Source organism: Magnolia sinica, chromosome 3 (assembly GCF_029962835.1).
Source record: "Magnolia sinica isolate HGM2019 chromosome 3, MsV1, whole genome shotgun sequence".
Taxonomy (NCBI): Eukaryota; Viridiplantae; Streptophyta; class Magnoliopsida; order Magnoliales; family Magnoliaceae; genus Magnolia; species Magnolia sinica.
In genome coordinates this window covers 88,967,830-89,039,918 of record NC_080575.1, presented here as the reverse complement: position 1 = coordinate 89,039,918, position 72,089 = coordinate 88,967,830, and the positions used below count along the sequence as shown (strand labels likewise).

The 72,089-nt window shown below is 38.8% G+C and overlaps 2 protein-coding genes and 1 long non-coding RNA gene across 5 annotated transcripts; 1 reads left to right on the top strand and 2 right to left on the bottom strand.

Moving 5' to 3' along the window:
- Nucleotides 1-36,800: 36,800 nt before the first annotated feature.
- On the bottom strand, nt 36,801-38,650 carry LOC131238620 (uncharacterized). The gene is made up of 3 exons (XR_009167980.1): nt 38,017-38,650; nt 37,491-37,903; nt 36,801-36,873 (listed from the first exon to the last, which is right to left on the bottom strand). It is a non-coding gene; the product is annotated as an uncharacterized LOC131238620 (long non-coding RNA).
- A 3,391-nt stretch (nt 38,651-42,041) lies between these two features.
- Nucleotides 42,042-53,533, top strand: LOC131240179 (large ribosomal subunit protein eL38z/eL38y). The gene is made up of 3 exons (XM_058238272.1): nt 42,042-42,160; nt 49,826-50,009; nt 53,356-53,533. Exons 1-3 carry the CDS (start codon nt 42,158-42,160, stop codon nt 53,376-53,378), a joined length of 210 nt encoding a protein of 69 aa, XP_058094255.1. The 5' UTR covers nt 42,042-42,157; the 3' UTR covers nt 53,379-53,533.
- A 5,892-nt stretch (nt 53,534-59,425) lies between these two features.
- On the bottom strand, nt 59,426-68,509 carry LOC131240177 (uncharacterized). 3 transcript variants are annotated; one of them, XM_058238271.1, is made up of 2 exons: nt 68,363-68,509; nt 59,426-60,160 (listed from the first exon to the last, which is right to left on the bottom strand). In XM_058238271.1, the coding sequence occupies exon 2, from the start codon at nt 60,112-60,114 to the stop codon at nt 59,698-59,700; it is 417 nt and encodes a 138-aa protein (XP_058094254.1). In that variant the 5' UTR covers nt 60,115-60,160; nt 68,363-68,509; the 3' UTR covers nt 59,426-59,697. The 3 variants fall into 3 exon arrangements, with proteins under 3 accessions (XP_058094254.1, XP_058094252.1, XP_058094253.1); XM_058238269.1 differs by having other exon boundaries at nt 68,295-68,471; XM_058238270.1 differs by having other exon boundaries at nt 59,426-60,157; nt 68,295-68,471.
- Nucleotides 68,510-72,089: the final 3,580 nt, after the last annotated feature.

Below are 72,089 nucleotides of genomic sequence, written 5' to 3'. Positions count from 1 at the left end.
GATGTGGTAAGGATTGAGGTTATGTTGCCGTAAAGGTTGAAGTTGGCAGGGTCAAGGTTGTGATGCCGTAAGGGTCGAAGTTGGCAGGGTAGAGGTTGTTACGCGGCAAGGGTCGAGGTTGTGTTGCCGTAAGGGTTGAGGTTATCACCAAAGATGGCAAAAGAATGTTTTAGTTTGTATCTTAGGGCCCATCCATTCTGTCCACCTTGTTAGCTAGCTCGTCGTGGACCCAAGAAGTCATGACTTGGGCAGGATCTACTTCCAACAAACATCGCAGTGAGCGTGGAAAGTTTCAATAGTGGGTGCCATTATCACATTGTTTTCTATTATGTGGCCCACAAGAGCTCTAGATCATACTGATATTTGAGCCCTAGCCCTAAGATGACAAGGCAAAAAGGATGGTCGGCATGGATTATACACATACATTAATGTGGGCCCCACAAGTTAGGTCTTGCCCACACCCAAAAAGGGCTTCTGCCCTGTTACGATTACTAGCATGCATGTAAACCTTTTCTTCTTCTTTTTTTGTACAAATATTATTTTTGTAATTATTCATATATGTGGGGTCCATTAATTTGCAAGATCCAAATCGTCCATCGGGTTGGCTATCTCACTGTGGGCCCGAAGAGGCCCTGCCTTTGACAGGTTCCAATACACATATGCACCACAGTGGGCCTTAGAAAGTTTCAACAATGGGTGCCATCACCCTCACTGTTGTCTATGGTGTGGCCTACCCAAGAGATGGTTTTGGCTCAAATTTTGGCCATAGCCCTAAAATGTTCTGACGTAATAGGTGGAAGGTATGGATTATACACATACAACAAGGTAGGTCCCACAAGAGGAGGCCCCGCCCTTCATGTGTTCTCTCGGGCATCACTAACGCTGGAATGTGGGGACCAAGTTCTAAAGCAGGGGTATTTTCATCCACTAATTCTTCAAAAGGTGATTAGAATGCCAACTAAAGAATATATTTGAGAGAACAAATATTCGAGGCATTTCACAATACCACGAGACTAGTATGGTCAAAATCCCCTATACTAACATGGTGTGGCCCACATGAGTTTTTCAATGGCTTGAGATTTCTGGTGTCCCTTCATCATGGTGATACATGCTAGATGAGTGAATTAGATTTTATATGAACACCACTATAGTTACTGTTGATGCTATGATCTGGACGTCCTCGTTAAACCACTGCATACTTGCAAAAGCTAACAACAATGGGACCTTGGTTACAACAGGGGACCCTCTGATGCCAAAGTTAAAGCGGGCAAACTAGGTCTAGTAGAACTTAGGGTTTATCTGCGCATTCCTTTCACCATAGATGAAGCTCTTATTTATAGCTTTATGATGCCAGTAATGTTTATGGCAATGAATTTGTCGTTCAATTGCATGTCATAGAAGGGTTCATCCCCAAAATCCTAGGCGTTATCATCTGTTTGATTCTCGGCGAAGATCTCAGAAGACTGATCTTTCCTCGTATAAGAAAGAGATCTCTCGGCAATCAGCTTCCGAGGTCAACGTGGTATACAATTGAGGCCGACCTCAAAGTCGGATTAGTTGAGGTCCCACAGACTGAGCTGAACTATTGGTCGTGGTTGGTACTCGAGGTCAAGGTCGGTATTCAAGGTCGAGATCGTTACCTGAGGTCGAGGTCGGTATCTACCCGAGGTCAAGGTAGCAAGACATCGACAAGAGCCGAGCTCACTGTTGGTGTTTGATCCTTGAGTTGTATGTAGAGATTCTGATCGGTTGTTGAGGCCGAGCTCTTATCCAACCTCCCTTACTTATACTTTATATTCTCTCTCATCATGATTGTCTTTATCAGCACATTTTTACCCACAACAGTCACTACTATACAACTATGGGTATGGTGGTTGTCCCCATAGCAACTGTTCCCTATGATGTGGCCTACGTGAGTTTATCATCCCCGTTTTTTATACTAGCGAGAACATGAGATGGTGAACCTGATGGACGGTGCGGATCTTCACTAATGTTCTCTCTCTGCACGTGTTGTATGGATCATGTGATCTTTCACTATCCCAGCATACAACATTTTCCTACTCCCGTTCATATATGCGGCAGATTTGAGCCGACGTGGCGCAAATAGAGCCGAGGTTGCCCCTGGCCCACCCTGCAAAGCTGGGCCATTCCAGGATTTAAACGATCAAAGGTTTGAAATATTCTAATCTAATACGTATGATGGGGATTCCAAACCGTTAATAGATGTCTTTAAAACATCCAATTCTTTTAAAATTTCAAGGGCCACTTGATTTTTGGACCAGGCTCGGCCATTTATTATTGGACCTAGCCCAGCCCTGCATATTGCAGCTTATGTAGCCCACTGGACCTAGATTTCAAGCCTGGGTCTTGCCCTCGGGCCACGTTAGCGGGCCAAGCCGTGGCTCAACAGAGCGGGCTGCCTGGGCCCCTAAGTTCAAATCTCCTCATTAGGTGGCCACACCTTTACATTGATCAGATTACAATTATCTGATCCAATGTAAAGGTGTGGCCCACTTGATGAGGGTACCAACATGATTTTTGTGGCAGGTGATTATATGATGGGGCCCACCTTCAGCTCAGTCCAGTCGTTGTAAATGCGCGGCATGTTGGCGGGAGCATGGTAAGCTTAGCATTTATAGAAGGAAAGAAATTTTCAAGTTGCCATTGCATTTCTTTCAAATCTAACTTGAAAGTAACATGACATGGGCTGGCAGTGGGCCAGGCCACATCGAAGCGAAATCAATGTTTAGAGTAGGCCCAATTTGATAAGCTCAGCCCAACCAATTCAAAATCCTGACCGATCTGCCCTACGCATGAATTGGATGGTGCATCCAAATGCACCTCCACATTCGCTAGGTTGGTCGAACTCTGCACTACATGTGCTGGTGGGTCCGACTTTCAGGTAACATGAGTCATTCACATGGTGGGCCTTATCATTTGATGGGCCATGATCAGTATCTCACGTAGACAATAACAACCGATCTTTGATGTTTAATGGGTGCCTATTAGGATGGTAGAGATCATTTGATGTTGGAGATTTATGTGTCATCCTCCATCTACTCATTGGGCCCACCAAATGAAGGTGGGCCCATCAAGATCGAGCAAATGCTCTCTTACCAAAAGAGATGTCGTTTGATGCCTGCGCGCGGCCCAACTATCGTCCAGGTGGGCCCACCTTTTGGTCACCACACGGTCGTTATGGAAGTCCCGCCATGTTCCAAAATCTCACCCATCAGACTATCCTAACAATCTGACTGGTGGGTCACTTAAGGACGGCAAATGCTACGATGGGTCAATCATTCAATGATTCGAAGACTAGTCCGAGTCGACTCAAACTTGGTGGAGCCCCAGTATTGAGAAAAAAGGGGTGACTCAACCCAATTCAACCGAGTTGCGACTCGACTCGGCCAACTTCAAAAGCTGGGTTGATACAACTAGCCAAGGCAAAGGACAAGCCCAGCCTATTCCACTAGTCCAAAGGGTTAATTAAGTCAAGCGGGTCTTAAAAACCTGTGCTGTGCTTGTTTACTTCTTGGGCCTGAAAATTATGAACCACATGTACTCAAGCACAACCCAAGCCCAGCCGAAAGTGGGTTAGATGCAAAGGTATGTCGATCTGACCTGCGTGATTGCCTTACGTGATGTTCATGATGGGCCCACCAAATGAATGGTTTGGATCACCATGGTTGACCACATCTATTCATTTGATGGGATGAGCTAGAACAAATTGTTTTGTTGGGCCAATATAGTTTATTCTTTCCCACAAATGAATAGTTCTGAGAAGGATTTCTTGCCTGTCTATTAACAATAGACATGAGCAATCCATACTCGTTGAGCATTTTTAACAATCAGAGCCGTTCTTCAGTTGCCCCAATTTGGATGTAGTATGTCTAGTATGTATCCAATAACTAGTTTGCAAATTGACTGTGTACTGCGAGGTAGTCACCACTGCAACAGAAAAAATCAATTGAGCCAAATGGCTGAGTTGCTGATGGAGTAGAGTTTATATTTATGATTACACATTGTTAAAAAAACAAACAAGTATAGACAACATGCATCCTATATAAATGGAGATATTATTCAAACCTTAATTCTGACAAGTCCACCATTAGTCTTGCAGTCTTGCCTTTTATGTTGGATGTGAAGCTTATTTATTTCATTAAAGATTTATTTATAAAAGAATCAAAAGTGATATTGTGACAGATGGGGAATAAGTAGAAAGTATAATACAATGTTCAGCACTTACTACAAATTATGTAACATGGGACATTACATGGTAAATATTTTTTATTTTAATAAATTTTCAGAAAATAAAAGATGAGAATAATTTTTTTATCTTGTTACAAAACATTTATACAATTCTTTTCATGATCATTGTTTGTTTAGTAATGTTGAATTATTAGCAAATGATATTAATTAAATTAAAATCTATAGTTTTATACTCTTGTACTTTTTGTCAGAAACAACATCATTCAAATTTTTGCATGAACTTTCTTATTTGTGATTGGACCATGTAATAACTCAAATGAGCCTTCTTTTGACTTCTCAAAAGAACTTTATTTAATAACCACCCTAAACAACCATTTGATAATAGAGCACTGAACCAATAAAATACATATAACCCAACAATATATACACTAAATATCTAAGCATTTATTTAAATTTTAATATATTTTATTTGATTTGTAAGTTTAATAAAATTTCAACATCTCTGATATCTCAGTGTAAAAAATATCTCAGTGTAAAAAACACAATAAAAAAGTTGATGCAATATTATAATCATTGTCTCATTGAATCAAGACAATTAATGATTTTTGGTTTAATTTTATTTTTTTGTTATCGACCATGCCAAAGAATATATTTTTTATGTTGCTTCAATTCTATTTCATTAGCGATCAAGTACATTAAGATAAATGGTGAATATTGCTTTAATACACTAAAAACATGAAAAGAGAATGTTTTTTTAGCTATCATAGTGTTTTTATGAAACATTCACATAAATAGTTTAAAATGCATATAGCATGATTAAAAAATTGTGTTGGAAACAGAACAAACAAGATTCAAAATATTAGCAGTGGTCATGTGCTCATCATATACAACTCATGCATATGCTTACACATCAATGAATCACAATGCAGAACATCCAAGCTCTCCATCAAGTGGGCTCCCAAAAACTAGTCCAATCTGATCATCTGGTGGGCCAAAATATACAGACGTCGATTAGGCACTACCCTGTTTGTCTCAAGATCGGAACATGCTGGGGCTCTGAGGGGCCCACTGTGATATATGGGTTTATTACCGTCCACCCATTTTCTCATATTATTTTAGGATATAAGCCCAAAAATGAGGTAGATACAAGGCTAAAGTGGACCACAACGGAGATAAAATGCCCACCATTAAAAATTTCTTGGGAGCCACGGAAGTTTTAGATCAAGCTGATATTTGTGTTTTAACTTCATCTGGGTCTATGTTACCTCATGAATAGGCCAAATGGGCTAGATGGCAAATAAACATCACAATAAGTCCTGGGAAGGTTTCAACGGTCCACTTAAACCTTAAATCTGCCTCATTGATTTGACAAGATGGATGGACGGTGTTGATAAACCCATAAAACACGGTGTGCCACTCAGAGCCCTAGCCTGTTTTGAACTCGGGGTGGGTGTAGAGTAATCCACACAGTGAGGCCTACCACACTACTTGGATGTTCCCATGTTATGCCACGTTGGCACCACTAGATTACCCACGACCATCATACTTACATTGACACATAAACATGTTTATACTTGTTGGATCATTGGGTATCTGATGTGTAAGTTTATATATGCGGTTGAGATTGTATTCGTGGTACCACGATGCATGCACCTGAGCTTTGCAATCCCATATGTGTGTATTGGACCTATCTATGCCATGCTTTTAAGACTCAACGACTCACACAAACTCATTAAATCCCAAGGCGGGTTCAACCGAGGAGCTCGGTCCACCTTTTGGAAGGATCAAATTGATGGGGTTTTTTCTCTTTAGTTCAGAGGAGAGCTAATGCAGCGACCGCGCTGCTCGACCAGTCGAGTGGGCTGCTCGACTGGTCAAAGGGAGCTGCTCGATCGGTCGAGGCCTGCTCGACTCGAAGTCCAACGGCTAAGTTTTTTGGCGCTTGACCAGTTGAGGGTCCGCTCAACCAGTCAAGGACCCGGCTCGACTAGTCGAGTGCTACGCATATTCTGCGCGAATCTTGTGCGGACTGCGTAAATTTGAGGCGGTTTCGTAAAGGTGCGGAAGAGAAGTTGTCAAAACTATAAATAGGGGTCCCTAGGGCCATTCTAAAGTATGCTAAGGCATTTTCACGACCAATGTGAGAGAGAAAAGAGAGAGAGGAAGCTTGTAGAAGGGAGGATTCTGCTCGTAGAGGTGATCTACTGCGTAGTCGACGTTTCGGTGCTTCTACGTCCTCGTGATCGGTGAGATTTCTCTATATTCATTATTCTCTTAGTGTCCATCCACTCCTATATGAGTGAAGAAAGTTTGATCCAAGCAATGTGTGTTTGTGATCGGTTGTAATGTTCTACTTCATAGTGAATTGTTGCTCTGGACTAGGTCTCATGGTTTTTACCTCTTTGAGGGTTTTTCACGTAAAATCTCTTGTGTCGTGTGATTTGTGCTTTGATTTATTTCATTGCTTTTTTATATCCCATAATTCTAGTATTTTTGGGAGGCGAGATCCTAAGGTTTTTGTGCAATGCTCCCAGCAAAGTGGTATCAGAGCACCCAGGTTGGTTGAACGGAGTGGGATAAGTTCTGAATTATATAAGGTGGCTCATCAAGGATGATCAACTTCAATGGTTCTATAGACCATATGGAAGGCTAAGATGGAGGACTTGCTTTATTGCAAATTCTAGGCATATCAGCAAAGACAGAGAATATGTCAGATGATGATTTGAAGATGTTGGATCGGAAGGCAGTGAGGTTTATTAGACAATGGCTGGACGATTCCGTATTCCACCATGTGTCTAAGGAGACCTCAACCGCTAGCCTGTGGCTGAAATTATAAAGGTTGTAAGAGAGGAAGACAGCCGGCAATAAGATTTTTCTGATAAGACGACTTGTGAATCTCAAGTTCAAAGATGGTGGTTCTGTGGCTGAGCACATGAATGAGGTCAGCAACATATTGAACCAGCTCTCCACTATGAAGATAGTCCTAGACGATGAACTACAGGCTTTGCTATTGCTTAGCTCATTGCCTGACAGTTGGGAGACATTGGTGGTGTCTCTGAGTAACTCTGCGTTAAACGAAAAGGTGTCCATGGAACAGGTAACTAGTTGTCTCTTCAATGAGGAGACAAGGAGGAAGTCTCAGGGGTCTACTCAACAAGAGGCCCTTGTGACACAAGATCGGGGGAGAGGAAAGAACAGAAAGGGTGGGAACGCCCGAGATAAATCAAGAGGCAAGTTGAGTGTCAGGAAGGATGTTGAATGCTGAAATTGTGGCAAGAAGGGCCACTATAAGTATGAATGTCATAAGAAGAAGAATGACAATAAAGGAAAATGAAAGGAGAATGATGATGAATCAGACTCCATTGCGGTCGCTTCAGATGGCGACGTCATATTTATTCTTTCGACAGATTATGATGTTTGTCTCACGGCTACGAGTCAGGACACCGACTGAGTGATAAACTAGGAAGCCTCATTTCATGCGACTCCATGTAGAGATTTCTTTACAAGCTACAAGTCAGGTGACTTTGGGACCGTAAAGATGGAAAATTCTAGCGTATCGAGGATCGTAGGGATCGGTGATATTTGTGTGAAGACTGATGTGGGCTACACATTGGTTCTCAGGAATGTGAGACACATTCCAGACCTTCGCCTCAACTTGATGTCGACGGGAAGGTTAAATGATGATGGCTATGAAAGCCGATTTGTTGGTGGACGCTAGAAGCTCATCAAGGGTTCGTTGATCGCAGTCAGAGAGAAGAAGTATTGCACCATTTACAAGGCAAGTATCAGTGTGTGCAAGGGTGGGTTGAACGCATCAGAAGATTTAACTACTAACATGTGGCACAGGCGTCTAGGTGACATGAGTGACAAGGGGCTTCAACTACTAGCAAAGAAGTGGCGTCTTCCAGACATGACAAGTATACCTCTTAAAAACCTATATTGACTGTTTATCAGGGAAACAACATAAAGTTTCATTTGTTAAATCTATTTCCCATGTTAATAAAATGCATGCATTAGATTTGGTTTATTCTGATATTTGTCGTCCTATGAGGACAAAAACCTTAGGTGAGGCATTGTATTTTGTCACTTTTATAGATGATGCATCTAGGAGGTTTTAAGTTTATGCTTTGAAATCTAAAGACGAGGTCTTTAGTGTGTTTAAAATGTTTCATGCTATGGTCGAAAGAGAGACAGGTAGATCATTAAAGTGCATCCGCACTGACAATGGTGGTGAATACATTCGCGACTTCCATGAGTATTGTAAGTCCCTGGGTATACTGTATGAACAGACGGTTCCCAAGACCCCCAGCATAATGGTGTGGCTAAGCGAATGAATCGCACCATTGTAGAGAGAATCAGATGCATGTTATCCCAAAGTTGCCCAAGACGTTCTGGGAAGAAGCAATGTACACGGCAATGTATTTGATAAACAGTTCTCCATCAGCCCCGTTGAATGGAGAAGTACCTGAGAAGTTGTGGACTAGACAAGATCCATCGTACAGTCATCTCAAAGTGGTTGGATGCAGGGCATCCGTTCACGTATAAAAGGATGAAAGGTCCAAGCTCGATACGAAGATCAGGTAATGTGTGTTCTTGGGGTACGGTGATGAAAAGTTTGGCTACAGATTGTGGGATCCGACCGAGAAGAAGCTCGTCAGGAGCAGAGATGTGGTTTTCTTTGAAAATCAATGTATAGAAGACATTTGTAAGCCAGAGAAGACCCATCCTAGTTCAGGTGAGCTAGATGACATAAATTCGGTTATTCCCCCTGTGGTGCCTGATGATGGAGTACAACAAGTTGCAGAGGATGAGGGAGTTCATACGAAGATGGACCAGGGGAGCAGCCCCCACTTTATCTACCGGTTGAGCCACAGGTGAGGAGGACATTTACGGACAAACACCCGTCTAAGAAGTACTCGCCGCATGAGTACATTATGCTCACTAATGGGGGAGAGCCAAAAAGTTATTCTAAGGCCTTAACCGACAAGCATAAGGGGGAGTAGTTGAAAGCTACGCAAGAGGAGATGGAATCCTTACATAAGAACCACACCTATGATATGTTGAAATTACCTAAAGGCAAGAAAGCTCTGAGCAACAAGTGGGTGTTCAGAAAGAAGGTTAGGTAGAAGAATTCACAAACGAGGTTCAAACTCAGACTTGTGGTGAAAGAGTTTAGTCAGAGGAAAGGTATAGACATTGAGGAAATATTCTCACTAGTGATGAAGATGACATCTATACGGGTATTGCTTGGGTTAGCGACTAGCATGGATCTGGAGATAAAATAGTTAGATATTAAAACTGTCTTTCTCCATGGTGACCTGGAAGAAGAGATGTACATGCACCAACCAGAGGGGTTCGAAGTCAAGGGCAAATAGCATGTGGTGTGTAGGCTTAGGAAGAGCTTGTATAGGCTGACACAAACTCTAAGGCAATAGTAGAAGAAGTTCGACTCGTTCATGTTAAAGCATGAATAAGACGGAACGGAGTCGGACCACTATGTGTTCACGAGTAAGTTCTCAGATAGTGATTTCTTAGTTCTGTTGTTATACGTTGATGACATGTTCATCATGGGTAAAGATATCAAGAAGATTAACAAGCTAAAACAGGAGTTGGGCAAGTCATTTGCGATGAAAGACTCGGGCCCGGCTACACAGATCATAGGAATGGAACCAGTGACAGAAGCAGCAGAAAGCTTTGATTGTCACAAGAGCGGTATATTAAGAAAGTCCTAGAGCGGTTCAATATGAATGCAGCAAAATCGGTCAGTACTCCACTGGATGGCCACTTCAAATTGAGCGACAAGTAGTGTCCAAAGACAAAGGCAGAGGTAAATGAGATGAGGAAGATACCCTACGCGTCAGCGGTAGGAAGTTTAATATAGGCTATGGTATGTACATGCCCATACGTAGCATATGCGGTTGGTGTTGTCAGCCGGTATCTTGAAAATCCTGCAAAGAACATTGGGCAACGGTAAAGTAGATACTGTGGTATCTAAGATACTCATCCAGGTTAAGCCTATGCTATGGTGACGAAAAACCTGTGTTAGAAGGCTACACAGATGCAGATATGGCAGGTGACATAGACTTCAGGAAGTCTATATCGGATTTTCATGTTCACATTTACAGGGGGAGTGATATCTTGGCAGAGCAAGTTACAGAAGGTCATAGCATTGTCGACAACAGAGGCCGAGTACATTGCGGTCATAGAGGCATGTAAAGAAATGCTTCAGATGAAAAGGTTCCTACAGGAACTTAGCCTGAAGTAGGAGCAGCATATGGTCTATTGTGATAGTTAAAGTGCTATATACTTGAGTAAGAATCCAAGTCAGCACTCCAAGTCGAAGCACATAGAGATTCGGTATCACTGGATCAAAGATACTTTGGAACAGAAGGTTTTATAGCTTGAGAAGGTCCACACGGACGATAATGGGTCAGACATGATGACTAAGGCATTGCTCAAGAGCAAGTTTGAGGTTTGTAGAGACCTAACTAACTTGAAGAAGGCGAATTCCTCCTTAGTCGGAAAGGGGGAGATTCGATGGGGTTTTTCTTTCTCAGTTCAGAGAAGAGGTAGTGTAACGACCCCGCTGCTCTACCGATCAAGTGGGCTGCTCGACCGGTCGAAGGGAGCTGCTCGACCGATCGAGGCTTGCTCGACTCGAAGTCCAACGGCTGAGTTTTTTGGTGCTCGACCAGTTGAGGGCCTGGCTCGACCAGTCGAGGGCCCGGCTCGACCAATTGAGAGTTACGTAGATTTTGTGCGGATCTTGTACGGACTGCATAAATTTGAGGCAGTTTCGCAAAGGTGTGGAAGAGAAGTTGCATAAACTATAAATAGGGGTCCCTAAGGCTATTCTAAGGTATGCTAAGGCGTTTTCACGACCAAGGTGAGAGAGAGAAAAGAGAGAGAGGAAGCTTGTAGAATGGAGGATTCTGCTTGTAGAGATGATCTACTGCGCAGTCGACATCTCAACGCTTCTACGTCTTTGTGATCGGTGAGATCTCTCCATTTTCATTATTCTCTTATTGCTTATCCACTCCTACGTGAGTAAAGAAGGTTTGATCCAAGGGGTGTGTGCTTGTGATTGGTTGTAACGTTTTACTTCATAGTGAATTGTTGCTTTAGACTAGGTCCCGTGGTTTTTACCTCTTCGAGGGTTTTCCACACAAAATCTCTTGTGTCGTGTGGTTTGTGCTTTGATTTATTTCATTGTTTTTTAATATCTCATGATTCTAGTATTTTTGGGAGCCGAGATCCTAAGGTTTTTGTGCAACGCTCCCAACACAAATTTCCTACATATGTGTGATACATTACTGAAAAAGATGTCAATGGTTGTAATTGTGTTGTCTAACATATCGTTTCTCATTTTTTGGGCTCTAAGTAGGTTATTCTGACCTGCTTTTTCCAATAATATTATAGCATGTGTATTGGATAGACTTGAATCCTCTACAACACTTGCATTTATGTATGGTGGAAAAAAAAAATTACTTTGGGGCCCACCATGTTGGTGTTTATCCATTTAGTGTGCTCCTCAATGATGGTCATTGGTAAAAAAAAATCAAGTAAATAGATAACTTTATTGTTAGATGTAATTTAAACGTGGTCAAAATTAGATATACATGAGGATTAATATATTGTTGGTGTCCTTGAATAAGTCATAACCAACACCCATATGTGTTTACTTTGTTGATTGGTTTGTTGCTAAGATAATGGGAAAGTTTTCAAATGTATGCAAGTAGTTGTATCTGTTTGAGTTTTTTAACACAATAACTAGTGTTATGTGAATAACATATTTTTTGAAGTTTTTGTTATAAATCCGTCTCTTCTAATTGTATTTCCTACAGTATGGTATCAAAGCAAGGAAGATCAATATTTATAGAAGTCTACAACCGATAATTAGTTGTTTACTCAAGCATCATGGCAGGTAATATGAATATGTTGGAGGACCGTGGAAGCACACAAACGTGAATCAAGTAAAGTATTCCAATAGCAACAGCCAAGCACAAACACAAAGACTCCAAATTTAATGTGGAAAAACCCTTTTCGGGAAAACCATGGCACAAAGAGACAAATATCACTATGAAAGCAGAAATTACAAGAGAGAGAATAGCTTATTCAAATAATCCTCGAATCTCCCCTTTCAAGCCCTTGAAAACCTTAAGAATGAATTTGAAAGCACATTGATACCCTTTGATCCCAATTACACCCTTATATATAGCCTCTAGGAGAATTACAAACAAAATCATAAACAAATTCTGCAAATATGTAACTCTATGCATTCGTTCGATGGGACTTCGATGGCATCAACAAACCGTCGATGGCATCGAACAAATGACCAAAATGTTTCAATGACTAAATATGAAAAGCCTGAATTTTACCGATGGCATCGAGCATGCCTTCAATGTCATCGATCAGCCTTCGATGGCATCGAGCAGGGCACCTAAAGTGTCTATCTACCAATTCGATAAATTCTAGATTTTTTTCGATGCTATCGAGTCGACTATGACGGCATCGAATCGAAAGACCTATGGATTTACAAATTTAAGACACCAATCAACAGAATATAGTGCGTAAGTGGATCTCAATGGAATGTTCCCATCTTCAATGGTAATAATTATCAATTTTGATGTATTAATATGAAAACTTTATTTATTTCTTTTAATTTATAAGATTTAGTTGAAAATGGATATGGATAACTTGGTGAACAAGAGAGGTTGACAACAGCTCAACATAATGAGTTGAAGGGGGAAAAAAAAAAAAGATGCAAAGGCTTTGTACATGATACAGCAGGCCCTGAATGATACTATATTTCCAAGGATTATGTCTGCCACTAGTTCAAAAGAAGTATGAGATATATTGAATGAAGAATATTAAAGTACATTAAAGGTAATTACTATAAAACAACAAACTCATCGTCGCAATTCTGAAAATTTGTCCATGAAAAGTTTTGAGGCAGTGCAAGATTTTTTTTTCATGAGTCAGTTTAGTTGTAAATCAAATCAAATCATATGGAGAGGAATTAAATTGAATAAAAAAATTATTAAAAATGTGTTACGAAGCCTTTATCCTAAGTATGGTCATATGATTGTTGTGTGAATGAACTAATGGGTTCTCTTCAAGCACGTGAGTAGCAGTTGAACAGGGCTAGAGAAAACTCATTAGAGCAAGCATTTTGATTTTTTAAAAAAAATGGACCTTAAAAAAAGGCTTAAAATGGTTGGGAGGAAGATACAGTGGAAGAGGACAAGGACGTGCACATGTAAATGCATCTCAAGGAAGAGGAAGATGCCAATTCCATGATAGCAATAGAAATTTCAATGGAGGTAATAATGATTTCATGTCACGCCCCGAACTTGGAAACCGGGCTCACAAAATTCCCGATCGCCGAATCCGGCGCCGACAGCCTCCGTAGAACCCCATTTTCGGATCCCGGCACCCATTCACCAGGTTCCGATCCTGGGATACTACAAGGAGGATTTCAAGTTATCAGTCTGATTCATAATGAGCATAACAAAAGCATAACCCACAAACAATAACCACAAGAACACCACCACAAAATCCACTATGATCAAAAACTTTTGAGTACAATGCGGCAGAAAGGAGAAATACAATGTAATAAAAGAAACAAAACTCCAGAAGCTCGGCTGCACGCTCCAACTACAGCGAGACTATGGCTGCGACTGCGTCTTACGCCACCTGCACGCATCAATCGTGCATAAGCTTATGGAAAGCTTAGAAGGTGGTGTAAGTGTGTGCGCAATATAAACGTGCTCAAAATGCAAGGTCAGAGTAATGCGGAATCATGGTGATGAGCACATGAATGCAATCAGCCGTATCAAGGCTATGCGGTGCAAGATATGAATGCTATCGGCCATAACACAGTCATGCGATGCGAGATGCAACTCAAGCATGCCAATCCTCATCATGTATCAGTACAGTTCTCATTCTGGATAATCACCGGGGTTCAATACACTCCAAATGGCACTGTCGCTCTCCTAGCCGCACAGTCCAAGTGAGCGTAAGAAACCTCACTATCCGCCTGGCCAATAGTCTGCCAATACCTATCCGGCACGTCGATAGCGGACCCATTCGCGAGCTGGTCAAACTCAGCCTAGTATTGCCCCCTACCCTCGGGCGAGTAAGGCCACACCCCTTTCCAACCGACCACGACACAGTGGGAGACGCGGTCTCCTGGTATTCGGCCCTCGTGCGCTCATATTTCCACTTGGTCTCGACATTGGAGTCATCCTCTGGTACCATCGGGTTTAGGGATTTTCACCCAGGGACGTCTATGGCGCCCGTATGCTGTAAACCAAATATTTTCAGATTCCAACTCGCCATCTACGATGTGTCATGGAGGCTATGGCCCCGATGTCGCTAGGGCATACAAGAATTACAATCACACAAATGCAAGTGCATGAGTCACACTATCACTCATGTAACAGTCCGTATATACCATGCACTTATATGAGGCAACTCCACCTATCAGGGAGCCCATAAATGGTCTATCCAAAGGTATATGCTATGATCGGTCACTCCTCACATCAGGCATACATATGGTGCGAATGATCATGAATCATGCATCTATACTAAACATGTAATAAGAGATGGGTTCTGATATAATGGAGATGGGCCTAGACGGCCTACTTACCACAAGTTTGGGCCTATCGGTGGGCCTTAGGGAGAGTTATAATGCGGACATTTAACCAACATTATCAATGTGGACGTCAAACCAGCATTACTCCCAAGGCGTGGCCCGTTACAAAATCAACACATATACCATGGCGGAATTACACTGTAAGCATGGGCCTATCAGTGGGCCTTATGTGTGTCCTATTGGGCCTTGACCTATGGGCCTCCAGCACATCAAATGGGCCCCATACATAGGTCTCATATATACATATCAAGGTGGGCCTCAATGACGGGCTACACATGCATCAACATGGGCCTAGTCACATGGGCCTTGCGTACATTACAATGGGCCTCATAATATGGGCCTTATACAAATCAAGGTGGGCCTCAACAAGGATTACCAGTACATGAAGATGGGCCTCCACAATGGGCCTTAAAATATCTCAAAAATGGTTGGATAGTCGAATGAAACACATGCATCCTGATGGAGCCCACACCAATGGAGGGTGTGGTTTACAATACTTACATAAGTGGGGCCCACCATGATGCTTATTTTTCACCCAGCCTAAGGCCCAATATAATGTTTATTTTCCACCCAACTTAAGGCCCAACATAATGTTTATTTTCCACCCAATTGTTCATAAAGCTACTTGAACCAAGGTAGGGCCCAGTCAGTGGGCCCACTGGAATGTTTATTTTCCACCCAAACTATTCATAAGGTCACACGAACCGTGGGTGGGGCCCACCGTTATTTTTTTTTGCATCCCCAGTACATGGTCAGGGAGCCCACCGTTATTTATTTTATTTTTATTTTATTTTATTTTATTTTACACATGGATAGGGAGCCCACCGTGATGTGGTCCACAATCCAGCCCACTCATTATGTGTGTCCCACTTGGCTGAGGGTACAGACCAAGTTTCAGTCGCATCCAAATTTCAGGTAGGCCCCACCAACGATTTTATATATTTTAGGCATGACTACACATGATTTTAAATGATGTGGCCCACCAGAGTTCCATATACAGCTGACTTTTGGCGTGGACGGATGAACTGTGGGGACCCATCAAATGCTCGGTGTTGATGATCGAAATTCATCACCGTGGGGGCCCACAGCTGGAGCCGTGAGGCCCCAGCGTCCGTCCGCTCGTCACTGCAGCAGCAGCAGCGCTGCTGCTTTAAAAATTTTTATTATTATATTTTTTTTTTTTTTGTTTTGGGGCCCACCGAGATGTGATTCACAATCCAGCCCACCCATTATGTGTATCCCACTGTTCTACCCGTCCAGAACTAGTTTCACCTGCATCCAAACTTCAGGTGAGTCCCACCGAGTACTTTTTATGATCTGGCATGTCTTCACATAGTTTTAGATGGTATGGCCCACCTGATGATCAGATCGCCTTAAAATTTTGGCTCAACGCCTAAAGAAGACTGGAGAATAGATTGGACGGTGTGGATCACATACATACATCAAGGTGGGGCCTGCATGGGCAGTCCACTAAAAAGTAACTTTTTCTTCCCTTTTTTTTTTTTTTTTTAGCCATGCCTTACGCCTACGTCCAGCGTCTCTGGACGCTGGACGGTTGGATAAACACTGCCTCATGGTGGGTCCCACGCGTGAGTGGCCCATGTTCATCAAGGTAGGTCCCACATGATCATGGCCTACCATATATATAAATATTAATAAAATATTATAATAGGGGGGTGGATCTTTCCTAAAATGAGGTGGGCCACCCTATTTGATGGATGGAGTAGATTTAATATATTGGTGGGGCCCACTTCATTCTGAGGAAGAGAGAAAGAGAGGGAAAGAGAGAGAAATAGAGAGAGATACACGGTGAGATAGAGGAGGGACCCCGCCACTATGGGCCCTCCATTTCATACATGCATACATCAAACGGGTCCCACCACATGTGGCCCAAAAAAAATAGGAGAAATGACGGTGGATCACCCACCTTATCTTCCTTCTCCTTGCTCCATTGGCTTCAAATGCACCTTGCCTATGCCTTGGATGGTGGATGATGGGGGATTAATGGTGTGGATGAGAGATGGGAGGGTGTAGATGGATAATGGAAGGTGGACCACACTTGAGAGGGAGATGGGAGCTTGGACGTATGAGGCTTGGGGTTGAGTTGCTTGGGAGAGATATGAGAAATGAGAGAGAGAAAGAAGATATGGATGGGTGAGGTGAGGTGATGGAGTGATGGGTTGGGTTGAAAAAATTGTAAAGGTGTATGGTTGTTGTTGAAATTTGGAAAAGAGGAGTGGTGAGGTGGAAAGAATGGTGGACTTTTGGAAAAAGAGGGAATGGGTATAGTACTTGATGTATGGGATGCATTAAATGTTGATTGATGGGACTTATTGCGTAGAGATTCCCTCGAAATCCGCAACGCGCGGTGTTTCTTCGGAATAAACGCTGATCGGCATCTTCTTGCCTGGGTATCGGTTCGGTGCGCAAGTCACGGCGTTGGAACCGCGGCGACGACGCGGTCGCTATGATACAACTTTCGGGGGAAGAAGATACAGTGGAAGAGGACAAGGACGTGCACATGTAAATGCATCTCAAGGCAGAGGAAGATGCCAATTCCATGATAGCAACGGAAATTTCAATGGAGGTAATAATGATTTCACTTCCCTATAATATTCAATTTGCAAAAGAACAAATCATGTTGTTAATGATTGTTGGTGTAAGAACAAAGATAGAGATCTACCACAATGTTACCATTACAAAAAAAAAAAAATAGCCACATTGAAAAGAATTACCACCAAAAGAGAGCAAGACAATTTTCTTGAAAAGAATAAATTATAAAAGGTCAAATTGAATATAAGATATTTCTTTCATACCTTGCTAAAATGAATTGTGAAGTTTGGTATTTAGATAATGGGTATAATAACCATGTGACTGGGAATAAAAATTACTTTGTGAAAATTAATAAATCCGTCAAATCACAAGTAAGAATGAGTGATAACAATTAAGTCAAGGTACATGGTGTTTACACTCATTTTCAGCGCCTTAACGTAGACCATAGGAAGACGCCATGTGTAGACAACACATGTTTGGTGCAGTCAAAATCTTACTCGCACCCAAAGAGGATCTACGTTTGATTTTTCTTCAGTGTTACGCATTATGTCATTATCGCGATGGTACAGACTCTTATCATGCCCTTTAAGGGGACGAATCGTTCCATGCCATGTGCCGACGATTAATGTGTCCATTAAATAAGGGGCATGCTTGGCATGACTATAAAAGAGTCACTGGACGAGCGTAGCCTATCTCGCAACTAAATATGATCTCATCCGCGAAGCCGTCTCTTACAGTCCTTTCAAAATGGGAGATTTTCCTAGAAATATTTAGAGAACCAGCAGTGATCCATAAGATTTTGAAGGCCAAGGGGACGAATCAACATCCAAGTCAACTTGGACATAGTCCCATGCCCGAATCGTAAAGGGATGGTTAAACCTATATCAAGTCCCATTCTACACGATGATCAGAATCAAGAGAATGAGAGATCTAGTATATCTTATAATAGATCAGCATCAAGAGTCAAATCCCTCCAACACTCCATACCATCACTGTTTAAGGTGATTAAATGAATGAGGTGGTTTGATCCAAATTGTCCAACACCTTGAAGTTGTCAAGGTGGGCCATCAAGAGATTTTGGGTGGCCACGTTCGATAGAGATCAACCCTTGAAATCCCCGGACCTTGGCCTAGTTGTCTTCATTAGAGGAACTTTGGTGGTCTCAAGCTTAATCTTTAGTGAGCCATTGAACTCGTATACAAGTTCATAGCTACTTACAAAGCAGCCTGTATACTACACTGAGCAACTGCCTCTATCATCGGCGAATAAGTTGTGTCTGATTGATCTAACCTTTGGGGCTATCCTTGGACATAAAATCCTTTTGAAGAGCTAGGAGGAGGTGTGTTCCCTTTTGTTGAAGGTCGTTCGAGCTTTTCCTGGGAGTATGGCATGGGTTGCTTCACGAATATCTCTATGAAGGGTTAGCTACAAAAAGAAGACTCGAAAAGCCAACGAGTCCGGAATCCTTTCACTCCAAGGTGAGCACTAGTTTACCAAGGAAGATATTACATGTCCGAAAAGCCTATATCTAAAAGCCTAGCGAGGGGCTTTCACCGCCTCCAGAAAGCTATAAAAGAAACATCCGAAAAATAGCTTGAGGCCCTACGCTAAATACATTTATTCGTATGTTTACTTTACATTTATGCTTATTTTACTTTTCCTAGCCTAGTTCACTGCTATCTAGCGGCTCCCACTGCAGTACATGTATCTTATGAGTAGATTAAAATTTTACAACCTTAAGTTGTCAGATCTCCATGTTCATACCCCAGTCATATCATGTTGACCGTCTGCCTCAATCATCTATTCTGATAAGCATATCAGGTATTTATCTTATTTCTTACTTAGATTATATTATAAAGCATGACGGTTGTAACAGGGCCAATATATTAATTAAGATCGATCATGTTCATGCTAGCCTTTATTCTATTATGTGCAAATCTCCTACTTTGATTGAGGAATACCATGTTAAAGCATTGGTGAAATAGAAAGTCCTTAAACTAGATGATTCTTTAATCGTTGGTACAAGGCAAAACGAACTCATTCGTGAGGGTTAACTTCTTCCCTTGCTCAAATCACTCGAGTACTCCGCACAATCAATCGATGGTCGAGAGGACTGTAGGTCTAGATCCAATCTCCAATTTCTTCATCTTAGCACAAAGGTACCAACCAATTCAATTAATATCCTTGAGTCAAACAGAGCGGCGCTTGGTCCATCTATCCTGTGCAATCATACACGCACACATACTTCTGATCCAGGCCCTTGGTCACACGACTAGTTGAATTGAGAGTAACGAATGGAATTGACACCATTGTTGTTGCCACAAGGTTATAAAAGAAATTCATTTCCAATGTTATGTATGTTCCTGGGTTGGCTCAAAATTTGCTAAGTTTTGGCCAATTAATGAGAAAGGGTTACTATGTCATCTTTGATAATGATGCATGCATGGTTTATGATAAGAAACATATGAAGTTAGTATTCTCCATTAAAATGATTTTATTTTTAAAAAAATGTACTCACTATTATTTTCAGAGTTTGTATACAGAGCATTTAGTGCAACTAGTGAAGATTCCATATTGTGGCATAGACGGTATGCACATTTGAACTTTGATGGGTTTCCTTTAATGCATAAAATGAACATGGCAATTAGTTTTTCATTAGTGAAACATGATGGTAAAGTATGTAAAGAATTTGTAGTTGGAAAACATCATCATGAATAATTTTCGATGGGAAAATTTTGACGGGAAAATAAATCATTGATGCTTGTGCATGCCGACATTTATGGCCCTATGCAAACATTGTCCTTAAGTGGGAGTAAATATTCAATCATATTTTTTGATGATTGCGTTGGTTAAAAAATGCAGAGATATAGTAGAAAAATTAATAAAACATAAATAAGAAATAGAAAGTGTTTTGGAGAGTTGAGGTACGTTACATTCAATCTTTAAAATAGATTTGCCCTCACACAAAAGGTTCATGATGCACTGGGTCCCAACAAAGTCTGCCTCCATGATACAATAGCTCTCCTTCAAGATCAACAACTTATGGACTGACTGTTTGAAAAGTCCATTCTCTTGTCATGAATGGGTCGACTATTTGAAAGACCAATTCTTGTACGTAAATGGGCTAATTGTTTGAAAGGTCCATTCATTTAGCACGTGGGCATTATCAGGTATTTGGTTGACTGTTTGAAAGATCAGTGTACTACTCGAACGACCTCTTTTTATAAATTGAATGAGTCGACTATTTGAAAGACACGTTCTCTTGCTTAAATGGACTGACTGTTTGAAAGGTTCATTCTCTTATATGAATGAATCGACTGTTTGAAAGATACGTTCTCTTGCATAAATGGACTGACTGTTTAAAAGGTTCATTTATTTGTCCAACTGGATAAGCATTCTCAGTCGATGTGCATTCACGCATCCATGCATTTAAATAAAATTGCATCGTGGATTATTTTGTATGCTTTATTATTTAAACTATGCTTAACGAATGCGATGGCATATAATCTTAAGGAAAATTCATACTGAGTTGGTCACTCATCCTTTGAATATATAACTGTATAGGTAATGTAAGTGGTTTAAACGATATTCGTGTTCAGGTTAATAAGGAATAAGGTACAAATACCGATGATGCATGGTTGTATGTGCCCAAGAGTAACTGCGTGATCTTGCAGTTCAAGACTAGTTGCAATTTATTTTAATTCTTGCGTTAAATTATTTCTTTTTTTGTAATTGTGATTATTGAAACATTAGTTTGTATAAGCCCCATGGGCAGCTACTCGTATATTCTAAATGTATATGTAAATTTACTTCATGCTTGATTTGTTTCTCTTCTGTTGAACCATTCACTTTGAAAAAAAAGAAAAAAGAAAAATGTACGTGAAATTTGGCTATCTTTAAAAGTTAACACTTGGGTTTTCAGAAAACAAGTCGTGTACTCGGGTTTCGGGAACCATGGCATTACACAACTGAAGTTGGGGATTCACATCCCCATACCTCTCCTCCCATTTATTTAAATGACATCTCATTCCCCAATTTATTTGGTGTTCACACTTAGGGATTGTCACTTCCATCCCCCACTCATTTCACGATTTTATACTCAAGAGTGCAATTTAATTCAAATAGATATAATAACCGTAATAAATATAAGTGATAAAAAGCATACCAAGGATGCCATCCAAATATTTATTTGCATATCCTTACCCAGATGTCGTAATCAACATGAGCCCATTATTTCTTCTTTACGTTATATTGATATCATCTAAACAATACCTCTGCATGCAACATTTTAGTCCAAAGAGCACATCTTTTTGCAATATTAAAATTCTAAGGGTTTTAGCTATTACACAAGGAATATGAAGTTACAATTCCATTTCATTCATTAGCCTTCCACTCATTTTTATATTGGGCCCCTAATCAATATTTGGCTTTCCATTTAGGTTAAATAATCCAATTAGATTTACTTGTTAAATATATGAATTGGAACTCAAATTAGAAATTTAAAGACTAAACATTTCTTAATTCCATTAATGGGGTGTTTGATTTTTTTTTTTTTAATTCCTTATAATTACAAGGAAATAAACCATTATTAATTACCTCTTACATGCGTATGCCAAGATACAAAAATGAGGGAGGAATTCTGCCTCAAAAATAGACACAAAAAGAATTGACTTAAATTTACAGGCCCCACCATGATATATGTGAGTTATCCACGACGTCCATCCATTTTACGACAACATTTTAAGGCACGAACCAAAAAATGAGGCAAAAACTCAAGTGGACCAGACCATAGAAACAATGATTCAAAAGACATCCACCATTAAATGTTTTTTTCTTCTTAATGCCCACGATTAATGTTTGTTTATCATCTATCCTATTCATAAGGTAACACAGACATGGATAAAGGGAAAACACAAATATCAGCTTGATCCAAAACTTCTAAGGCCTTAAGAAATTTCCAGTTATAGGCATTCCAGTCCCAGTGTTTCCTCCAGTGGGGTCCACTAGAGCTCCGAAGCTGCCTCATATTTTTTGGCTCACACCTTAAAATGAGGTTGTGGAAGGGATGGATGGCATGGATTAGTCACAAACATCACAATGGTCTCTACAGTTTTTATTGTTCCACCTCAAGTGAAAAGACATTAGTAGGTGATGTCATTGTCGCATGGGAACGATGCCCGTGATTACAAAAGTAAATAATGATTACCCATTTTTAGATATTTACATTAGTAATTGAAAATTAATAAACAACCCCTAAATGAAGTATTATATTAAATTATGTCGTAATTACCTAATTTTTAAGTTCTAGCCATTGGCATTTTTATTAATTCAAGACAAAATCCACATTTTATCTTAATGATCTCAGTTATCAGAAAAACATGTGAATAGATCAACCAATTTTCTAATTAGGCACTTTAATAACAACCAATATACATATATGTATATAGCATAGCCAAAAGTAACTTCATTTCCATATGTTCTGCTTAATATTGGTTACACCATTGAATGTTTCTATTATCGTACATATACGTGCATTAGTCATACATTTTCATAACTAGGCAACAAAATTTAGGATCCGAGCCATTGAAATATGGGCCATGCGATTGCACAAACTTTCATTAATAATGAGGTGACATTTTCAATACCCATCTAGAAAACAGAAATCAACAATTGCATTTCATCACAATGGCCCACCCAAACCACATTTCTCTCTCATTACAAGGCATAGAGTCAATCCAGACCATCCAGATGTGGGGGCCATCTATCTGCCCATCATGGACAGCATGTGGGGCCCACTACATTGTCCACGTGGATAGGATATGGGGTCCACCCAACTATCCACAGGGGCAACACATGGGCCCCACACAGCTTGCCTAGTGGTCATCTTTATGTGGCCCACCTCGATGCATGGTAAATTCACTTCTTTTATATAGTTAGGTCCACTTCTTCCCTTTTACACTAGCACCTTTATACTACAAAAGGGAAGAAAACATAACTGATATATAGCCCGCGAGATCAATGGTCGGAATGAAATATTCCACCATATCTCTCGGATGCGGATTCCATGCGAAGGGCTTTCAAATGAAGTTCCTGCGCTGGGAGCCTATGTGGGGTCCACCATGATGTTTTTGATAAATCCATCACGTCCATTCATTTTGTGAGCTCATTTTAAGAAAATAAGAAAAAAATGGTCCGGATCAAAGACTCAAGTGGGCCGAAAAGGGGAGAATTGAATGTCCACAATTGAAATATTCGTGGGGCCACAGAAGTTTTGAATCAGTCTAGTATTGTTGTTTTCAGTTCATCCCAGTATGAAGGAAGTTATGAACGGTATGAATGGCATGTAAGCATCACTGTCGACCATAGAAAGGTTTCAACGGTAGGAATTTCCCTACCCACCTTTTCCTTTACTGCAGCCTTCCTGCGTCTTGGATCCGGACCATTTTTTGCCTATTTTCCTAAAATGGGTTCACAAAAAGGATGGCTGCAGTGGATTTATAAAAAACTTCATTTAATGACTTAGGATTTCGGTGCATAAGTGTACACTTGCATTCATTGAAGCACACATGCATAGGTCCATATATACATCCATGCATCCATGCATCCATACATGCATCCATCATTCTATGAAATTTGTGAATGTTGATATGTATTTTCTATTTAATTAGGGTGAACATTAACTCATGTGACTGTTAATTATGTAATTTTTGTGTGCGTGTGTATGTACATATATACTTGCACTCTTATCACTTATGCCTACAGAACCAATCATCCATTCATATATTCATCCAACTTAACTGTTGAACATGCACTAAACTCACCTAGCCTTTCACTTGTCTATCCATGTGCACAGTCATGATATATTTCTCTAACCATTAATCTAAACTTTTCATTTAATGAAACATTTGGCAAATCCATTAAAAAATATAATAAATAATAATAAATAATAATAACAACTCACATGGCACTTATTTATTAGTGAAAGTGACTGTACATTAACCTAGTTACGTGATTACACTCTTAAACATGTAATTATCCCAATTGTATCTCACCATCTAACCATATAACCCACTTGTATTTTTCAATTGAGTCACTCAACTATCAAAGTAAATTGTCTATTTCATAGTTTATAAAGAATAATCTAAATCCACTAGTTAGTATCCAAATGGAACCCTCGTGCATGTCATGTGAGATCCGGAGAGAGGGAGCCATTGAAATTCTATTTTCGATCCATCATCAAGGATCATTGGTCGATATTAAACTCATTATGTAAAGCTTGTCAAGTAGTGGGTTATAGTCAAGTTCTACCCCCATCTAATGGTCCGAGTATAAAATACATCCAATTAAACATTGAAAGATAAAAAGGAAAAAGATATGAAGCATTCGAACCTTGTAAAGTAAGTTGGTGTGAAAGTAATAATGGAAAAAAAAAAAAGGAAATAGAGAAGTATAGGTGAGTGTTGCTCATGCACCCATTTCATTCATATCTAACCATCCATCATTCGATCCCATCAACTATTCCAACCATTTATCATCAAAGGCAATTCAACTTAATTTATTTCCTCAACTACCCTTTGATTTAATCCACTCATTCATCTGCGATCTAAACTATTCATATGTCTCAATCATTTATCCAAACCAAGTCTTTATTCTAAACCACTCTTTCACCTCATTTGTTCATGCATGCTTGTGTGCATCACACTTTATATGAATTTGTTACACATATGTACACCAGTTAACCAGTTATTCACCACATGAGTGCATGTGTCCATGTATAGCATATGCATGTGCGCACTTATCAAACCAGGAGAATGGATATGGGAGTCCATATCCCTTATTTTCCTCCAGCTCAAAACCGTTTCTCTTATTATTATTGTTATAAAATTAAAAATAAAAATAAATTAATTAATTAATTAAAAAGAAGAAGAAGAAGAAGAAGAAGAAGAAAAGAATGAAGAAATGAATGGTCACCCTACCCAATTTCTCCTAGCATGTGGCCCACTTAAGTCTTAGACCTTAGGGTCCTTGCTTTTGCTCCAGTGGTAGACTCTCAGGAGTTTCAACATTTGGTCAAGGGTTCGAGTACCCATAGGTGGTGAAATTCCACTAGCGTGAGTGTGTGAGGTGTGTGTGCATGTGTAAATAAAAATTTAAAAAAAAAAAAAAAAGTTTTAGACCTTCCTCATTATTAGACTCACGCCCTATCTTAATATGATAAATCAAGGGGACGGGCTAGATTTTTTTAAATAAACATCATAGTGAGTCGTTGATTTTAATTGTTAAACAAATAATAACAGATAAAACTTTCACAGTAAATATCGCACGTTACTGCATGATGAGAGGAGTCTCGCCGGAATTTCTCTATCACTTCTGTCTTCTTCTCACCATAAGTTATTCGTAAGAACCACCACATCTTCATCCTATTTGGTGGGGCTCAAACCAACGATCTAGACCATCCATTGGACTGCCCTACAAAATCAACCACCCCTTATATATATATATATAACATACTTATTTTTAGTCAACCCATTACTACCGAGACTCTCCTTCAACTATCCTTCTTCACATCTTCACAACATTAATGGTAGAGTGAATACAGCAACTTGAAAATAAATAAGCATCCGAAAAAACAAGAGAGAGAGAGAGAGAGAGAGAGAGAGAGAGAGATGGTGCTAGAGACCGTCAATTAGGCTATTTTCATGATTGAATTTGAGTCAATTATGGGTTATGTTCAGATCAATTATAGGGCCAGTGAGAGAGAGAGAGAGAGAGAGAGAGATATGGTACTAGAGACCGTCGATTGGGCTATGTTCAGGTTGAATTTGAGTCAATTATGGATCATGTTCAGATCAATCCAGCAAACTAGTTGAGTGATCCGATTCCAGATGTAAACTTTTTTAGATACTTGTTTATTTATATTTTTTAAAATCTTTTTTATTTTAATTTCCCTCCGAAATTTTCAAGAAATTCATATTTATTTGATAAATATAATTTGTTAATGGGCATATGAAAATATAAAAACTATGTTAATCTATTTGGAATAAATGAAAATTCTAAATTATATATTTTAATATATGAGTTTGTGAAGGAATGAATTTATTTAAATTAGTAAATTTGAATTAATTTCAAAACATTTTTAATTAATGATTATGTTAATTATTAAATTTAATCATGTAATTGATCCAAATTATTTTTAAAAAAATTCAAGTTAAAAAGTAAACCAAAATTTAAATTTCAATAATTTATAATGCTTAGAATTAATTATAAAAAAATTAAAATTAAAATTTTGAATTTGTAAAAATAATAGTATCCAAAGTCTAAATTAATAATTTCCTTTAACATATTAAATTTAGATATAAAAAAAAACTAAATAAATTTCTGAATTTAGAATATCTGATCTAAAATAATTAGATTAAAATTTTTAATTTAATTTAAGATAGATTAACTTAAATTATTAAATAATAATTTAATTACATTGTTAATGTTATAAATTTATAGAATCGGTGTAATATTTTGTTTCTGTAAATATTAAAATATGAATTTTAATTCTAAAATTTTAAAGAGTTAATTAATTTAAATTTTAAATAAACTCAAGTTTAAGAAAATTTTCAAAATTTTGGAATTGAAGCTAAATTGATTAGATTTATATATTTTAGAATTCAGTGATTAATATATATTTAAACTTTATTATATTGAAATTTTAATAAATTATAATATTAAATTTAAAACTTATAAATCTTCTCCTTGTAGTTCAAAATTTTTGTTTAAATTAAAATTTAAATAAATTTATCGATTAAATCTAAATATCCATTCTCAATTAATTATTAAAGAGAAATTAAAATTAGTTATAAAATAATCAAGTTATTTCAATATATATAATTAAATTAACTAAAAAATTAGAATTTCGTAACTTAATTATAATTTTTAGCAAATCAATGGACTTTGGCATAAATTTCCACACTATTACAAAACACGGCCTATACCCTTAGAAAATCCAAATTTATTGTCGGTTATAGTAAACAATTTTTTTGACAATTTCAGCGACTTTTAACAACACTGAATTTCTGCAAATATTGTATAAAACTTACATTATTATACGGAAATATAATTTACTGAATCATTTCATTAATGATTTTGGGTTCATTTATAACATACATGCATTTCTATTTATTATGGAACTATGGAAAAGAGAGAGAGGGGGGGATAGAATGGTAAAAGCAAGTAGGGATATCGTGTCCCTTGGGTGAAAGACCCTAAAGCTAGCAAGTATGGCAATTATGTCCCTTGGGTGAAAGACCCTAAAATCCATTGGATCCTTCGGAGTCTCCTTTTTGTACGGCGTATGAGTACAATTGTATACACAGACATACGTCAGAGGTACAACTGAAGTAGTAGTCTAACCAGCTAACGTATAAATGGGTCCCTCACCACGAGGTATCACTGTGTAGGCGTTAATGCAATATGGTCATCCACTTGGGTACGGTGTTGTAAGAGATGATGGTTACTTGATTTCATTATGTGTGGAATTCATGCAAAGTGTGGTATTTAGATTAATATTTATAATTCCAACATTGGATACATGGTAATCTTAAGATTCGTATTTGATTCATGTTTTGATATGAACTGTAAGTATTTCATTGTTTATACATATGATTTAATTCTAGAAATTTTAGATTTTGGTTGGATAAGATCCCACGAGCTGTTATGCTCATACCCAAAATAACAATGTGTCAGGGCTCAAAATTTAATCAGGACAAAGCGGATCAAAGATCTAGCAATCGGCTTACCGAACACTACAAAAGTGGTCGAGAGGACAAGTGGCCGAGCTTTGACAATTAAATGACATGTGTTAAGGGATTGACTTTGTACGGTAGCTTGATTTTTTTTTTATATCAAATGCAGTTGTGAATGTTTAATATTAAATTATGACCTGGGATTCGGAGTCAGGTCTAGCCAACTCGGGTACCGAATTTCGAGGTGTGACACATTATGGTGGGCCCCACATAGGTTCCCAGCAGCTTTCGCAGGAAATCCGGGTCCATATCTCTCTCCCTGGGCATTTGAAGCTCTTTATCTTCTTTAGTTCAAATTATAATTGGATAGAAACTAGTTTGGTGTATTAGGGTACATGAGAATGACGGTGTGTATGCTCTCCCATAGCGGGCCATCTAGATATGATCCACTCAATCAAAGAATGTAGAATTGTCAAGCATTTCTAAGTAAACTATCTATCTTAACCATGAATTTTGTCAAAATTATCATAAAATCTGATAAGAACCGAGGGTGTATCCATACTCAATGTCAATCGTGACTAATCAATGGGTCTAGCGATCATCTCAACCATTCACATGAAAGTCACCAGTCTCTAGTGCATACTAGAAGGTTCATATCATGCATTTGGATTGGGTAATAACCAATAACAAACAATTAATATTCTAACAAATAAATATACGTAATCAAATACCAAAATCATGATAAGTTAACAAAACAAACAAAGATCAATAGTCGAATCAAAGGATAAAAAAACTCATCTTTCATGATCTAGTAGATATGTCCATCAGATTAGGTTTTCGAGGGTTCATACATGGAACCGACAGTGAATCTCGAGTCTAAATGGTTCAAATCGAAGATCCAATGATCATATTACCTCAAATTTAAGACAGATGATCATGATAAAAAATCTAGCATTTATATCATCACATATGGCCCCGATCGAAGATCCAACGGTCAAATCTTCCTATATTTGGGACAAATGGCCTTGATCGTCCATCTAATAATCAATCCCACCATGTTTCCAAAAAAATTACTTCCCAAAATTTGTAACGTATCACAATCTCTCATCTTCTCTCCCACTACACCAAAATCCCTCCTTAGGAACGGTAAGCAAGCATTGCAAAATATTTTCACTTTTGGAACAGTTATAAAACGTTCTTGAAAGAGGGCGTTGCAAATATTACGGACGGTCGAAAACCGTCGCCAAAATTTTAATTTTCGGCTATGGTATTTTTTTCTTATTTTGGAACAGTTTTAAACCAAAAAACCATGCAACTACAAGCAAAAGCTAATAAATTTGTAGCAGCACATTATCTAATTTTAATCACATGAGAAAAGCATGCGTCAATAGTAAAGATTCACCAAAATGCACAATGAATAAACCTTACACAAAAAAAAAAAAAAAAGATTCACCGAAATGCACAGTGGTTAGTTGTGTGCTCTAGAAACCCATCAAAGGCTGTGATTCAATGCCTATTATATTGAACTGAAACAATTAGTTTACATGACCCAGTTGCAATTATCTTAGTGTTCATATCAAGAGTACTACTCAGAAATTCAATTACTCATTGGTACACTATTCATGTTCTAACTCACTAGAATTTGTAAAATTTCTCATTTGTGTAATGTAAAAAGGAAAAAAAAAACATATGGTTTCCTACCTCAGGTTTGTCCTTAAAAACAAAAAGCATTACAGGCAAGAATCCCATCTTAGTAGTGAAATGAACTATCCCAAGCAATCCTTTCAAATGTTGCAAAGATGCAATCCTCAGCAGTTTACACGGACAAAACAAGTAAACAAGGAAAAGTCGAACATTAACCAAACAAAGGCAACAAGCATCTAACCAGTTTTCATGAAGAAACTGATTTGATTGCAATTAGCCAACCAAATCAGGGGTCTTTCTGCATGATCCAAACAGTCTATTTGATTTACCTTATAAATGAAGGACATCAAAAAAATAAACATGAATTATATTTCAACAGCAAAAACAAAAAATTCTGGGAAAAAAAAAAAAAAAAACTAATACAGATACTAAAAGAAGTCAGATATAAAAGAATCACAATTTCTCAACAAGGAAATATCTAGCAAATTAAGGATCAGAAGAATCTTACCATTCGGAAAGACATGGTTGCAAATCAAGAGCAGAAGGAAATGGAAAAGAGAAGAAAAGAAACTACTGTTTAAAAAAATATTTTGAAACAAATAGACAGTATCTGCAATGCAAGGGCCTGGTTTAGAGAGGCCTTCATAAGAGTATCTGCAATAGAGTTGGCCTACATCAGGCTAAGCTGAAACAAATAGATATGCTTGTTAAAACATAACAAAGTACCCATTGTAGTGTGTGTGGCTGTGAACAGGTCATTCTCTTACTTGCTTTACCTTGTACTTTGAGTTATATGGTACTAAGGTAGCATATGGTGCTTGATATGCAGGCACTGAGAAATTATACACATGAAAAAAAATTAACTAACTTGTGAATCCCACTGTTACTGAGTCACTCAGAGATTGGTTGGACAATTACCTTCTAAAATAAAAAAAAAAAGTTGGTTGAATAATCCTAATTTCTAATCCATGGACACTTGTTTGTGGCAATGGGACTGTTGGGCATGAAAACATTTTTAATCATCCAATAAATGTCCACCATTTTGATAGTCAGACAATCAGATAGTGTAATTTTTGGTTCATGATATAAATGTCCAAGGAATGAACCTCTGATCCCCAAAAATAATGCAAACCATTTGAGAGTTACTGTAAGAAAAATAATTTTCTGAACTCGTGTTGCCTCTAGAACAGAACAGATGCCGCACTGACTGAAAGGTCCAGCCATCGGGTCAGATAACAAGAAATGGCTGAACTCTAACAGTCTCATCCCACACTGCCTCATCCACCCCAAAATAGAAACTGTTAGAGATTCGTTACTGGGTACATGATGATCAGCAAGAAGGTTCAAACTAATCTGGGTTGTCAGACCACCCAAGACACTCAATGGAACTTCTGATCCGAGACCAAGGTGGTGAAACTATAGAAGCAGTACAAGAGTAGTATATTGTCAACACAAATCATGATAACTATTAGGTACACTTCATAGCATGAAGGAAAAGTTACCATAACCCTATGCCCATGCCTAGCCAAAGCCTTTGGTAAAACCCCTGCAACATCTCTAAGTCCACCTAAGAAAACTCACTACTAGTCAGTCTGCATTGCATTAAAAAACAAAAAAACAAAAACAAAAAAAGGCAAACTATATAGAATGGCTCAAGCAACATACAAATGAAACACCTATATAAAAACCCAGTACATTTTAGGACCATTCAGGACTGATTACCTAGAATGGCTCAAGCAACATACAAATGAAACACCTATATAAAAACCCAGTACATTTTAGGACCATTCAGGACTGATTACCTAGAATGGCTCAAGCAACATACAAATGAAACACCTATATAAAAACCCACACCTAGCAAGAATGACATTTTTCTTTCTTTGCAAGAACCATGTTCATAGCATGAAGGAAAAGTTACCATAACCCTATGCCCATGCCTAACCAAAGCCTTTGGTAAAGCCCCTGCAACATCTCCAAGTCCACCTAAGAGAACTCACTACCAGTCAGTCTGCGTTGCATTAAAAAACAAAAAACAGGAACAAAAAAAGGCAAACTACATAGAATGGCTCAAGCAACATACAAATGAAACAACTATATAAAAACCCAGTACATTTTAGGACCATTCAGGACTGATTACCTAGAATGGCTCAAGCAACGTACAAATGAAACACCTATATAAAAACCCACACCTAGCAAGAATGACATTTTTCTTTACTTCTTTGCAAGAACCATGTTCATAGCATGAAGGAAAAGTTACCATAACCCTATGCCCACGCCTAACCAAAGCCTTTGGTAAAGCCCCTGCAACATCTCTAAGTCCACCTAAGGGAACTCACTACCAGTCAGTCTGCATTGCATTAAAAGACAAAAAACAAAAACAAAAAAAAGGCAAACTACATAGAATGGCTCAAGCAACATACAACTGAAACACCTATATAAAAACCCAGTACATTTTAGGACCATTCAGGACTGATTACCTAGAATGGCTCAAGCAACATACAAATGAAACACCTATATAAAAACCCACACCTAGCAAGAATGACATTTTTCTTTACTTCTTTGCAAGAACCATGTTCATAGCAAGAAGGAAAAGTTACCATAACCCTATGCCCATGCCTAACCAAAGCCTTTGGTAAAGCCCCTGCAACATCTCCAAGTCCACCTAAGAGAACTCACTACCAGTCAATCTGCATTGCATTAAAAAACAAAAAACAAAAACAAAAAAAGGCAAACTACCTAGAATGGCTCAAGCAACATACAAATGAAACACCTATATAAAAACCCAGTACATTTAGTTCCATTGGGGACTGAGTGCCTAAAACCAGTTTGCATGCTACAAACTATTTTTATGCCTCCAGAATTTTTACTTTGCAATTCTGTCTTTGAAAATGTCATGTAATGCTCAAAAGAATTTATTACTATGTCAATTAACCCATCAATACCTCACGATAGGCAATTCAAATTGAGAGCAAGTAAACACAAGGACTGCTACTAATTGCATTTAAATAATTACTCCAATGTCAATTAACCCATCAATATCCCAGGATCCAGTCCTACGCAAAAAATCCAAATAGAGTTGTGAGCAGATCCAAAGCAAATCAATGCACAAAATAATAGAAAGGGAATCAAACGAATAGAACTAACTCCTAATTATACTATCCATCTCACCGTAGAAATTTTTTGGTTAAGTACAATTTGATTTGGGACTATTGACCATACATCAATTCTCAGATCACAAACAGTCATTCCTTTAATGAATAATCTACCCCGGCTTTCATAAATCAAAACTGAGTGATGAAGATATGCCTCAACTCACTGGAGATGGTTCACATTTCTGGGTCCAGAGATTATGAGTCTTATGACAAAGGACGGGGATTTCACCTTTTTCATCAGGCGAAAAAGGTTGCTGTAGCAACCGAAGAAGACATGAAGTCCCATCTCGATGTGATTCCCAAGCTTATCTACAAATGAGCCCACTTTTCCACCAATGAAAGACCGTGAATCGTAAATATCAACCTGCACAACAGAAAACAAAATCACCTTGACCAGTTTCATAATTATATTAAGCATGGAAATGTGTGAGGAGAGATTTATCCAAGGGAAAGGCTATCTGGAACTAATCTAACAGAGGTACAGAACCATTTCTACTCTGACACAATGAACAAGCAGCTAATAAGGAACTTCTATGATGAATAGAATTCTTACCCTACAGCCATGTCAACAATGCCAAATTCCATGACTGACATGCATAGAAGGCAGGTGGCATTGACAGAGTCACAGGTACCTTTACAGGTACAAATCCAACAATGGTATTCAGAACTAAAATCTGCAAGACCCGAAAATAGGATTTGTGGAATTGGAAGTATACTTCATCAATTTTACAAATCTAATATTTCTATATCATAATGGCATCATGATGGATAATATAATGGCATTACACATGTAATCTCACATTTTCCAAGTAAAAGTTTTCTGTTAAGATTACAACTAAAATTTTATAGTAGATACAACTCTATGCTATGTGCACTGTTTGAATATTTGTAATAAAAAAAAGGTTCTTTGTCACAAAAGACTCCATGGAGATTTGGAACTCAATATGTGTTAGCAGGGGTACATAACCCATTTAGAATAATCAGCGGAATATACTTGCAATCAAAATTTTTATTCTTTCTGGCATAAACCAATAATGATGACTCAAAACTCAAGGGAACAAGCAGAAGTTTAGAAAACATACCACTCTTGTTGTCACCCCCTCCAACAATAAACCAGTTTTCACCTACTGTCACACCAGCATGCCCAGCTCGTGGAGTTGGAATATCACCCTGTTGTGTTGGCCTCGACCATTCCATCTGCAACAAAATCATATCCATTCAAAAGGTTAGAATTGTCTCCTAAACTATTGCCAGACAATATGTGGAACAGATAGTGACTCTCTTACACTCTGCAAGTCAAGGACATGCAGATCATTGAAGCATGTAGCATGTGAACCCCCACCAAAAATCAGAAGGTACCGCTCAGAATGTACTGCAGCAGCGTGATCAGATCTTGGAGAAGGAGGCACCCCCCTACACAACAATGAAGAACAATAAGATGCAAGTGATAGCCACAACAAAATTTAAAAGAAACCGGTTAATAACCAGCCCCTCTCAAAGTATCAAAATACCATTCTAATTCCCTTCAAGGTTTAGATCATGAACAACACCCTCTGATGAATTTAACTATGGGAAATATATGACTGGCTCTGGTTTTGCTCCTCAAAGGTCTTACTGAATATAGGGAAGTATTTTCAAGAGAGAAAAGGAATCAATGGCTAGATCACCAGCAGAAAGTTTATAGCACCAAAAAATAAAATAAAATAAAATAAAATTTGATTCCAACACACCCTTTGGTATTTATGTGGCCAAAATATCCACGATAATGCCACAAATACGTAAAAATACTGAAAGTGACAAATGCGATAAATAGCTCCTTGCAGTTTTTTTTTTTCTGTCAAGGGAAGTCCATTCAAAAATAAATTGTAGAAGCATTCTTACATGCTCACTTGAGGACACTCATTTGGACTAGAGCTCTCCCACGTGAAATTGATGTAAGAAATACCCCTGCATGCCAATGTTAAGTAGCAATATCAACAACTTGCTCCCACGTTGGACACGTGTCATGGATAATAGCAGATTGAAGCCTGTTACGTATAAAATTATTCATACAATTTCTGAACAGAATTCAATGAATCGAAGCAGAATTTGGAAAATATCAAAACTATCACTTTTCGTTTTTCTGTCTTTCTGTTGTGATTATATGCAACAAGCCCTAAGCCACCACATAAAACTCACCAAGAAAATTCAATAGAAGCATCACACAAGCATACACAAATCAGATTTGTAGGAGACATGTCTGATAAACTGCCATTAATACCTAAGATCTGCTGCAAGCGGGCCTGCATTACTGTGGGATTGGAGTTTTCTTTTCTTTCTTTTATAATTTTTAATTTTATAATATCATAGAGACTTGTACGATAATCTGGATAACATCCAAGCCTCCATAGAAGTTCAAAAGCAGAATTCAGAAACGACTTGCAAGAGCAGGCAAATTATGTTGGAATCATGTGGAAAATAGACAGAATGGTATCATACTCCATAGTCGATGTTATGTTACTAGGGCTTGAGGCAGCTTCCTTTTGCTTGGAAGAACAGGCAAATTGCCACTAAATATTATTAAAGAACACAAAAACTATAGATCAATTCACAGCTTGCCCCAAAGTTTACAATAAACCATGCCAGTCTATTGAAAAAAATTAAAGATGAAGGTGCTTGAATGTGCACAGCATATCAAAATTTGAGAAAGGTGTCATGCTACCATGAAAACAATATACATTGTGCATTGACTACCACACAGAAGCAAGTGTTGTTTGTATATCATGATACACCATCTAGCAGATGAAAACACATTATAGAAGCCAACCCATGCCATGAGGCTTACCATCCAATTCAACATGCAGGCTTGCTTGCATGGGTTACACAGCTAATAGCCATCAGATGGTATATGTTCCAGTCAATGCATGAGCTATGGGCTATCTTTTCCAGTAAAGAAGACCCACTCATTACCATGAATGCATAGAAGATGGTATTTAAGTATCATTGTAATGCTCTACAGCTATAAGCTTTAATAAACCAGACTAGGACATGTATGCCTCAAAATCAGACACAAGTTTAGACACATCCTTATCACTCTCTCCATCAAAATGAATAAATGAAACAAAAGCTTAAATTACAACTGATACAGAGACACAAATGATCCATGAAGAATCTTACATGGAATAACTTCTACAAAATCACCAAAAACCCACATCCGTGTGAAAAGGGCCCTGCTCAAAAAGAAAAAAAGAAAAAATAAATAAAATAAAAAAGAGGATTAGGATCCATGGGCCACCTATCCTTCATGAATTGCCTTGACTACATTGCATCATATAATACCCATAGCCATATATAGAATCCCCCATTCAATTGGTAATATAGAAAGATAAATGTGCATTGGGAAGAGCATCCAAATTGCTAGTCCAGCAGAAACATTTCTGCCCAAATGATATGCAGAGTTTAGGAAATGTAGAAGTTGGAAAATGACCACCTAACAGAAATATAATCCCAAATGCACCCTAAACTAAGACCAACATATTCCTAAATACCGGATAAAAGTTCTTGAATCCATCTCTAATCCAGGATCAAGGAAAATACATCTAATTAAAAACCATAAATAAATACAACAGAAATCCATTCACACAATGAAGCCATCAAAATTTGAGAGAGAGAGAGAGAGAGAGAGAGAGAGAGAGAGAGAGAGAGAGAGAGAGAGAGAGAGAGAGACTTGCCATCCAAATGCAATCAACAAGAAAAACAATCTACAATAAGTGCACCAAGAAAATCCTAGCCATTCAAAGCTACTTAAAAGCAATAGCAGATTCAACCCTAATGCAGTCTTGACTCAACAGATGCAATTTTGAAGTGCACTCACCTAATCCATCATACACTGCCTGAGTAGCCAAGATTTCTTCTACCATCATCAACATATCATGAGCCCTGTTTCCTACATTGACGTCATATCATCCAATACGCCGTTATTAGAGAATCATAGCACCGCCGTACATGACATGGCCAAATAGACCAAAGCAAGGAAAAAAAAGGAAGAGAGAGACTAATACTCTGCCCCATTGTAATGTTGATAAGCAGGCACTTAGAAATTACTTACAAATTGCATATGGGTTAGAGAAGTTTTACAATGGGGCCCACCTGACAAATCGGACCAGATCTGGAAGTAGCGTTCTCTTCTCAGGAATTTAGATAGAAAATCTTGCTTTGTTATAGTTCAAATTGGTATCATGAACTTCATGATTACTCAGCCTGATGTGCTGCAACTAAACACATTACTTCATAAAACTATATTAAAAGTAATTAACAAATACTGATTTTTCACCAAAAGTTTTTTCACACAATTGCCACTGACCCTTCTGGTCTACCCAACTTAACAGCTCTTGAATTCAGGTTTCAACCCATGGTTAGAGATCTTGGCCTCAAAACTAGGCTGTTTAGCTCGGACAGGTGACAACTTATAAAAAAAAGGTGGACAGCTAGAAAAAGAAGTTTCAACCATCTGTTGAAATAGCCTTGTTGTTTGAGTCCAAAAGATCAATAAGCAAATCCTACCTGATAGAAAGCTTGGGTCTTGTACACTTAACATTTTGACACATGTTCGCTCCCTAAAAGATCAATCAGCAAATCCTCCAAAAGAAGCTCGTGACCCTCCAATAACTTCTTCTCCTTGCAGAACCCCCGAATTGGACAACCAACGGTCTCGAGATTGCCTGCAACACCAAACTCCATCATCTTACAATACAATTCCCACACTATATTAGTTTGTCCAGCCAGGAGAGAAGCCAGCAAGACCACATTCCAGACCATAAGATTCAGTAGAGATTGAACTTCTTCAATTCTGAATACATGTATGAGGCCTCTTCAATCTTCCCCTCTTCACAGAGACAATTTATGTACGTTTCTAAGGAAGCAGGCTCGGCTCGGCATTTTGTCAAACACAAGAGGGTCGTTGCAGTATTCAGGACCTTGATGGTTAGAAGAAAAAAGGAATTCAAGAGAAATCAATGAAATGGCTTCAACCATTAAAAAGCTCAAGAGATTTCTGCAATGAAATTTCAAACAAACCTCAATATATTACCTCCAAGTTGACTCGCTAATCAAGTGGAGAATAAAAACCCAAACCATCAAACTTATGCAAAACTAAATAGTATAAGATAGATTTCCAAATGAAATAGTCCATTACCAAATAGAAACAAAGAACCACTAACTGTGGTTTTGGAGGTTGAGGCAGTTGCTAGAGAGGGCAGAGACGGGGTTGGGGATTTTGGGGCATTAGGGTTTGGGGGAGGTTGTTACTAGATCTGGATTTCGGGAAGAAACCCTATGTGATTTGGGGAACAAACCCTCTGTTTCACTATTTCACTAGCGGATTTTCACGATATGGGTGATGGTTGCACAGCCACAGGGAAGATGGTTGCACTGCCAGAGAGAGAGAGAGAGAGAGAGAGAGAGAGAGAGAGAGAGAGAGATGGGATGTGGGTTCTAAGAATGAGAAGGATAGACGGAGAGAGAGGGAGGGAGAGAGGAGCTGCGAGATCTTGAGAGAGGAAAAGCAGATGGGAGCAGAGAGAGAATCTGATGGGTATTTTTTATTTTTATTTTAACATTTGGTTAGACCATTTCAGATCAGGAATGGTTTAGGCCGTTCCTGAACCAAAATCCTAACCGTTCCAAAATGAAGATTTTGGTGTAGTGTCCACGTGTCGCACGTACCAATTCTCCTGGTAATATTGTTATAACACAATATTAGTTGAAAAAGAACAGTCACAAGAGGGAGGGAGTGGAGATAAAGATTCATTAGACAATTTATACTCTTATGTTAATTAGGACATATATGATGCTCTGGATGCATATGAAGCTTGATGTGTATGTGTATAAAAATAGCGTGTAGCATGTATTAATTTAAATTTAACCAACCAGATTGTGTTGTCCCTTATGGTAAAATTATCCTAAAAGAATTATTTTCAATTATTATAATTGTTGATATGTAGATACTAGTTTGTTGAAATAAGACACTTGAATATTTTTATTTCAACCGTCTAATGGATGTCCACCAATGTAATTGGCAAATAATCAAGTAAACATAGGTTCATGATAACAAAGCAAACACGAGGGAATTTCGAAAATTCTCCAACAACTTTTTATATATTGTTTTACCTCAAATAAGATTTAAATAGAAGAATACAATATTATACATTGAAATAAAATAAAGTAAATTGATATATAAGAAATGTAAATCAATTAGAATAATTAAATAGAGAGATTAATTCTCCTCTCTAAAAATAGAAAAATTACATCAATCACAACTATCATATGGCACATCTAAACAAGCACCCATAATTTAGATATTTCAATTCATTTACTATGCATTGGTAAGCCATTCATAAGTGCATACCCACCATACATCTCACTTGTATAATTAAAAAACTCTAAAATTCTTAAAGAGGCTATAAGTTTGCAATGTTGTAACCTTTTAATTTTGACTCATTGATACTTGGGTGATCCTTGCTTTGTAAACACGCCACCTATTATATCCATCTTACCCACTTTTTATTTACACAGCTGAGTTAGTTAAAAACTCAAGCCAACTCACATAATAAAATTTCTATCTTTACCGACACAACCTGACCTTTTTTAATTTGTTTTTAATAGGTTAGCTCGTTAGTTCACACCCCACTGTCAGTACACACTCCACTGTTAGCCACCCTCACTAGGGAATCAATACCAAGACCCCAGTGTCGATACAACCTGACTTTTGAGTCGAAAGTACTTTCACAGCAGGTGGCCTCTAGTGACTCGAGCAAACTTTTGGTAGTTTCTCCTCACATTATATCACACATGGGTGTTGTGCTACCAATGTGTGGAGAGAGAGAAGTGAAAGAAGAGAGAGAAAAAATAATAATAACACTAGTTTTATAGAGACTCCAATATTTGAGATAAATTATAAGTTGTTCATTGACTTTTGTAGCTGACATTTGGATATAAATTATAAGCTGTTCATTGACTTTTGCAGGTGGCATTTGGATCGCCAGACCAACACTGGCTTAGTGGTCTCTATACTAAGGTCATGGGTTCAAGTGAGCATGTAAAAACATAACCCATGAAAATGTCCAAGACCCGCATGCTTATTGTGAGTTAGGTGAGACACCTGAGGTGGGTGGGACCCTTGACAGCGAAGCTTATTTATATATCTACCTATTTGGATTCGCGTATAAGGGTGTATTGTATCCTATTAAAGGTGGTTTTTTCCATTGTACCGTGTTTGAATGTGAGTTTGCATCCGGCTTTTATCATACGCGCGAATACATCACCGACTCAAAATTTTCAAAGGGCGGTAATGTAATTTCAGACGGCACTGCATCGTGCAGTGCAGTCTCTTCAATGCTCAGTATTCCCGGGCGAAATGACTTGATTTCTCTCTATCCCCTCCGTTTCTTGTCGTGTGGCCCACTTGAGTTTTGGATCTGCCTGATATTTTTATTCCTATCCCATCCTAAGTTTGGGAAACCGATGCACGGAGTGGATTTATCACTGCGGGTCCCAGATAGCTTCTGACCAAAGGAACTTCTCGCGGCCCACGGCCACAGGCGATCACGTCCCTATCATAGCTGGGCCATTACATCAACTGTCTGCATCACCTAAAGCTAACTTATAAATTTGATTAGGCATATGATCTCAAACAAGGCAAAACACAACGGCAAAGATGACCGCAGAAAGCAATGAGCATTTCGTACTAATGCATGGAGGCTGCCATGGAGCTTGGAGTTAGTACAAACTCTGGATGTTGCTCACGTCAGCCGGTCACTAAGTCACAGCCATTGATCTTGCTGCTTGTGGGGTCCACCCGAAGCGAATCAACGAGATCGGCTCATTCCACGACTATACTCAACCGTTGATGGATTTGATGGCTTCTCTTCCACCCCACAAAAGGGTGATCCTGGTAGGCCACAGCTTCGGTGGTGTTGTCCTTTCTCTAGCTATGGAGAGATTTCCAGAAAAGATCTCGGTGGCCATTTTCGCCACCGTCATGATGCCAAGTCTCACATCTCCACCATCCATTATCGTGAAAGAGGTATATGTAATATTCTGTGCCTTTTTTTTTTCCTTTTTCTTCTTCTTCTTTTTTTAATCCTAAGAAAGAACAAAAGACATGTAATCTTCTCCACTGTTATACAAGTGCTATCAATATTATACGTATATATAATACGCAACCCTAATACGTCGTATCTAAACATTGATAGGTGGAATAATTTGTATACTTGCCCAAATAATACCTCCTATATAAACATTAATATATGGCATGTTGATTTGGATGTATTTTGAAATTGATCGAACGTATACATAAACAGTAGTCAGATACAATACAATACATGAATCCAAACAGGCCTTAAGTAGATCATCAAAATCACACCCGACATATATGAATAGACCACATAAATATCATCTTGATCCAAAAGCTTTTGTGTGGCCTACATCCAACCCATTGAGAAGGTCACAAAAACATATACGAAGAGATCGGGTAAATATCATCTTGATCTAAAGGTTTTTTGGCCCACAAGAAATTTTTAATGGTCAATTACTACTGTTTCCCGTACTAAGGTCCATATGAGATTTGATCTGCTTCATTTTTTGGATCATGCCTTAAAAATGAGTTTTCAATACAGATGGACGGCGTGGATACAGTCACGTACATTAAGGTGGCCCCACAGTCAGGTTCCCACGCACCTCGCTGGATCAAAACTCCTGTGATAGTTTTGTGACATTTTTAAAATGGTGGTGACCTCATATGGGATACTTGTGCACAGCTACCTCAACATCCAAATCGTGTGGGCCCATTGTGGAGAAAGTACATATAAAAAATCACAACGAAAACATCACTAACCATCAAATTAATGCATAGGAAATGGATGGTCAGAAGTAAACTATCGATTGATCCAAATTCAAGTGAAAAATCAGATGGTTAATGTTGGGTTATCAATTCAAAATTTTTTGTGCCTTTTCGAGAGCAGGTTCAGGGATTTGGTCGGTCTGGATTGCGGTAAAAATACTTAAAGAGTCCCATAATTTAAATGGTGCTAAACTAGCATAGGAGTCTAGAGTTAGGGTTTCTGTATCGTATATAAGTCTCGCCTCACTTGTGCGGGTTAGGGTTTTGGTTGAGCGACTGCAGAAGAATTCCAAACTCATCCAAGCTCTCGTGCAAATCCCCCCGAGAAAAAATGGTATTATTTTTCCAATTTTGGATCTTTCTACTGCGTTTTTTCTGTAAATTTCTCTTAGCTTCTCGATCAATGCGTTTGTTTTTTCTTTTTCTGTTTTTGCTGATTTTTCTGTAAGATATTAGAATAGATTTCATTATCTGAAGCTTGTCGTATGCTCTTTTATTCTTTATCTTTGGATTTTTTTCTTTGATGTGGATTATCTTGCGATCTGTTTGAATTTCTAAAAGATTGGATTAGGGTTAGGGGTTCGAGTTTTTTTTTATTTTTTATTTTAATGGTTGAGTTTTCCTGGGGATGGGGTTCCAGATTATGGTTTTTGAGAACTGAATGCAGGGTAGAATTAAGGTTAGGGTCTAGGGTTTAGTTTTGAAGGTGCTGATGATGGGCATTAGTGATTTCAATGAATGTTTGATCCCCGGGTTGGAAACTTGATAGAGCCCGGCAAGATTGATAACTAAGCAAATCCTGACACGTGGCATTGGGCATTGTAACAAAAACTCTTTGGGACTGAGTTTGTTTGAGGCCAATGGGTTGGTGATCCTGAACGTTGATTTGATGGACCCACCAAGGATTATGGTTAGGGGTCATTTGGCAGCATGGATTCAGTATGAATTGGAATTCAAATCACAATTACCATGGAATCCATGTGAATTGGAATCCTTAGTTGTGTTTGGCACATGGATGGAATCCATGTGAAAAAAAAATTTGCATTTGGCACATGGAGTGTAACCACGTCATTTTATTGTGCATTCACGAGACAGATTTTACGAATTCTCTCATGTGGCCCACTATGATGTTTATGTGAGATCCACCCCGATCACTAGGAGTGTCACCCCATTTAGCTGTAGGGCCCAAAATTCAGACCAGTTTGTGATTCAGGTGGACCACACGATTGGAAACAATAAGGGGCATTCCTCTCCCAATCGTTTCCCTTCGTATGGCCCACCTGAATCATGAACCAGGCTGATTTTTGGGCCCTATGGCTAAAACGGGGTGATGCATCTGGTGATCCCGGTAGATTTCACCTAAACATCACATTGAGTCACACATCATCCTTGTGATTTCAAAACGGATGAATCGGTGGTAAGTTGATTCCATTTACCAACTTTGTGTACCCTACCAATTGCGACCCACCTTTTGTCATTACCACCAAATCCATGCTGCCAAACAGCTTAAGGTTTTGAGTTTATTTTTTGGTTGGATTTTGCTAAGGAAGGAGTTATTATAGATAATGTTTTCAAAGATATGTAAGGGTGGACTTAGGGGTCATTTTGCAACATCTATTCGATGGTAATAGAAGAAAGTGATCGTGTTTGGCATGGTGTATTCAATTTACCACTAATTCATCTATTTTGAAATCACTTGGAGGTGACATGATTTCAACACCGATTACCACTATTGATGTTAGGCATGAAAATCATCCAAATTTAACTTTAAGAATTAGTGGGCCTTGTCGTGATGTGTTAGTGAAATCCACCCCGATCACTAGGTGCGTCACCCATTTTAGGCATAGGGGCCAAAAATCAGCCTAGTCTATGATTCAAGTGGGCTATATGAAGGGAAATAGTTGGGAAAGGGACAGCCACCCTTGATTTTTTCAAGACCCACCGTGATGATTATATGAAATCCACTCCAACCGTGAGATGCAAGCTAAAATTTTGGCATTGGGATAAAAATCAGGCCCATCATGATTCCAATGGCCACACGAAGGGAAACAATTTGGAGGGTGAGTGTTTCCCCGTATATTGTTTTCAATCATGTGGTCCACTTGAATCATGGACATGGACCAGGCTGATTTTTGGGCCCTATGGCTAAAATGAGCACATTGGTGATCAGGGTGGATTTCACATAAACATCACAGCGGGCCACGTGAGAATTCATAGAATCCGTCTCATGCATGCTTAAAAAATGACGTGGTTTCACTCGACACATCAAACACAAATTTTAATGCCAAACACATTTAAGGATTCCAATTTACATGGATTCCATGGTAATTGTGATTTGGATTCCAATTCATACTAGATCCACGATGCCAAACGATCCCTTAGGGTTTAGGGTTTAGTTTTGATAGTGTTGATGATGGGAGTTAGTGATCACGATGAATGTTCAATCCCCCTTGGGACTGAGTTGGTACGATTGAGGTCAATAGCTTGGTGATCCTGAATGTTTAGTTTGATGGAACCGCCACGAATGGATATTGCCATAGAAACTCTCTCAAAGCGACAATCTAACTATTAACTTTGATTGGTTGCTTGCAAATAGCTGGTTAGATCAAAATACAACAATGGTGCAGATTTAACCTCAGCAATATAAAATGATACATGGATTTAGAATTTCCAATTAGATGGAGTATTGATTTTGATGAATTTTTTATCCCCATGGAAAAAAAAACTCCTTGGGACTTATCTTGCTACAGAAATCCTCCCAATGTCACAATCTATTTCCTAAGCCATTCAATTAGTGGCTTGCAAATAGATGGTTAAAATCACAACTATAAATGGTCCTGATTCAATATTGACAAATATCAAATGATAGTTGGATTTCGAATTTCCAGTTAGTGGATATATGAGCATGGTCCATCCATAGTGGGGTGAATCAGATTTACAGTCTGGATGTGTGAATCATGTATCTTGACAAGTTGCGCTGAGCTTGCTCAGTTTCATCGGAGTGGATAGTTGTGCCAATTTGATTGATCTTGGTTCTAACACTCTCTCAATTAATGCATGAAATTGAAAGAGAGGAAGAGATGGGTTTGGACTTTGATGAGTTATGTTCTTTTGTGTTGTAGGGCTACAAACTTGGATTTGGGTCAACCCGAACCCAACTGATACAACCTGAGTCAGGGTCGGGTTGGCAAGGTCCTCTAGTTGGTTTCAGGTTGAAAAAACCCAACCTGATCTGAAGTCAAGTTGAAAATTCCCTACCCAATTTGAATTTGGATTGCACGAGTCGAACCGAGTCGAGCTTGGTACAACTCAACTTGGCTCGACTCAGTCCTTGAGCCTGACTAGCCAGCTCGGCTTGATTCGGTCAGCAACTGGGTCCAATTCAAGCTTGGGCGGCATTTTCTCAAACACATGGAGAGCACCTTCAATTTCTCACAATATGCAAAACAACAGAAATAATTTACAGGTATTTCATCAAATACTCAATATGCAACTTCAAAACCAAGATATAAGGGTAGTTTTATCATGCCCTATTTTTATTTGTAGTGATTTGTTTCATATCCATGTCTTCTTCGCCACTAGCCGATCCCGCGGAGAATGTATGCACCCGAAACAACACTTCGTTGAGTCATTTCATCAAACACTTGGTGAGCAACATCAATATCAAAATAACCGAGTCACCGAATTGGTTTGATTCGAGTTGAGGTTCAATTTGAGTCGATTCGAGCTCAGACAAGCTCAAACTCAACTTGAAATTTTTTCGAGCTCCAAAAATCAGTTCAACTCGGCTCGAACTCAATTTCAAACTGAGTCGAATCGAGCTTTTTTGAGTTGAGTCGAGCGAGTTAACCGAGCTAACTTGGTTTGTCTACAACTCTAGTTCTGGTTGAGCAAATTTGGTCGGGTTTGGAACAGTCGGATGTATTTGGGTCATTTCAGGTCGACTATAGAGAATTTTGGGTTGGGTTCGGGTTGGCCACCTTGGGCTTGAATTTGGGTCGGGTCTGGTTGTGGGTCATGTCCTCTTGAAGTCGGATTGGACTCATGTGAACTCTCAACCTAACCCAACCAGCCCGAGTTGCACCCATATTGTGGAGAGCTTTGATCTCCAACTATGGAAAGAAGGCTCCCAAATCTTCCAGGAGTATCTAGAGAGCCCGTATCAACCTCTAATTGCCTGTTGATCAAAGAGGCCATTCAATGCAAACCCGAAAGGAAAAGAAAAAAAAATCAATAAGAAAAGAAAGAGATTGTGGGAAAAGACCCAACAATCCTCTAGCCGAATGCTATAGATCACAAATGCAAGACTGTGAGCAAGATCAATAGTCCTCTAGTCTAGAAGTAGGGACCACTCTCCCTCCCTTCAACAACCACCGTAGAGAAAATAAGAAAATTTCATAAAGAGAATATTAATCAGCTTGTCTTATTCCATGGGCCATAGGCTCCATTTATAATCAAACCTTACAATCTGTAATAAAAGCTATAGAATTGAAAAATCTATGAAAATTAAAAAAAAAAACACCTAAATAACAAAGCATTCTAATTAAGAAAATGCCTAAAATAAGAAGATACTTAGATAAGAAATATCTAAAATTATTTCCTTGCGTAATATAAAGATATGAAAACAAAGAGAGAATTTCCAACTCTAGAGATTTGAAAGAAAAGGAAAGTAGAGATGAGCTAAAAACGGAAAGTGGCCATTTTCTTGTGCACACGTGCGGAGCGTGCTCGCGTGAGATGCGGGCCTTTTCTTTAAATCTTGATCAATCGCCACGTGTGGCCATTTGGTTGCATCATTCCACCCGGCTTTGAAAACAACTCGTCCTTGAGTTTAAATTGGTAGTCATAATCTTCGGTGAAGATCCTCGTTTGTAGCGTGTCTTCTTTGGCTTTGCTGGTAGTTGATGGTGGAGACCTACACGCCTAATGGGTAGCTGGTGCGTAATATGGTGTTGAAACACGAACCATCTTTTCTTTTGTTTCTTGTTGGTCCTCCACGTTCTAGACGTCGATTGTGACCTGTTCGTCATAGTCTGTTTTCGATTTGCATACCTTGATTGATGTTGAGATGGTACTATCATGTTGACTGCTATGGATTTTGCCAATATGATTGTAGCACTATCTAACTCTTTGACCATCGGATCGTCCATATATGCCAAACCTTTAGTCTCCTCAATAGGATCATCCATCAGTTGATCTTTTGGTTTTACTTGAATTTTCTCCGATCTGACCATCGATCCATCAACCAATCCAAAGGAAGATTCCTTTTGAGTTGCGACACTATCCCCAACCACGTCATTCCTTAGAATGCTAGATAAAACATATTGAAGCCCATAAAGCTTTTCCTGTTCAATCAAGAGCTCAAAGCAAGCTCTCACGAACTCCTTGAGTTCCTTGAATTCATTTGCAATATCTTCTTTGGTTGCTTTAAGCTCCTTCTTGACCTCCTGCAAGTTCTCCTTTTGCATCTTTTAAATATTCGTAGGCGTCACTGACATTTCCATGCGATAGGATGCTTTTGGATAACCAACATGTGGGGAGGGGTGTCGAAAGGAATCACCATTAGGCATGACTCAAGATGATATGAATGATGATCTTGATCATTGAAGTAACTTAAGATAAGAATAGCGCGATGGATATGGAAAGGCATTGGAGTCCGAATAGGGATAATTGCACGACACATGAGAACATCTTCCTATCCATGACGTCCTTTTTTTTTTTTTTTCCAGTTTCCCAAGAGTAGAACTTGCTCTGATACCAATTTGATGCGAACTCGAAAGGGAAAGCAAATAAATCAATAAGAAAAGAAAGAGATTGTGGGAAAGATCCAACAATCCTCTAGTCAGATGCTAGAGATCACAAATGCAAGACTGTGAGCAAACTCAACAGTCTTCTGGCCTAGAACTAGAGATCAATTTCCCTCCCTTCATCATCCACCGTAGAGAAAAGAAGAAAATTTCATAAAGAGAAAAATGATCAACTTGTCTTATTCCATAGGACATAGGTCCTATTTATAATCAACCTTACAATCTGTAATAAAAGATATGAAATCTAAAAAGCTATGAAATTGGTAAGCACCTAAGTAACAAAGCATTCTATAATTAAGAAAATGCCTAAAATAAGAAGATACTTAGATAAGAAAATATTTAAAATTATTCCCTGCCTAAAAAATAAAGATATGAAAGAAAGAGCAAATTTCCTAATTTAGAGATTTGAAAAAAAAAAAGGAAAGTGATGATGGCTAAAAAAAGGTGGTCCTTTTCTTGTTCACGTGCGGAGCGTGCACGTGTGGGATGTGGGACGATTGCAACAAGGCGTCCCTTGTTGAACCCGAAGTTGTTGACTGGTCGTTAATGCGGGGGTATTTTCACACTGGGCTCGAGTGGAGTGGCCTGTGGGATGCAGGGGCACACTCGGGGCGGGCGGCCCGTAGAACCCATGGATTTGGGGCCTGGGCTATAAGATAATGGGATTGATTCGCCATGCTCTATCAGTTCGAGCTTTTAAAGCAAGTGGTTAATTGTCCTGTATCAAATTGGTATCAGAGCGGGAGGTCTCATGTTTGAGACTCTTCACCGGGTGTGATTAATGCGGGGGCATTTTCACACCGGGCTTGAGTGGGGTGGCCCATGGGATGCAGGGGCACACTCGGGGTGGGTGGCCCATAAAACCTATGGATTTGGGGCCCATGTGAGACGGGTGGCTCGTGCAGGGCAGAACCTATGGATTTGGGGCCCACGAGGAGGGTTCGGCCGAGGACCTAACCCATGGATTTGGGGCCTGGGCTATGAGATAAAGGGATTAATTCGCCATGCTCTACCAGTTCGAGCTTTTAGAGCAAGTAGTTAATTGTCTTGCATCAGTCACACTTGTTCATGGCATTCCAATCGTGGTCTTTCAGCATTGCTTCATGCACATGTTCCTCAACATCATACGTAGAGCAAGAGATGAGACAAAGATGAGAGACGATGGGACTTAGTGAGAGATCAGAGTGAGGGATGATGGTTTTGTTGGCTGTAGCCATTGTCACTCCCAGCAGGCTGACAAAATAGTGATTTCAAGGGATGGAAACCCTGCCCCCTCTTTTTTATGAGAAAAACTTCGATTCTTTGGTGGTCAATGTGCAGCCACGAAGAGATTATGTATGTGGCATACAAAGCACTCAAATTAAAATGCCCAAATCTCCGGCTTTATTTAGATGGATCATAAGCCAAAAGTTACACTAAGCCAATTTTGTAATAAAAAGATTGGTTGACATTTAATGATTGATTGGAACGAAGCCTCTGTCCATTGATCAGAGTTCAGTGCATTTCAATCGATCTGATTTTGGATCATTACCTATCTAAAATGAGTCACATTCAAACAGTTTAGTTTCAGCTAATGTAAGTCACATGTGTAACTTCTAAGCACATGCATCTCAACCATCAGTCTCAGCCAGAGTACCAAATAACTACCCTTCTTTCACATGCTTCCACAAAAAGGAGGGAGATCCTTCCATGTACTCTCTCTCCCATTGATCTGATTTTTTTGGATTATGACCTATCTACAGTGGCTGGGTCCAACAGTTTGGACGGTTTTGTTTGAGCTAATTGTTGGTCACATCCGCAATTTCTAAGTGCGTGCGAACCATCATTCTCAGTTGGAGACTTGGAGTATCAAATATCAAATAGCTACCACTTTCATATGCTTTCACAAAAAGAGGGGGAGAGATCCCTCTTCCATGCTCTCTCTCTCAGAGAAAATGTTCGACTTCAAAATAGAAGAGAATCCACTCATTATAAATAAATGGAAAATAACTGTATTTGCACTGATTTTACTGGGATCTCCTAGCTGTAACATGACTACATTAGGCTTGGACTGCTTTTACTAGGATCCTCTAGCTGCTATTTCTTTGTGTAGTTTTATTTACAATAACTGATCAGCAGCTTTTATACGTATTCCAGATCATTATGTTTACCTTGCATCAAATAACCATGTTTTGTGTTGTTGTAATGAACAGCCAAAGCAGATACATGAGATAAAGGATTTCCTTCTCACAGCAAGAAGGAAAGATGCACGGTCCGTGAAGATCAAAAGGAGTAAGGATGTGGTCAAATTCAAGGTCAGATGCTCCAAATATCTGTACACCCTTTGTGTGTTTGACTCGGAGAAGGCTGACAAATTGAAACAGTCTCTTCCTCCAGGTCAGTCAATACCATCCATTAACTTAGCTTTCTCCACCGGTTTTTTGTTCTGCCTGCTATAATTCTTTCTTCTTCGGAAATGCAATAAAAAAGGAAAGGTCAGATGTGCTCTCTCTACTTTCGGTAATTCTTCATCATCATCTAAGGCTTATCCCAATTAATTGGGGCTGGCTACATAAATCCTGTTCTGCCATTCCACTCTATCGAGGGTCATAATTTTTTTTGATAATTCATGGAAAATAATAAAAGGAGTTAATTTGATACTATTCGACCAGTTAAGCCATTACTCCAGTATTAATTATTGCTCTATAAAGCATACTGAACCCTGGATAACTCGCAGTCTCTACGTGCTCAACTAACTGAGAGAACACATACTAGTTGATAGTGATTTTACTTTTAAAAAACTTTCAATACTCTGGCAGTGTGACAGATAATCCGCAGGTATTCAGAAATTGCACGTACATATACATAATCAAAAGACACCGTCTAGATAGCAGGCCCCAATTTAGTCCCTGGATGTCTTACCTTGTAAACCTTGCTGCCTTCGATATATCCATGCTTCTATTTTTTCGAACTACCACCTAGTTATTTTGGTTCAACTTCCCAGTACCGTTTCTAAAAAGTTTTTCACTGAGCTACCTAATTAATTTTCATTAATGTACCTACCATTAAATTTCTCTAATGATAGTTTGATTGAATGGATTATTTTTTGATAATCATGAAACTGCCCTTCCAACAAGAATGCAAGTATTAAAAATTAGAGGGCTCTTACTTATAAATTCATACCATAATTGGGGCACATGTGAGATTTGGTATTCTCCTGAGGCTGGCCCAACAATGCCCTGACCCAATGCAATGTGATCTACCTTAATGTTCTTATGCTTTATCTAACACAGATTACTGCATTCATAAGTATCTTGTTGATAAATATAATACCCTATTCTTCTGGACTTGTGGTGCAGTAAACATGCACCAATGTGCTGTGCTGTGCACATGGCATACTCATGCATTCAATCTAGACACAGTCAAATTAATGGTCATTTCCATGTACGGGACATGACCAAAAAGTTTCTATGATCAGAAAATCCTCCGCACCCAACCATTGTCCTTGTTATGGATAGTTGAAGAAAATGGTCATAGGTCCACATTCACGGGAACAATTGGATTGCCCAATTAATATGATTTTTGGTACATGTCTTTGTACAATGGAGCTACAATTGCCATTACCTGAATTCCATGTAGTCAGGTGGGCATGTGCACATTTTCCATTCACCATGCTTGCTAGTATACGTCTATGGACCAGAAATGCCAGAGGCTCGCTTGTGCAGCCCAACCCTTACCACCCCCACCACATGATAATCCAACCCATTGTCAAGAAGGTCCCACTGAAGATGTGCATACATAATCTCACTCTTCAAAGATCCTTCGTCCTTGAAGAGGTTAGACACAATGGTCCGTATTCCATCGCACGCACAAGGATTAGTAGTTAGAGGGATTTTCCATACTGCCCATCCATCATTATGTCTTCTAGGTGAAAAGCCTGGATCATCACGTGGTGGGTGTCAAGGGGCAACCACTCCACATAGGGGAACTGAATCATTTGCAACACCTGTTTTGTGCAGCACAGAAAACACTGTAGCCGTGTGTGGCACATCATGATGTATATGTGAAATCCATTCCGTCCATCATATGAGAATGCTTAGGTTCACCGTACACACAAACATTGTTATCGCTACAAGTTTCGTTGGCGGGGGATACGGAAACAATATCAATATCGCCAACAACCGGAAATGTGGGGAAGCATGGAGAAAACGGTGGAATTTTTCAGTGAAACTTTAGAAGATGCTAAAATATACATATTTACATATTTAGGAATAAAAAAAATTGCAAACAGAATGCATACATAATAAGTTTCTATATAATGGGATCTTGTGCCGTAAGAAATCAGTCCAACCATCTCAGCTCATATATCCTTCTATCCGTCCAACTTTTGATCTAAACATCCATCAATATTTCAGAATATTTGACAACACGATATTTCACCAACAATCATCATCAATTGGAAAGGAAACGAATGATTGTGGTCTCAATATCGCTCATATTGTGATAACGATAAAATAGCAACATTATCAATATTATCGTCGACAAATTGAACGCTGCATACAACTATGCGCCCATTAAAAAAATTGAAATGGATTTTATTTTTTGATAAATAAATTCTTGGCGATATCGATACATTAGCAATATTATTGAAATATTGCCAATACACTGGTGATACAAGTGACACTTGGAATTTACAGTTGGAAAATATTGGTAATATCGATACATTGGCAATACAAGCAACACCTGGAATTAACAGTTGAAAATTTTGGTGATATCGATACATTGGCGATTCTTAGCGATACATCGCTGATAGTTGGAATTTCTGATACTACCAGTGTTATTGGTATTGCTGTGCTGGAGATATAGATAATATTGGGATACTTCGAACAATGCATGCAAGAGATCATCCTAAATAAATACTCACATTGGCTACACCAATAGTAGAAGTGTTAAAGCTGTGCATAAAATCTCCAATTTCATGCGGTGTGGCCCACCTGAGTTTTGGATCAGGCTGATTTTGTATCTTCCTCTTCCCTTCATCATTGTGAGCCACGCCTAATGAACAGGTTTGATGAAAGATGCACACCATAGGGGCCCCATATATAAACCTATGGTTTGTGTTCCATCCCCATCTTTCCCTGAGGTCTGGCCCACCTGAGTTCTATATCTGGCTGACTTCTTGCCCCAAAGCCTATCATTTAGGAGCATGCCTGATGGACGATGTGGATGAGACCTAGGCAACATGGGCCAACATAGCTTGGATGTTTTAGCATCCCTATAAAATAGGTGTTGCATAGGATACCAGTCCATTGTGATACATGACAGAGGGGGTGTGCTCTAGAGAGAAATGGCAATAGGTTTTTCTGAGAATCATTTAATACTCGGCAGAGATGCCAGTTGATACACATGTACCATGAATTTGTACCCAATACCTTCGTTATATATTAATTCAAATCAGAACGACTTAGTCACCGAATTCGTTGTCTGGAAGTCATGGTCCCAAAATGAGATCAGGTGTCTTGGTGAAATCAATGAGGTGGCTTTATAAAAACCTTTCTGAAAAAAGGTCCCAGGATGTAAATTGTATAATAATTATTGGTAATTTGCACTCGTCTCAAAAGTCATGTGTTTCACCTTCTAATTATATATCAAAAGGCAAGGGCTATTTTGCCGACATGCTGATTTCTTGCTTGCTTTATTCGTTGGAGTTTGGCATAACTGGTGCTGTTATGTTATTCTGCAGGTTTGAGCGTGCAAGACCTTTGAGGATAAAGGTGTAGAATTTGCAATTTGCAAGAGCATGTTTGTTGGTTGGCGATGATATTTTTTGCTTTAGAGAGTTTCTATTTTTTTTGTTACTGCGATGATATAAATTCTTGATTTTTATACTCTTTTTTTATGTTCGAAGAAGGTTTTATGGATATGGTTTTATGGACATATCCGTTTCTGCAATGGTAAGAAAAAGCATGCCCCAAGCAGCAACAATGCATAGAAATATATATTTCAGAAATGGGGGAAAAGCATTTTATCTTGGTAACTGTTTGGCTTCATGGAAAGAAAAGGAAACATTGTTTCCCCATGAAACGAACTATTCTGTTGTGGGAAACATCTTTTCCCGGTCCTTTCCAGGAGTATCGCTGCTGTCTTTTTTGCAGCTTTCGTTGTTGCTGGAACTATGTGGTATGGTTCAGCAACTACCCCGATTGAATTATTTGGTCCCACTCATTATCAGTGGGATCAGGGATACTTCCAGCAAGAAATATATCAAATCTTCGTTGTTAGTAAATGAACAAATTTATTTTCCCACCAGTGTAAAGGAATATGGACTTATGGTCGATAGCTTCACATTAATGAGCTATCCCCGTCTTTCGTTATTCCCCGTGCGAATGTGCCACTGTCCGTCTTCTCTTGTGCCTCACAGGTGCTAATGTGCTACATGTACCACTAATCATCTTTTGATGCCAAAAAATGTGCAAAACCACCCTTAAATGCACCAATGTGCCATTGTCCATCTCTAATTGCTCCACTATGCTACATGTACCAATTGTTTCAATGTCCACCGAGGTTTTGCCATCTAGCTTCAAGTGCTTGCATTTGTCAAATGTGTCAATGTGTCTTGTGCCTGCCACTGTACAGCTTCAACACCTCACACACATCTGCTGCGTGTCCTTTAATTCAGCTTCAAGCACATATGTTACGAGATTATTATCTATCATGAAGTATCACACGTAGGAATCATGTGCCCCTTTGCCTACGGTTGACTGCTCATTAATCATCACTTTGTACTCTATTGACTGCCTGTGTAAGCCAATACACTCTTTGTATTAGAACTTTTACATACAACACTGTCTTTCTAAGCCATTGTCACACGTACACGCCATCTGAGCCATCCAAAAGATCTTCCGCACCACAAATATCGCTTCTCATGAAAACGAGGCCAATCCGCTTGTCAGATAGGCCACACATGTACATCGGGCCACCCAATGACAAGATCATAAAATTGCGAAGCGTGATTATAAAAATTAAAACCAACTCCACATCCTCACCGTCCATGACAATGCCGGCACTTTCTCCGCGACACGGCTAGAAATCCCAGATGAAAAGGAATCAACTGCATGCCGAGAGGTTTTTTTTTTTAAATATATATATTTTAACGGCCTAACCTTATCTTCGGGACTTAAATAATCGACTATTTAGTTAATCAACGGTTTGATTGATCCTTTCGTGCAAGCCTCGATCCTTAAAACAAATCATATTCTTAAACTGTATTACGTAGACTAATCGTGGCCATAATCGAATTTTTAAGCCATTTAATAATCCATCTGTTGGATTAGTACGATATGTGCGACTGGTTATGTCTAAAAAAGCATCCACTACCACACATGCAGGAAAAAAAAAAAGTATTTTATTATTATTTAGTAATTATCTTTACTAAAAAATTAGAGAGCTTTTTTCCTAAATAACCTTAGTATGCTGGAAAACTAAAAATAGCACCCCCTTTCAAAAAAAAAGCTTACTTAAAAAAAAATAAAAATTAAAAGTGGTTTTTAAATTTATTTTTTTACGAGAATGTCTCTTGATTTTCTTCTCTATATCATTTTCTTTTATCACTGTTTTCCATCTATATCTTTTTTTTATCACCACATTTAGGTGATCTTTCTTACTTATTTATTAATCTCTAATAATATTTCATACTTCCGACTATTTTCTCTAACAAAAACTTTCACCTTAGAAAAATAAGTTCTAAACTTAAGTGAGAAGAAGATGATTAGAAATGAAATGATAAAAATATTATAAAAAATTTACTTTTAAAATATAAGCTCTTCTTTCATTAAAAGATTAAGCTTAAATTGGTCAATAAACAAATAGAAGGAAAGAAAAAGAATAGCAAAAAATTTCACTTAAAAAAATGAAAGTAAATATAAGATTAACTTTAGACAAATTTTTAAAAAGTTTAGTGTCCAAGTGAGATAATTTTAGTTATATTTGAAAGGTCATCGAATTATCTTTCTAACAATTTCAAGATTATCTGGATTTGACCTGCAGTGAGTTATAAACTTCTTTTTTTAAAAAAATTCAGTGATAGTAGAAAACTATAAACAACATGATAAACTTTAAGCCCATTTTTTAAAAGTCGGACAGTATGCAAATGAGATGATTTTAATCCAATTTGAAAGATTGTTGCATTATGTTTCCAATAAGCCCAAGATTGGCAGATCCAACCTACAATGAAAGATTTACTATTGTTCTTATGGGATCCCACCATGTAGCGTTACAACCACTGTTCATACAATATTACAACCACTAATTAGCTAGAATCATTTGACCCGTGTGAGTTTTGCTATATGGCCCATCTATGGTATTGCCCCACAGATGAATGGTCAGGATCTAATACATGTATTCCACGTGTACTAAGAATGAACTCACAGCTTCTGAAAACCTTCCTGTGTTGATTTTTTTTTTTTTTTTTAACACACGCACGCACACCACCACACACTCACGCCGTAGTGGAATTTCACCACCTATGGGTACTCGAACCCTCAACAGGTGTTGAAACTCCTGGGAGCCTACCACCGGAGTAAGAGTAAGGACCCAACCTTCCTGTTTTGATATTTACAGATGCTGAGCTATGATGAACTTTGGATGTATGCCCCGATCACCTACAATGTGATGGACGGTGGATCGCAGATTGATTTGGGTCTTTTGCAGGAATTACAATACAAAAACACTATAACTAATACAAAACCATGGGAAGTTATCCCATATGAATAGGGAGACTTTGCACCGTTTGAATGTTTGGGTCTTTGATTCTGATAAGTGGGCCCGTGGTCTCGCAATCGAAACCGTTTGAATGTTGGGTCCTACCTTGGATGTATCATGCGTCCGATACCTTCTCAACAGGACAATCCTAACCTTTGGTTTATGGTCTATTTGTGGAGAAGAGAACACAGCAGCGTCCATATTCATCTGGAAGTCCAAGTAGTGGATGGAATATTTCAATGTAGGAGACATTTAGGGCATGGACGATCCGCAATATTTAAAATCAGCAGTAATTGTCCTGATCACAGAACCGTGGGCTCCACTCAACTGAAAAGCCAAGTGTACTGCAATTCGTTGTTGGGATGGCCAATCTGGGGTTGGAAGCAACATACCAATGGTCCGGATTAATAAATATTGGTCCCACTTGGCAAATTGAAAACTCATGAATATTGTTCAAAGCTACCATGGAAGATTTTGGGGTTTTGCTACCTATTTTTTATTTAATTTTAAATCCGTGTCACTTGTTTGGAGCTTTTTGATTCGTTCTTTTTTTAATTAAATAAAAAACAATTGAACATTTTCAAGTATTTTGATTTTTCAAGGGTAATAATGCAATACTCATTAGAGCGTGTTTAATTTTTTTTCAATTTCATGTGTAGTGCAAAGTAAATAGATGTGTAATGTAGAAGGAGCTATCACTATCATTTTAAGATAGAAGACAGGTAAAAAAAAAACATTGTAATTATTATAATTTTACATTAAAAAATTTATTTATTTTACTGTGATGCTTGGTAAAACCAACGCGGATAGCAATAGCATTATATCATCCAAATGTAGTCGATGCGTTCAAGTAAAGAAAATTATAATAATTATCCATTTTCAATAATTTACTAGTGTAATTAGAGAATTTGTTTAAAATATCACCGTGGAATGAGGAAATATTTAAAAGTTCAATAGAATGAGTGTAGTTGAAAGAAAGATATTGGAATGATAAATGATATTCAGTATTCAAGAAAACTTCGGAGTAGTACCAATATATAGTAAGATGACGGGCAATAAACTTAGATGGCTTGACCAAGTACAATGGAGATAAGAGTAGCATCTCTTAGGAATAAGTTGGTACAAGTTAAAGGCTCTAATATGATAAGAGGATTCGAAAAGACATAGATAGAGATAATAAAGAATGATTTGATGAACTATGTTTAATTGAAAGTCTAATCCTTGATAGAGTGGATGATGAAACAGGATTTATGTAGTTGACCCTAAATAATTGGAATAAGGCTCGTATTGTCAGGATCATAATAATGATGATTGACTCAGATTCTTATATCTTTGCATATGTTAAACACTTATTTTAACTATAACAATGGAAGAAATGCTAATTGCACTCAGTCCATGCATTTGTAAGATTGACCATGTAAAATTCATGCATTTAGAATAAAGAACAATATTCTTTAGTAAGTATGTTTTTTACCAAACACACTAATCTTCTTAGTAAGTAGAAACTAAGATAAGCTACTTGTGGAATAAGGGGATGTTTGGATCGTAAGTTGCTTAAGATAAGCTACTTATGCCATAAGTAGATTATCTTAGTTTTTACTTGTTAAGAAGATAAGTATGTATGGTAAACAACATACTTATCTGCTTAGTTTCTACTTATTAAGAAGATAAATATGTTTGGTAAACAACAGACTTATCAGCTTAGTTTCTACTTATTAAGAAGATAAGTATGTTTGATAAACAACATACTTATTAGCTTCTCCCTTCTTTCATCTCGCCTTGTGCCCCTCTTCAGCAACTTATGAAAAGTAGAAAAGCTAAAAGAAAATATTTAACTGAAATGATATTTAGTTATCTGAAACAAGTCACTAATATACTGCTGTAAGTAGAAAACGTAACTTACTTGGTGGTATCCAACCGGGCCCCTAAGTAGCTTATCTTAAGCAACATAAGATCCAAACGGGCCCTAAATCACATGATCAATCACATTGTTAAATGCATTCTTCTTTCACAATGCATATAACCAATCACATCCATTCATTCACATAACCAATCACATTATAGACTCCACCACTTGGACCAACTCGTTTAGTCTTGAGTTGAGTTGGGACTGCCTGAGTCAACTCAGGCTGAATCAGCCTGACCACCTATGGTATCGAAACCAGATTGGGTCCTGAGTCTGAGTCGACCGGGATGAATGGCATCAAGGTCATCTGATTCATAACCAGTCACATTGATAAACCTGGGAAAATGGGCATGCAACTAAAACCAGTAGCATGGTTAAACCAGTGACAATCAATTACAAAACCAAAACATTGATGTTTTTTTCTTAATAATGTATGGGAGACCATCAAGCTGGAGGGAAAATCCTAGTTTCGAGTCCTGTGATGGTTCCTCCCTATTTTGAAAATGGTGCAACTAATTAAGTACAACTATCCAGACCATCCAAATTGTGGTTCACGTTCTGAATGTATCAAATCACTAAAATCGCACTGATCAAGCAATCCTAACCATCCAATTAATGACTACCAAATGGATGATAAAAAGTAAAATAGGTGGTTCAAATTCAAAGGGGAAAACAGATAGTTAATACCATCTCTTCAGTGTAATTTTTGGGTTATGCTCTTGGGAGATCTAGATTGCAGTGCAACTAAGGTCATTTATAAGGTTGAAGAGACCACCATTTTTTAAATGGTGCTGAACTAAAATAGGAGTCCCCTTTCAATCACATACAAGCCTAGTAGGCCAATTTATTAAAAAAAAAAAAAAATTAAAAAAAAAAACAAAAAAAAACAAAACAAAACAAAACAAAAACAAAAATCACTTAGTCAAAAAAACACTTCCATCCACATTTTTTTATGACGATAGGGTGTCCCCGCCCCATTTTAAGGTGACATTAATCCCGCAAATACACGCAATCACCGGCAAACCACGTGCATCGGGTAATCCCGGGGAGGGAATCAAACTCGTGTCTATAGGGAGCAAACCCACGATGTTAGCCATTCACCCAAACCTCATGCGGGTCATTTCCATCCACATAGCAACACCATTACAAAAAGGAGCCATACGCATTAGGTTTCCATGTGCCCAACCACAAGAGTTTCTGAACAAAATATTCACCATGTTTCCATCCACATAACAACACCATTACAAAAAGATAGAGCCATACACATAAGGTTTTCCATGTGCCCAACCACACAAGTTTCAGAACAAAATATCCAAAAGCATTGGGTGGTGATGAGATGTGCCCAACCAACAAAATATCCAAACCATTCGATGGTTATATCATCATCAACCAAAACGAAACAAACACAGCAACGAATGCTCAAACCCTCTCAAGATTCCACAACAACCACTTGCGCTTCATATCCTTGCCCATGACCAAGAACATAGCTCCCAGGTTTTTCTCTTTGGCTAGAAGAATACACGCCTTGAGAAACTGTGGTGTGGTGAGATCCGGAATTTTCTTCAACTCTTCAACCAAAGTCTTCATTCTATTCATGGAGCAGCCTCCACCCATGTTTTCCGCCACATCAACCATTGCTGATGCCAGGTTACACAAAGAGGATGCGATCTTTTCCATACCTTGAACTCTAGCCCGCGGAGATGCCTCTTCTGAATCCTCAGTCGAATAAGCCAAGGATGATGAATCAGATTGCATGTCATCATGCCCATTGTAATTATGAACAGAGGCATGCTTTATAATCTCAAAGTTACCACTTTCTCCCGAATTAGGTGCCATGCGCGTATTACCTCACTTACTTGTTTGGGATTGATTGGTTGACCTTCTTGAAAAAAACTAAAGAAAATAACTCAAATTTACTATCTTCATAATATACATGTTTAATGAAAGTTGTAATATGCTCAGTTAATTAGAATTTGCTATTTTTTCATTAGTCATTTTTCGGCATATCATCCTCTGTCACTTTTTAATTAGAGTCCACCCAAAGCACCAAGCATGAGATTCATTTTGGACAAAAGCTAGATTTTTTTCATCACATACGTTGGGAATTCATATGGATCTTACATGTGAAAATGAAGTGCAAAAGCTACATAGACAAGCGGCTTTCTTTTTTCAATATAAGGAATAGACAAGCAACTCATTCAGAGGTAATATTTGTATACTGCAGATTTGAAAACTACATGACATGAATAAATGTTCTGATGGAGAGAAGCATTACTCGGACTTCTTCTTTTTTTCATGATTATTATTATTAACACTTACTCGTAGTATGGGAAGATGTGGACTCGAGGGGTACTGCTAATTGAGTTTTAACAAGGAAAAGGATTCAATTACTTCAAAAGAATTGAATGAACAACCATATGAGGTGAAAATCTCATATACTGTTCTTGAGAGTGACAGTAAGGGCCCGTTTAGAAGCACTTCTCAAAAGGGGATTTCCAGGTTGGTTTTTAACGAGTCGGCGTTTTAGCACCTATTTTGTCTAGCAGGATCTGAGATGGATGTATTTCTTTTTTTCTGTCCTTTTTTTCAATAGGAATCTATTAAACTGATAAAATAAAATTTACTAAGGTCCAGCTGAAGGTTCATGGTACAGTTAATTGAAATTGGTGAGAGTGGGAGGTGACTGTAGCAAATTTTGAATGTGTACTGCAACTTCAAGAAGAGAGGAATTATTAGACTCTGATGCATCATGACATGAAGTCCTGGTACATCTCTGTCTAAGTGGAACACAACTTCCATTGATCCAGACTGTTGAACTGATGAACCCAGCTTGGATACAACACTCAACAAAAATCTTCCTGATCGATTTTTTTCTTTGGAAAAATAACAAAATTTATTCAAAAATGAGGAGAAAAAACCTCGAGAAAGAGGGAAATAGTTCCCAATACATAAATAAGAATGAAAGACTTCTCTAAACAGAATATCAGTAAATCATTCACCTCTCTATCCACATCATCATCATCACTGCTGTCACCATTGCCACCATCTTGATCTTTCTCCCACCAATTTGGGGTCAGATGTTACATAGAAGATAATTAAAAAAATAAAAAATAAAAAATTTGCGATTGGCCACCAACCAGACACCAATCTTCCTCTTTTAGCTAGGCACTAAGAACCGGCCATGGTAGAGGCTCCCATAGACAGTCACATGCCAGCACAGCCCCATGCAATATTGACCCCTAGCCCAACTATCGCATAAACCCCCCAAGGGCAAGCAAGAGGTAGGGTTGTGGAGGGCAGTTGCCAGGCAAACTGCTAGGCAGGAAGGCACACAAATGTACCACCATCAGACCAAAAGTGGTAAGGATGTGCTCCAGTAGTTGGCAGCACAGAATAGCAGGGACCCCACTGGTATGTTAACCAAATGCCACTCACATGCTAATGTAGCACCAAAGATGAAACTGAATTTTATGTTTGTAAATTAGAATAATTACTACTTAGGACAATTATTTCTATCTCCAGATGCTCCAATGTATTCAGTCAGTAGGGAAGTGAAAAATAACAATAAATAAACATAGCCACAGAGAACCGCTTCACCAAAAAGGCCTAGGGAGCAGTGTTACCTGAACACTTCTACTCTCTAGAATTTTGTGTGCTGACACTCAGGGAAACTCAAGGACTCCTGGCCTGGACACTACTACTTTCTATGATTTTGTCATGCCGATACTTGGGGACACTTCAAAATTTGTACGGACAAAGTGCAATAGTAATGTCAGTGAAAAGTGCCGTGCTCTCTTTACATTCCTGTTCATTTTTGATTGTTGGTACCATGACCCATATGACAAAAAAGCACAAGCTTTGTTGTACTTTTGCATGGTTCTAATGTTTTAACAAAATCAGTGATGTTCACAAAAACTACTATTTCTTAAGATGATTTTCAATGTTTCGATAACCAACTATTTGTTAGTTTAAACCACTAGTAATTTGTTTCTATTAGAACTACGAAAATATTCTTTCTAATTCCCTTCAAACGACGACAACGACGACGACGACAAACAAACAAACAATAACAATAACAATAACAACAACAACAACAATAATAATAAACTCAAAATCTCATCATCATAATCTCCATGATAACACATACGATGGCTTTCGATATAGGGGCCTTCTTATCATTAAAGATCTACTTATTCTCTCCTTCAAATTTCCCAATGAATGGAAAAGGGGAGCATTCGCCAAAGTATCCTTCCCCTAGCTTTAAACAGGCCTGCACCCACCTTGTTCAACACATCACAGCTCTCATTGAAAGGTCCAAGCCATTTTGAAGAGAAATAAGAAATATCCCCATATTTTCCATGCTGCATCACAATGGACAAATAAGTGGTGAACCATTACCTCTATTTAGAACTTTGTCAGCCTTAGCTGTCCAAAGAAAGGTGAAACTAGCAAACTCCACAACATGGCAGGAGAAGATCTAATGCCTACTGTTAAAACATGATATATATTTAGAGGAATGCTCGCCTGCGCACCAGTTCTCACAAGAAGTCATGAGAATTTTTTCAGAACTCATCACACGTGATGTGGGCCCAAAATCTGAACCGTCCATGTAATGTAGTACCCTGTGAAACCCCCAGGGCCCAACTTGCACTCTGATCCAAAATTTTGGTGGGCCATGGAAAAAGGAAACTGTTTCCTCCCTTGATTTGTCTCTCTTTTTCCATGGCCCAAGGTTAAAAGTTAGGCGTTGGGGGTTTTATGGGGTGCTGCATCACATGGACGGTTCAAATTTTGGGCCCACATCACGTGTGATGAGTTCTTAAAAAGTTCTCACGATAACTCGTGAGAACTTTTTCAGAACATGAGAATTGGTGCACACGTGAGCATTCCCCTCTCTCTCTCTCTCTCTGTGTCTATATATATATATATATATATATATAAAAGAGAAATCCCCACCAGATTCCATATCCACACGTTCCTATCCTTCCCCCCTTACAAGACAGAGATCATATAACATTTACATCGGTTTGACATAAGTCTCCCACCTTTTCGTCTTTAACACCAATGCCTCCCAAACCAGCAAATTTCATAGCATTATTTGATGAGAGAATTCTTGGACTCACCAAAGCAATAAAAATTCTCTCCTACCACTGTCTTCCCAAACATCACCTTATCATCCTTCCTTCCTTTAAATATAATGCCTTCTTTAGGGACCTCCCCACTCTTTTTGAATATGCCCAACCTTACAAATGTTTTTCCAAACTATGAACCTTTTTCCCCATCTCCGCCACCTGATCCAACCCCTACTGATCTCCCAAATTCTCTTGCAATATTTTATCTCCACATGGCATTTACTTATTCTCAAAAATTTTGAGCAAGTATTTCTTCTCAAAATATCCACCACCATTTGCAAAGAAGACTACGTTTCCTTTCCCTTATCCTCCCAACTCAAATCTGCCTCTTTATTACCTTTTTGCATGCCCCTCCACTTAATAAAAGCAATATTTTTGTCTATCGTGTTTCCCTTCTCATAGAAAATCTCTCGAATCTTTTCAAGTTTCTTAGCCGTTGAAGCTAAGATCCTGAAAAGAGAAATGAAATAAATAGAGAGGTTAGAAAGAGCTGCTTCTGTAAATGTAATGTGGCCACCAAGCAACAGATAGCAATAGAATTCAGTGGACCAAGCCAATTTGAATGGCTGGGTATACGGGAATAGGCAGGCGCATTCGGGATCATCATGGTGCTCCCCTCAAAGAATTCTCTGGGCCGTTGGTGTTCAAGACTCAAATTACACGGATTTGGCTGCATTCTTGCAGGTATTGAAGCTGTTGGCCAAATATAATCTCATCCTTGCAATTGTGGAGGGTGATTCCAAAAATGTACTCAGGTGGCTTACTACAGGGAAATGCCCATGGAATGTGCCTGACATGCTTGAGGAGGTTTGAGACCTGGTTTGAGTCATCCAAATCACTTTCTCCTATTCCAACAGAGAAGCAAATGACATGGCTGATGCTCTAGCTAAGAGAGGAGCCGCAAGATGAGTTAATGGTGCTTAACCACAGACATGGTTAGGTGCCAGTAGGGTGCGTTGTATACCGCATCTAGTCTTTCAAGTCTAAGCCGCATGTCCTGCATCTAGTCTTTCAAGTCTAAGCTACATTTCCGTGTAGCTATTTTCATCTCAAATCTTTCCATGACCCAATTCCTGAACAGTATCATTTTCTCATTGCCCCCCAGCTTGCTTGGAAATTCCTCAGATTTGCACCCCCCATATTTTTAGCAAGATCAATCAGCCTTCTTTGGTCAATGGCAATACCAACCACACTACTTTTGCTAGGATTGATGTGAAGCCCAGAAACCGCTGCAAAGCATCTCAAAATACTTCTCAGGTTGTCAACCTGGGATTCCAATGCATGATACATCACCAAGGTATCATCCAGAAACTAGAGATGAGAAATACTTGCTTCATGATAACCCACCACAAAGCCTAGTAAAAAACTACAAGCCTCAGCATTAAAAAGTAACCTGCTTTGACCTTCTGCCATGATCGTGAAGAGGTGAGGAAAGAGTCACAAGTAACCTGCTTTGACCTTCCACCATGATCGTGAACAGGTGAGGAAAGAGCCGTAGGGTCGCCGGAGCCCCCAAGAGCTACTTCAGTACCCAAAGAAAGAGCCATTGTCAAGATTGAGGAGCAAGTGAAAAATAAACTCTTTTTATCTATTGCCTCCACTTTTCTTTAAAATTCATCCTCTAAAGAAGGAAGAAAGGCCAATTGATGACATGATCATAGGCTTTCTCCCTATCAATTTTATATAAAATTGCCAGCACCTTGCTATCTTCTTTAGAGTGAATGTATTCACTGGTTACTAGAATGGAATCAAGAATTTGAAAACCGCCAAAGAAAGTTCCCTTGGGTAAGAAGCGATAATGTCCAGTCAAGGTTCCAAATATCGATATTGTATGGGCCCGTTCCGATACATGAAACAAGAGTGAAATGAGCCACTCCAAAATTGGTAGGTGTATCAGTGTATCTGCTAACATGGGCTGTTTCGCCCACAATACACCCCCTGTATATCATGACACAAACATGTGCCTATAAAAGGCCACTTTTTAAAAATTTTCTCACATTTTTCTTGTAGTTTCTTCGTTTCAAGTGTAAAGGTAGGGGCTCAATTTTACTAGATGCCTGGTTTGGAAATCAGAACACAAGATTAGAGTGTTATTCAATGGATCAAAGAGGAGATAAACTTATCTACTTGTCATGTTTATAACATCAATCATTCAAAAAATTCATTTATGAAACAATATAGCAACTAGAATTGCTAATATTAAACAGACAATTACAATTCTTACACAAAAAAGCTAGAATATATCCTACGGTACGGCGGTGCTGCCCCTAACCCCTGGCTAGGGGGCCGGTGAAATGTGCCTAACCCCCTTCCATTGTGGTCTTGGATTAAGTTGGGTTAACGTGTATATAGTTATAACGATATATTGTTCATTATATTGCATTCACTATATTTGTGATAGAAATCACAAAATTTTCCAATCCGGATAATCTGTAGTGATTCCTGTGATGTTTGAATAAAAACTTAAATATGTAACAAAACCCATTATAGTAAAAAATTGGAAATCAACCAAAGAAATTCTAATTCTCAACACCAAATTTTGACATCAAAGACTTAAGAACTCGGTATTTGGCAGGTAAGGGCCGTCATGGAGACAGACAAAATTCCTACCAAAGAACAGTCGGGCACACCATTGAAAACATGCCAATAACACAAATAAATGATATATTATTGTTTTTCCTTTTTTTCTTTTTTTCTTTTTCTTTTATTTTATTTTATTTACATTTTTTGTAAAACAAAATTGTCACTGATACAATCCAATACACCCCGTTTCATATAATTTCTGGGCACAACCAATATGCCCTCAGACACCAATACTCAGAATGTTGTTTAGTAAAACTTACCTGAGACTACATAATAATCTTTTATATACTTCCCTCAAGGCCAACAATCCAAATGTCTTTAGGTTCCACCATCAAGTTTTGGAGCAAGCGATATAAAATTAATGTCTTCATTAAACTTCTCCCTTTCATGAAACTCTTTCAACACCTCCATCATATCATCTTTAATCACCACCTCCGTAGAAGAATAGGGAAAAACATGAAGGAGAGACCATAAGGACCATCAGCACCAGAACGTTCTCTCTCCCAAGCCCCACCATAAACTTCTTTACTTCTTCAAACATCCTCATTTTCCTCATCGGGAGAGGTTCTATCAAATCAAGCACATCAAGTTTCAATCTCACAACAAATTCCTTTTTATAAAGATTTAAAATAAAAATAAAAATAAAAAAATAAATCTGCTAAGCCTACTTAATTTTAGCACAATCTTCAGTCAGCACCTCCCCCACCTTGATTGAATGATCTCAACCCTTTGATCAGAGGCCGACAATAGGCTGTTAAGAAAAATAATACAATAATGGTTCAGAAAAAAGGGCCAAATATTTGATGGCCAGAATGTTCCAATTTGGAGGTTTTTGGGGGAATTCCCCATCAACAGCAGTCCAATCAATTCATTGGTCCCAATTACTAGGCCATTTGTGCAGACTAAGAACATGGGGAACATCCACGATGCATCCAGGCCGTTCATCAGGCCATGCACTGATAGATCTAGTCCCAAATAGAATATAACTGTGGGCCCCAATTATCAAGCTGTTCATCAAAAGACTCAATCAATTCACTGGTCCCAATTACTAGGGGCGCGTTGACTAAGAACATGCAGACATGCAGGATGCATCTAGACCATTCAGCACACCATGCATTGATAGATCAAGTTCCAAATAGAATATGACTGCGGGTCCCAAGGACACAACAAGTCGTGATTTTCAGTCCTTAAATATCAGCTGATGGCTCTATTCTGAATGTATGTGCCAGCGCATCGGTATTCAACCGTAAGATTGTGATAAATACATGATTTACAGTCCATATGGGATTTTTAAGCCCCGTGGTAGTGCATACAGCAAAAATGGATGATGTGTGGACAGATCAGATGGAGTTTGCACTCTTTATACCAGTTGTGCGAAGTGCTTGTATCAGCATACTCAAGCTAGGGAACTCATATACAATATGTACAAGAAGCGTCAGTTTATATGCATGTATAGAAAGGCCATGGGATCAAAATATGGAGATTTTCTATTGGATTTGGCATCATTATGTATGGTCATGGGGGAATTTAAGAAACAAAAACTTATAATCCCAAAACTCTCGTAAGCATTTTTCGAGAGAGAGAGAGAGATAACATCAAATATCTAAGTATCATAAACAAAGTATATGAGGCTGAGTTCCATCATGGATGGACCATTCCCCCAAAATTTCCCATATTGAAAGACCCTGGCCATCAAATCTTTGATCTTTCCTCCATTGAATGTGCCTTGTTTGTGCATTGCTTTTTAACCACGTATTTGCATGCTAACAATGGGAAGGTTAAAGTTGACTAGTTGAGAGGATATTCTATGAATGGTCCATCCATGATGGGGGTATCAAATCAATGGCTTGCATAGAACACACACCCATGGCTCCTGCATCTACAAATTAGAACAGGAAAGTTCCCGTGAAAATGATCGATGATTGGGCGTCCCACGTGTCATTCAAAAGGTTTGGGATGTTGCTAACGTCCACATTAAAGATGGGGACGTCAGCAGAAGCAGCAACAGTAATTGCACACATTTTCATATCATAGATGAAAGAAAAACACATGAAAATGGAACATATCATAGATGAAAGAAAAAAAAAAATCCCAGAAAGCAGCACAACTACATCTCATTTCAACCTACCAAAGTCTCAAAGAAGAATTCAAGAAAAACACATGAAAATGAGCACATCTTCATATCTCAGACAGCCAAATGAAACCCAAAAAGGAAATCCAATAAAACTTTTCAAATCATAAATCAACAATGACAAGAAAAGGAATATATATATATATATATATATATATGGAATATCATACCTGACTGAGAGAGGCGGAAATGCAATGGAAAAGGAGAAAAACGAAAATGAGCGTTTGAAAAACCCTACCGCTAGATTTCTTATAGGGTCTACCGCTGAAATGACTTTTGATGGAGGGATTTCCATGGAAATGTCGACTCCCAAACGGAGGAAAACGGGGGTTTCCATGGAAAAGCTGCTTCTCAAACGGCCTTGAGACATTTCGAGCGACGACGTGTTTGTTATTCTAAAATGCTCGGGCGGAAATTTAACTGTTCCTGTGCCAGCGGGGCAAGTGGGGTCCATCCTTCGCCCATCCATCCCAAACGGACAGGAATTGTCCGCAGCACTAATTCCACAGGACCCACCTTGATGTATGGGTTGTATCTACTCCATTCATCCTTTTTGCTTGCTTTCTTGAGTATATGAATCCAAATATGAGGCAGATCCGAATGTCAAGTGGACCACACCACAGGAAAGGGTGCGATGAGGATGAAGGATGCATACAGTTGAAACTTTCGTAGTGCCTACTGTGATGTTTATGTGCCATCTAACCCGTTTATTAGGTGACTAGGACCTAGATAAAGGAGAAACATGAATATCGGCTTGATCCAAAACTTTTGTGACCCACAAGAAGTTTTGAATGGTGGACATTCAATCTCCATTGTTTTAATCGTGTGGTCCACTTGAACTTTGGATCTGTCTCATGTTTGGGATCATGCCCTAAAATAAGCCAGCAGAAGGAATGAACAAAGTGGATAAAGAATATTTTGTTAGAATCACACTGATTACAACCCACTTGAGCAAATAACAATATACAATCATTCAAAAAATATTAATTCAAGTAGCCCAATCAGCTGGATAACATAAAAGCTGTCATTGTGCCCAATCTCCACTCTGCCCAAGCTTGCTACCCACTTTCAAAAAGCTGTTCATTAAAGCAAGCTGACCCACTTCATGCAGAGTGAAGAGAGAATCGAAACCCAAATCAAATGAGCAAAGGGGCAATGAATAAACAAGTGATTTATTAATTATGCATTGTCTATTCACAAAGTGCAAATGTTGGGGATCGCAATTCATCTTTTATAGAGATTATCAATAACTTCTTCTTCCATACTAACTATGCGAAGGCCATCATTTTAGATGAGCCCCATGACACCGTAACATAGCTATCAGGAACGGTGTTCAACCGACTTGTGGTGAAGTAACTTATAGGAGCTAACTGACAATCGACATAAGATTTCCTTGTGCCACACCATATTATCTTGCTCCCCACTCGACGAAAAGAAACCTTCAAACAAAAACAAAACTAAGTTATCTATTTCTTCATTAGATACGTTCCCGCAGTAAAGACTTGACCACACCCCAGAGGATATGATAATCGTGACCAAGATATGACCATACACGACCAAGATATGATGAAGATAATTGCAACCAAGATATGACTAACAATTCGCGACCAAGATATGACCATCCGTCGTTTATCAATAATCATGCCAAACTTGGAAACTCATTCTTTAAGGAGGTTTTAATTAGGGGTGTCAATTGGTGAGGCTCAAGCCTGCAAAATCATAATTTTGAATAGGGTTGACCCAAAGTAGTTCAAAATTCGGGTGAAGACCAACCTCGGGCCCGGTCTGCTGACAACCCTAGTTTTAATCACACATGTGAGACCCGTACACTAGCTTGTACCATTTCGTAGGCTTCCGCGGTCCTCCCGGTCGAATTCCGGCGACCCGCGATGCATAGATAGCAGTTGCGTGCGATCCTGAGTTGTATCCTGTATTCCAGAGTCGGCTCAACCCAAGACTTATACCCTAATGACCGCGCCGTCGCCGCTGTTCCGACGCCAAGTATTACGCACCGAGGCGATACCCAGGCTAGGAGATGTGGGCCCATGTTCAGTTCGAGGAAAACACCGCGCAGTTGCAAAATGCAAGAGAGAATATGTCAAATCAATCCCATCAATCACCACATCATGTCAAGTACAACACCATCCCCACCCTTACATGTCAAGTACACATCACTCACTCTATCACCCATCACTCCATCACCCATCCCTCTCTCTCTCTCTCTCATTTCTCTATTTTCAAGCAAGTAACCCAACGTCCATGAGAGCTCCATGAGAGAGCTCTGTGTGGCCCACTTCCTACCTACCATCCCCACCATCCAACCGTCCAATGTCCATCATCCTCCATCAAGATCGAAGCCAAGGAGTTTGGCGTTCCATCGGACCAAGAAGAAGGTCGATCGGTGGGTGAATCTTCATTGTTTGTGAGTGTATTGTGGATTTAGGGCCCACATGGTGGGACCCATCTTGATTTATGTATTGTATAGAGGGGCCCATAGTGGCAGCGCCCCTCTCTCTCTCTCTCTCTCTTGATGAGTGGCCCACCCGATGTTGAATGTGTTTTATCCATACCGTCAGATCATGAGGGCCACCTTGTTGCTGCCCGTTTTTGGGCAGATCCTGGGTGAAGGAAAAATATAAATATTAGTATGATCTAACCCATGGTGGGCCATCACACAGGACCACTTCATGCTTGCATTGTATCCACGCCATCCATCCCTGGCCAGATGTGGGCCCACCTTGATGATGCATTCCATCCAGACCGTCCGTCCTATGGACGTCCAGGACGTCTGGATGGAGTGGAAATACAAATATCATCTTGATATACATCAGGGACACACGTGTGCGACCTACCTGATATATATTTCATCCACATGTGTGGGACCACTGTTGTATTCACGTCAACAGCTTTGTAGGTCTGACCATGGGGTATTTATTATATCTGCACCGTCCACTGTTTGGACGGTGAGATCCACCTGGCAGGAGTGGTGTCCTCACCGTCCAGAAGATGGGACATATATGTTTTATTTCTCATCCAGCCGTTCATCACTGGATCCATCTGATGGGATGGTGGGTCCCATTGATGGTGGACGTCAGCAAGCTCTGTGAGCCCCATCATGAGGAATGTTACACCAACGCAGCACCAACTGCTATATTGACGCAACAAGCTAGCTGGGGCCCACCAAATGATGTATGTGACCGTCCATCAGGATGGTGGCTGGTGGAGCCCACCTTGATGTATATAAATCTACACCGTCCAATCCATGGATGGTCGTACCACCTGATTATCCTAGCCGTCCAGTACTTATCCAGACGCTAGATACAGCCTCCCTGTTAAAAAAATGAAATAAAATAAAATAAAATATAATAATAATGAATATATATATATATATATAAAATAAAGTATATATATTACAGATATATATTATATAATATTATATATATGTTAGGTGAGAGGGTGGGGTGGCCCACCACGTGGGACCCTCCCTTACGTATGTAAATATATTATATATTATATAATATTATATGGAGGTGGGTACCACGTGGGACCCACCCACGGTAGCAGCAACTAGGCTGCTGTACGTGGGGATAATCCACGCCATCCATCTATCTGGTGGAACCCACCATCGTGTATGTGCTTCATCTACACCGTCCATATGGACGGTGCCATGTTCGACCCCACCCTGATGGATGTGTTCCATCCAAACCGTCCACCTGTTTGACGAGCACGTCCTAATAGTGGGCCATGTACGTGGACCCCACCCTGATGCATGTGATTCATCCAAAACGCCCAGTCGTTTGACGAGCTTATCCTAAGGTTTGAGGCTAATAATAAGACAGATCCAGTTATCATCAGGTGAACCACACTACAGAAAACAGTGGATTGAACGCCCACCATTGAAACCCCTTTTGGGATTACAGAAGTTTTGAACCAATATGATATTTGTTTTTCCTCTACATCCAGGT

Coding starts and splice junctions, on each gene's coding strand:
- LOC131240179 (XM_058238272.1), top strand. Junction 50,010..53,355: donor GAAACAGTCTCTTCCTCCAG/GTCAGTCAATAC, acceptor GTTATTCTGCAG/GTTTGAGCGTGCAAGACCTT.
- LOC131240177 (XM_058238271.1), bottom strand. CDS start 60,114: ATGGCACCTAATTCGGGAGAAAGTGGTAACTTTGAGATTATAAAGCAT.